The 71,918-nt window shown below is 38.9% G+C and overlaps 1 protein-coding gene, 1 long non-coding RNA gene and 1 pseudogene across 3 annotated transcripts, besides 7 other annotated features; 2 read left to right on the forward strand and 1 right to left on the reverse strand.

The window, feature by feature from the left end:
- UBE2HP1 (ubiquitin conjugating enzyme E2 H pseudogene 1) lies at window positions 2,919–4,075 on the forward strand (annotated as a pseudogene).
- Window positions 4,076–23,503: 19,428 nt separating this feature from the next.
- On the reverse strand, window positions 23,504–29,529 carry LNMICC (lncRNA associated with lymph node metastasis in cervical cancer). Of its 2 annotated transcripts, none has more exons than NR_186603.1 (2): window positions 29,438–29,529; window positions 23,504–28,481 (listed from the first exon to the last, which is right to left on the reverse strand). It is a non-coding gene; the product is annotated as a lncRNA associated with lymph node metastasis in cervical cancer (long non-coding RNA). The 2 variants fall into 2 exon arrangements; NR_186604.1 differs by lacking the exon at window positions 29,438–29,529 and adding an exon at window positions 29,045–29,149.
- Window positions 28,284–29,118: an enhancer, noted in NCBI's record as "H3K27ac hESC enhancer chr8:82192414-82193248 (GRCh37/hg19 assembly coordinates)". NCBI's record gives its function as "activates a minimal SCP1, AML or CMV promoter by ChIP-STARR-seq in primed H9 embryonic stem cells {active_cell/tissue: H9 hESC(primed)}" and the evidence as "EXISTENCE:reporter gene assay evidence [ECO:0000049][PMID:30033119]".
- Window positions 28,310–28,389: a silencer, noted in NCBI's record as "silent region_19328". NCBI's record gives its function as "represses an Ori minimal core promoter by ATAC-STARR-seq in GM12878 lymphoblastoid cells {active_cell/tissue: GM12878}" and the evidence as "EXISTENCE:reporter gene assay evidence [ECO:0000049][PMID:35858748]".
- Window positions 28,400–28,689: a silencer, noted in NCBI's record as "silent region_19329". NCBI's record gives its function as "represses an Ori minimal core promoter by ATAC-STARR-seq in GM12878 lymphoblastoid cells {active_cell/tissue: GM12878}" and the evidence as "EXISTENCE:reporter gene assay evidence [ECO:0000049][PMID:35858748]".
- On the forward strand, window positions 28,641–32,880 carry FABP5 (fatty acid binding protein 5). Its single transcript, NM_001444.3, has 4 exons — window positions 28,641–28,779; window positions 31,471–31,643; window positions 31,978–32,079; window positions 32,619–32,880. Exons 1-4 carry the CDS (start codon window positions 28,701–28,703, stop codon window positions 32,670–32,672), a joined length of 408 nt encoding a protein of 135 aa, NP_001435.1. The 5' UTR covers window positions 28,641–28,700; the 3' UTR covers window positions 32,673–32,880.
- Window positions 29,119–29,953: an enhancer, noted in NCBI's record as "H3K27ac hESC enhancer chr8:82193249-82194083 (GRCh37/hg19 assembly coordinates)". NCBI's record gives its function as "activates a minimal SCP1, AML or CMV promoter by ChIP-STARR-seq in primed H9 embryonic stem cells {active_cell/tissue: H9 hESC(primed)}" and the evidence as "EXISTENCE:reporter gene assay evidence [ECO:0000049][PMID:30033119]".
- Window positions 36,289–36,338: an enhancer, noted in NCBI's record as "active region_27581". NCBI's record gives its function as "activates an Ori minimal core promoter by ATAC-STARR-seq in GM12878 lymphoblastoid cells {active_cell/tissue: GM12878}" and the evidence as "EXISTENCE:reporter gene assay evidence [ECO:0000049][PMID:35858748]".
- Window positions 39,106–39,165: an enhancer, noted in NCBI's record as "active region_27582". NCBI's record gives its function as "activates an Ori minimal core promoter by ATAC-STARR-seq in GM12878 lymphoblastoid cells {active_cell/tissue: GM12878}" and the evidence as "EXISTENCE:reporter gene assay evidence [ECO:0000049][PMID:35858748]".
- Window positions 61,315–61,524: an enhancer, noted in NCBI's record as "active region_27583". NCBI's record gives its function as "activates an Ori minimal core promoter by ATAC-STARR-seq in GM12878 lymphoblastoid cells {active_cell/tissue: GM12878}" and the evidence as "EXISTENCE:reporter gene assay evidence [ECO:0000049][PMID:35858748]".

The following is a 71,918-nucleotide window of genomic DNA, read 5'->3' on the forward strand; positions in this document are numbered from 1 at the left end:
TTATTTGTAGTTATGGAAATGTTTTGGAACTAAATAGAGGTGGTGGTTACACAACATTGTGAATATACTAAATGCCAATTAATGTGTTCGCTTAAAAAATGGTAAATTCAATAAGAATTTCACCTCAAATTATTTTTTAACTTAGTAAAGTTTTATATATAATGGTGTTATGCATGATTTCCTTTGTTGTTTATCTGTCTTTTCTGAAGTTTAATAATATGCAGTATTGTTTTAATTATTAGGAATGAATTGTTTTTAAAAATAATAAAAATACCCCGAGAACCTCACAATTTAAAACTACTCTTTAAAGAAGGTGGGAAATATGGCTAAGAAAAATTTAGGCATCTTTTTTACACACTTTTAGAAAAATACATTTTTAAACAATATATTTTAAAGTGTAACATTTATAATTTTCATCTCTGTTCACTAGCAATTAAATTTCTTTCCATATATTGTTTCCCAGAACTTTTTAAACATAAATTAAAAGAATGGCAGCAGAAAAATTCATTGACTTATTTTAGAACTAGTGCCTTTGCAGGAAAGGAGAGTTGGTGAAAGGGACTGGGAGATTGGGATGAAAAGGTAAATTCAAATCTTACTTTTACAAAAGGAACAACTAGCCATTTAGAGAATGAGAAAAAAGTTCATTTCACAGATGCCTTTGTTTTCTCTCTCTTACTGTGTCTGCTTGATATAGGACTAAGATAAAGTAAATGCGCAACACTTTTTTTTCTTTAATCATAAAACTATTCCCTGAATAGTTTCGTTACAGTAGTTAAGTTTTGTTTTGAAAAAATTAGAGAAGCAATAAAGAAGGATTTGCAGTTCTCATCGCTTCTAATTTTCTTCTGTAATGAGTTTTCGGCTTAAATGTGTATGCAGTTTTTCCTTTTTCCTTATACGGGAGCCAAGTTTTGTTGTGGCAGTCAATTTCTGTTGAGGAAAAACACAAACATTAGTATCAGCCCAAAGCGAGGGTGGAAAACATTTGGAAGAACATGGAAGGTGTTATTGAAAAGAAGAATAGATCAAAGATCTTAATTTTTTCTTTCTATGAGTCATGTAACAAAAATATAAATATCTAATAAAATAATTAGATATTGCCAAGCAAAACAATGGCTTAAATTGTTTCTCGAAGTGTGGTTTGCTGACCACCTGAATCAAACTTTTCCAGGATGCCTGTTAAAAATACAAAGGATAGGTTCAACCGCAGAACTGCTGAAGCAAAGACTAAGGGAGGTGAAGCAAGTTTAAAATGAAACAAAATAACAATACACATAAACACACACAGTCTAAGCCAGAGGCCAGTATACTATGCCCAGAGGAGGAAAAATGGCCCACTCCCTGTTTTTGTAAATAAAGTTTTATTGGAACACACTCACAGTCTATGGCTGCTTTTGAGCTACAATGGCAGAGTTGAGTATTTGTGACAGAGATGGTACAGCCTGTAAAACTTAAACTATTTATTGTCTGGCCTTTTACCAAAAAGTTTGCCACCCCTTCTCTAAGCAAATGCCTCTCAAGCTGTATTGTGGATACAAATCACCTGGGAATGATTTTAAACAGATGACTTTGATTCAGTAAATCTGAAATAGGCCTAAGATTCTGTGTCTTTATAGATTCCCAGGTGAAGCTCATGCTGCTGTCTTGCAGAACAGATTTGAGTCGTAATGCTCTAGAACAGAGGTTCTAGAGTACGAGGAATGTACCTTCTCAGCTCCAACACAGACCTACTGGTTCAGAAACTCTGTGGATGGGATCCAGCAATCCATTCCTTATTGAGACCTCCAGGTAATTCTGATGCATGACAAAGCTTGAGAGCCACTCATCCACATTATCCTTATGCTAACTGAAACTTGACAACCACTGTCTTCAGAGAGCATGAAATTAATGTTCACGTTACATTCCATTATCACTGATTCTCCTAAATACAATATATGTTGGTTGATCATAAGAATCAAAAGGGAAGGAGACACTGTATGAAATTGCCACTAAATGCCATGTTATTTATTTTTCCCTTGTATCTTCAGTGTGGTGGTTTTAAAGACATAAAATTTCAAATGTGTCTCCACTGATTTAGTATAGTTTAGTATGTTACTTTTGGGGACCTCTATTTTCATGGCTGCACAAAATAGCTCCAAGTGCCATGTCATTTCTGAAATGAGCAACAGAGGGAGCTAGTGTTATAATAGTAATCCTCCCGGATAGGGGCGTTTTCACATTGGCTGAATTAATGACGGAATGGCTTCTTGACTCATCCTTGAGTAAAATGTTATTGTTTGGATTTATAGTTTCTACTGTCCGTGTTCGATACAGTCCCTTCCAATGCCGAAACAGCTATAGGTTCAAAATGACTGCCACCTGTAAGCAATTAGATTTGATTACTGTCAACATTCACAGACTTCCTTACATGTTCAAATGAGGTTGAAGCTACCAGAGATTATGAAAACACAGATTCTTTTCTCATTAAATGTAAGGTTTTTGGGAGAAGGGGTGTTAACATAATCATGAGAATAAATCTAATAAGACAGAACAATCCCTTACCAGGATCTGAGAGAAACTGAGACCAACAGGTAGATGCTTCAGTGCATTTCCTAGAAGTGGCTATTTCGGTACGTGATATGATAGGAGGAAGCAAGCCATGTAATGCTGAGCTGAATGATGTCCCTTACTGGTAGCACCAGAAGGAATACAAACCGTTAAACATAATTGTCCAATTTGTCAGCAGGAGAGACAATGTTTACAAAATGCAATGGAACATATTCCCAGAGGTGAAGAACCAGCACACAGATGGCAAGTAGACTATATTAGTCGGCTGCCGTTAGCACCAGGAAGATTTAAATGGGTTTTGACTGGCACGGATTCAAGACTTGGCTTTGCTTTTCCAGTCACACAGACTAATGTTAATAATACAGTCGGGCTGGGGTAGGGAGGCTGACTGAGCAGGAGTCGTCTGCTTGTAGTGGAGGCTGCTAGGAGCCGGTCAGAGGGATTCATGCATAAAATTTTCCATCCCAACACTGACGACGCGTCAGGAACTGTGTGTCTAGATGTAATTAATCAAACTTGGACAGCTCTCTATGATCTTACCAATATATTTGAGTCCTTCCTGCCCCAGTTGTTGGCCTATCCTAACCCCATAGATCCTCTCAATGGTGAAGATGCAGCCATGTACCTCCAAAGACCAGAAGAATACAAGCAGAAAATTAAAGAGTACATCCAGAAATACACCACGGAGCAGGCGCTGAAAGAGCAGGAAGAGGGTACCAGGGACAGCTCATCGGAGAGCTCTATATCTGACTTTTCCAAAGATGAGGCCCAGGATATGGAGTTGTAGTAGAAAAAGCACCTGCTTTTCAGAAAGACTATTGTTTCCTAACCATGAGAAGCAGACTATAATATTCATATTTAAACACAGCAATTTTTTTATGACTAAACAAGGTTTTTATGAATAAAAGCATTGATATATATATATTATATATCACCCTTTAGATCTTGATTTCCTGGTCGTTTCTCAACCTGAGGTGCATAGCATATTCCCACATTCCATTTGGTAGCAATATGCGGTCCGAATGCATGCATTCATGAGTCCATGTGGCCAAGTCAGCCTGTGTGCTACTGAACTGTCAAAGGAAATAGCCGCTCTGATAGGTAGACGTAAGAAGAACGGGAAAAAAATCGCTTCTTTTATTGATGGTTCCAAAGAAACAAACCAAACCAACCAGCTCTTGGATGTGAAGATAAAATAGTGCTTTTCTGAAATGGAAAGGAAAAACTTGGGGAGGAAGGGGCCTGCTGTGGGGACATTAGAGCCAGCCACATAAGAATCAGAGCTACTACTTCCTGTGAATCCTAGGTGGCCCTATGTCTTCTGTGGAGTTACAGTATAAAACAGGGAGCTAATTAGAGTATTAAAACTTAAAACCGTTTTTTGACTCTGATTTTCAGTACGTTTTTACATGTCGGTTCCTGCCCTTCACACTACCAGGCCCTGCAGCCACAGTGTTCTGTTGGAGAAACTTGGAGAAGTGCTTTCTGAACCGGTTCTTTTTCTTGGGGTAGAGCTTGTAATCCAGACCTGTTTTTCAAAGGACAGCACAAGAGGAGAAAAGTGACTGGGACGATGCTTCCTCTCATCCAAAACACGTGCAGAGTCACATCCTCATCCTAGTGTTTGGCAGTTTGAGACTGCTACCCTGAACTTAAGAGCTTTAAATATGAGAGTTGTGTTTTCGCGGGGGTGGGGGGGGGGTATTTTTTTGGTGTGTGTGTGGGGGGGGTTTTTTTTTGGTGTGTGTGTGTGTGTGTATTGTGCTTAGAAAGGTTGCAGATTTCATCTTCACCTACCAAGAGGCAGCCGCCTCCTTGGACAAGCCGCTCATGGACCTTTAGACTTGAGAAGACCCGTGTGGTGACTGCAAAGCCCTGGGTACTTGCCTTCATGTTTTGGTTTGGTTTTCCCTTTTTCTGCTGCTCTTGGCAGCAGCCTGATCATCATCTGCTTGTGGGAGTGGGAAATGGGTATTTTAGACCCAACACAGGTTCTAAATTTAAAAAAATAATAATTGGAGCAAATAAAGGTTCTTGTACCCAGAGTGATTCTACATGGGAAAAACAAACCAGCTTTTTTTCAGAGAGTGACCGAATAGGAAGAAGGGATTCAGAAATATGATGTAGTAGAACATGCCCTGCAGGAAGAAAATGTGTTCTCTCCTGTGTATGTTAAGAGGAAATCAGTTTAAAATGCCTGCTAATCAAATGTTGTCTCAGCTAACCGTATGTCCAGGTTGCTGCAGAGTTTCTTTCAAATCTGAGTGTTGCCTGCTGAACTCAGATGGGAGTTTGAAGAAATTTTAGACAGCAGCTCTGTATTCTTTTTTTGCTGCAGCCAATAAGATAATAGCAGAATTTGCCAATCCTAAGACCTTCTGAAGACGATTTTTGAGCATCCCACTGGGATTATTTAATTTTTCTTTTTGACGTGTGTTTTTAGTTTGGAAATGCTGTATTCCACAAGGTTTAAGTCAGTGAGGTTGGAAGATGCCCTATCTTTTTTATTGAAAAAGCACAATCAATCTTTTGTTTGAAAATCTATATAAAGTACAACTTGCTTTTAGCATGATTATTTTCCTAAATAAAAAGACAAAGAATTTACTTACTTTATGTAAAAAAAAAAAATAATAATAATACAGTTAAAGGATTGAAACAGAATATACTGTATCAATTTGGCCTACCAATTGACATTTCTTCTGATCAAAGAAACAATTTCCTGGCACATTCTGCACAGTACTAGGCAAAGTACCCAGGGCAGTGAATACTCAGTAATGTTTGCAGATGTAGGAAGAGATGGATGGAGAACCGAATGACTGGTTGAATTGACAGATTAAAAGAGGTAGTTGAAGTCTAATGAAGGCATTATCAGTGTGAATGAAAGAAAAAGACAAACTAGAGAAACATCACATAGGTAGAATCTTAGGGTTTGATAATTGTTTGGATATAGAGGTCAGCAAAACAAAAATGGCTGATAAAAGAGAGATGGTATCTTGAACATTAATAAAAGAATCAGAAAGCTAATTGAGTTTGGAAGGAAAGCTAATTCAGTTTGGAAAAGACGAGTTTCATTTTAGACTTTAGAGATATTAGGATAGTTTAGATAGATGATGTCAAAGGTGATATATTCAATTATAATTTTACTGATCTGTTCAATAATCATTTATCAAAGACTTGAGGGTTCTAGGCACTGGGTTACAGGCTGAGTATAATAAGTGCCAACATTTGTTGAGTACTTATACAGTAGGCATTTCTTGGTGCTGGGAATGGGGCAGGGAACTTAGATGAAACTTAGATCCTAGTGGGGGTAGACAGAAAATAAAATTAATAAGTAAAATATATGCTATTAGATGGTGATATGTAGAAAAGGAAAGCCAGAAGGTGGGATAGAAAAGGTTAGGGTTAAGTACTTTCAATTTTAAATGAAGTAGTTAGGGAAGGCCTCACCAAGAAAGTGGCATTTGAACAAAGACCAGAGCAGATAAAGAAGCAAAGGTATCAGGGAAACAAATGTTCCAGGCAGAGCAGCAAGCAGCAGTATGAACACTAAATGCAAAGGCCCAAGGGTAGGAACATGCCTGGAGCATGGGAGGAATGGTTAGAAGGTAGGTGTTTCTGCAGCAGGGGTAGAGTAGAAGGATGTAATGTCAAGGTGGTAGCAGAGACCAGCTCCTGTAGGCATTTTAGGCTGCTGAGATGATTTTCGTGGAGGAGTGATATGACCTAACCTAAGTTCTAGTAGTATCAGCCAGGCTTCTGTTGGAAATGATAATTAAAAGGGAAAGAGCAGAAGCAGTTGAGAGGCTAATCCAGCTAATCCAGACAAGAAATGATGGTGGTTGGGACCAGGTTGATAGCAGTGAGGTGGAGAGCATTGGTTGTATTCTGGGTATATGTTGAAAGTAGGGCCAACACAATTTGTAGATTGATTGTGGAGCATGAGAAAAAAGAGTAAAAGATGATTCCAACATTATTTACCCTGAGTAATTCCAAGAATGGTGTTATACCTGGCTGAAGATGAAGAAGGCTGAGAAGGAGTTTGTGAGAAGTAAGGATTGGGAGTAGTTTTAAACATGTTAACTGTGCAATACTCATTAGACAATCCAGTGAAGTTAGAGAAGCCTGTTTTATATGAGTCTGGAGTTCGGGAGAGAATTCTGAGTGGGAAATCCAAATGCGAGAGTTGTCCTGTACAGATGATGTTTGCAGCCTGAAACTGATGATCTCTTGGTGATCTCATCAAGAGAGTCAGTGTAGAGAGAAAAGGAGATCAAAGGCTTAAGCTTAGGTCCAACATTTAGGGTCAGAGAAAACTATAGGAACAAATAAGGGAGTGATCATCAAGGAGTATACTAAAGGGAGACATGTATGCAAATAAGCCTCAAGTGTATTTGTACTATAGAGGGGTTCAAAGGAGAGAGAGAGGTCAAGACTACCGAACAAATGAAGGATCAAGAAAGGTTCGTTAGAGAAAGACTCACTGGAAGTGGGGGGAGGATGAGGATTTTCCAGACAGAGAGAAATGACATTAACCAATCCAGTTCGTTGTGGTAGGGTGGTCAAGAGTAACGACTCTGGAGCCAGAGTGCCTGGATTTGAATCCTGGCTCTGCCAGTTACTAGATGTGTAATGTTGGTTGAATCACTTAACCTCTCTGGGCCTCAGTTTCCTCATCTATAAAATGAGGATAATAATACATACATAGGGTTGTTATGAGGATTAAATAATAAAATATTTGTAAATTTCTTAGACTACATGACACTCTGCATGTTATACATAAGTTTTAGTTAAATCTATAGAGATTTGGAACTTTATGGAACAATTTGGAAATTACAGTGGTTGGGGTGTAGAGTAGGTAGAGAGAGGAAATGGTGTCTAAGGCTGGAAATGCAGACAAGGGCCAGCTCACGGAGACTCTTCATGTTATGGAAAATAATTTGAACTTTTCCAGTAAGCATTTGGTCAGATTCATGTTTTTGAAACACAATTCTAACAGTAGGGTGAAGGTTACCGAGTGATAAGATGAGATGAGAGGCCAAGTGATGAAACTGAGATTGTGTGACAAGAAAGAAGGTGTGAACAAAATGGAGAGTGTTAAGCAGATACAATCGACAAGGCTTGGTCACCAGTTAAATGTGAAGAATGAGGAAAATTACAAAGGCTGAAATGACTTCCAGATTTTCTATTGCATTACTGGTTAGCTGATAATCCATTTTGTTAGAAGGAATATAGGAGGTAGAACATGTGTTAAAGACAGATAATACTCCTATTTTGTGAATGTGGGTTTGAGTACATCTGTGACATTCTGGTTGAGATGTTCTGGCACCATAGGAAATGGAAACATGGAATGCGATCTGATATAAGGCTGTGACTACAGGAGAGGAGTCCAGGCTAGAAATATAGATTCAGAAGTCATCATCATGCTGGTGGTTGGAGGAGTCATAAAATTGGAAGGGATGTCTCAGGAATCCTGTATAGAATGAGAAAGCCAAAGCAGAGTCCTACAAAGCATCAGCACTTGGAAATGAGGTGGCTGAAAAGGAAGCAAAACTGTTACAGAGGTAGAAGCAACACGAAAGAGAAGCCAAGGAAGAGGGAATATCAAGGGAGATAAGGACTGGAAGCCAAATGTTGCATAGAGAAAGGTCAAGGAGGGTGAGGACAAAAGAGATTTCGTTAAGTGTGGCAATTATGAGATCACTGGCTCTCCACCAGAAAGGCGAAGTGCTGAAAGCAGGAAGCTAATTACAATGGGTGTAGCAGACACAGTTGGTGCCCCTCCCATATTTCTTTGGCATTCACTATTTCCAACCTTGCCAATGGCATCCTACAGAAAGCACCTGCTACTTTCTATGAGGGCTTTGTCATCAGCAAGAGCCCAGCCTTGTCTTGGAGCTGGCCAGATGTGCCAGAGTTAATGGCTGCAGGAGCAGCCCACAGTGATTTAAGATGTGAGTACCCCAGTATTCCTCTCCCAAGGAGAAATCACTCTTCAGATTTGTTTGACAGTTTCCCAAAGATGCCAAATGAGATTCAAATCCCAGTCTCCCACAATAGTAATCTAAGATAAACACATTCTATATTGACTTTTTTCCTACCTTGACTCACTTTCCTTTCTCCTAGCAAAGATTATCCCCCAAGTAAACTGCTCCCATCAAATTCTTATCAGAGCGTGTTTCTGGGTGTGCCCAACTTATGACAAAAGGTTATAAAAGTTTTAAGAGGTGAAGATAAAAAAGAATTAAAATATTTAAACTTGGTTATGAATGAAAAAAGATAGGACCATAACTAGAAGATGACATAGAATCACGAGACATTTTTTCTTTATGTCATGGGAGAAGCAAGTTTATATACTGAGCGGACAGAAACTATAGGAAGGGGTGAGGGTGTAGGAGAAGTGATGCTCTAGTGGAGCATGGTCCCTGGGATAGGTGGAAGGCATGTGGTACCACAAGGAGGGGTTAAGAGTTGAGGAAGAGGGATGCCTTTTTATTAAGTAAACAGAAAGGAGAGAAGATGGTTACAGTAACAAGTAAGAGCACAGTTGTGTATGAATGTTCTGGTGGCCAGAGAGCAGAAAGGGAGCTCATTTACTAACTGTGAGGTAGATTGGGGTGACAGTGTAAGTCTATTGGGCAAGAAAAATGATAGAAGATGCAGGCAAATAGAATGCCCTCATTTAGGTGGCAAATAGAAGACGAGAAAAATTTAGAGAGATAAATCAAGAAACAAGTAACATAGTAACATGGAAACCAAGAAGGAAAAATTTTAAAGGAGAGAGTGATCAAAGTGTCCAATTTCTTGAATGAACATCAGTAATTTTGGAAAAGAATTTCTTTTGGGTCCATGGAATAGAAGCTATCTACTTAAAGGATAAAAGAGTAAGCGGATAGGGAAAAAAAATAGAGAATGGCAAACAGATGAGACCTTGACCAGAAGATAATTCCAAAATATGGATTCACATCAAGTTAATGGAGAAAGAACCCAATGGTATTTCCATGCATACCAAGATACCTGTATTTAGAACTCTTTAGATATTTGGTTGCATTATATGAAATTTCCCAGATTTGACCATTTTTAACCTACAAAAATGTCAATTTCATATGATTTGACCTAATATTCACAAATATCATAGGGAAATTTTTTACTGACCAGAACTCAGATTCTTAGGTTCCCTGTGTCAACTATCAACTAAGTCTATTGTGAATACTTAAGGCATAAAACTGCCAAGAATACTATGCAGTTAGCAAAACACCATGGATGAAAGATAGTGAATGAAAGATAATGAAAATTGACAAATTATTGATTTTATTTTTAGTATTTGTTAATAACATATGTTCTACCAAAAGAATAATAATTTCTATAACAGAGTATTAGAAATAAGCAGCTTTCTGAGGCCGAGCACAGTGGCTCACGCCTGTAATCCCAGCACTTTGGGAGGCTGAGGTGGGCAAATCACGAGGTCAGGAGTTTGAGACCAGCCTGGCCAAAACGGTGAAACCCTGTCTCTACTAAAAATACAAAAATTAGCCTGGCGTGGTGGCGCGTGTCTGTAATCCCAGCTACTTGGGAGGCTGAGGCAGGAGAATTGCTTGAACCCAGGGGGCAGAGGTTGCATTTAGCTGAGATCACGCCATTGCACTCCAGCCTGGGTGACAAGAGCAAGACTCTCTCTCTCTCTCAAAAAAAAAAAAAAAGAAATAAGAAATAAGAAATAAGCAGCTTTCTTTTTTCTGGATTTTCACAAATACTCTAAAAATAAAATAAAAATATCTCTCTAGAACCTTTAGTTTTTAATTGGAGAATTTTTGAGAGTGAAATGGCTAGAGCAGAATGAAACTCTGAATGGTGATTTATCAGCTAGAGACATCATTGAGTGAAAACAACTTTAGTGAACTTGATTATTTTGGTTCTTACTCCTTGCTTCAGTAATTTTTTTCTCAAATTTAATTGCTTCGAGGCCAATGATGAAGGGTGTGTAAAATGCAATTTAACAGATGAAAAATACCTCCTGTGATTTGATATTAAGCAGGAGTGATGGAGTGTAACATTAAAAAATGGTATCAGAGGTGCATATTCTGCATTTCACCTTTATTACGTCAATTTCAGGTTCTGGAACACTGGAATTTCACACATGCTTAATTAAATTACATCAGTACCAATACTTGGAGCTCAGAAGAATTTTTGGAGAAAGTTTCAGAGACAAGGAACATGGGGACAATAATTATTTGCCCTTCTGGCTACTGGACCAGAGTATGCTCTTGAAGTCTCTTCCATCTGTAAATATCTGAATGGAATTCAAAGCTAATAAGATAACAGACATAACTGAGTGTATGTTGGGCCCATGAGAGGGAGAGTGGTCTATATTAACTCCTCAATCCTCCAACCCCTATAAGTGGTTTCAGATGCATGTATTTTTTTGAAGATGTAAAAAGACAAAAATCAGAGAGATTACTAAAATATATTTTTTAAATTAAGAAATTAAATTCTTTTTTTCAAAGACAATGTAATAGCTCTAATTATATCTATTTTATAGATAAGAAACTAAGGCTTTAGGATATTAATACTTAAGCTGTATACTGATGGTCATACAGTTGATACCCAAGCTCTATCTCTAACACATCATGCACTAAATTCCTGTTCTCAATGTTCCTTAAAATGGATTATGTGACTCTGCAGGAATTATATATTTTCTTCCCTTGTCCCTGTTTATGTTAACAATCATGCTTTCTTTCTTTTTTTTGTCCCTTCTACAGCTCATGCCCTGGCTTCTTTTCTCCACTTTATCGTTCCCTAGAGGCATTCTAGGATAAAAATGAAAGACGTTAAAGGAGTCTGAAGTCCTCTTAGGGGGGACATTAGTTATACTGTGGTTCCAGGAGAGCCTTGAGGGTGTAATGGCATACTGGTTAGCTCAGGTGCTGTAAAAAGTATCTGGGGCCACAGAAATTGCCACCTTCATACATTTTGAGGTAGACCAGTTATTTGCTGGGGCTATAAGGCTGTGATCTTAGAACATTTGAACATGTAATAAAGTTCTTGGGGACTAAAGAAAACCGGCATTTTCTGAAGATTGAAACTGGATCCCTTCCTTACACAATATACAAAAATTAACTCGAGATGGATTAAAGACTTAAACGTAAAACCCAAAACTATAAAATCCCTGAAGACAGCCTAGGCAATATCATTCAGGACATTGGCATAGGCAAAGATTTCATGATGAAGATGCCAAAAGCAATTGTGACAAAGGCAAGAATTGACAAACTAAAGAGCTTCTGCGTAGCAAAGGAAACTATAAACAGAGTAAACAGACAACCTATAGAATGGGAGAAAATTTTTGCAAACTATGCATCTGACAAAGGTCTAATATCCTGCATCTATAAGGAACTTAAACAAATTTACAAGGAAGAAACAACCCCATTAAAAAGTGGGCAAAGGACATGAACAGACACTTCTCAAAAGAAGACATTCATGCAGCCAAAGTCATATGGAAAAAAGGACAACATCACTGATTATTAGAGAAATGCAAATCAAAACCACAATGAGATACCATCTCACACCAGTTAGAATGGCTATTATTAAAAAGTAAAAAAATAACAGATGCTGGAGAGGTTGTACAGAAAAAGGAACACTTACACATTGTTGGTGGGAGTGTAAACTAGTTTAACCATTGTGGAAGACAGTGTGGTGATTCCTCAAAGAGTTAAAGACAGAAATACCATTTGACTCAGCAAGCCTATTACTGGGTATATACTCCAAGAAATATAAATCATTCTATTATAAAGACACATGCATGTATATGTTTATTTGTAGCACAATTCACAATAGCAAAGACATGGAATCAACCTAAATGCCCATCAGTTATAGACTGGATAAAGAAAATGTGGTACATACACACCATGGAATACTATGCAGCCATAAAAAAGAGCTAGATCATGTCCTTTGCAAGAACATGATGGAGCTGGAGGTCATTATCCTTAGCAAACTAACAGAGGAGCAGAGAACCAAATACTGCATGTTCTCACTTAAAAGTGGGAGCTAAATGGTGAGAATACATGGGCACTTGGAGAGGAACAACACACACAGGGGACTATCGGAGGGTAGAGGTTGGGAGGAGGGAGAGGATCAGGAAAAATAATTAATGGGTACTAGGCTTAATACCTAGGCGATGAAATAATCTGCACAACAAACCCCCATGATACATTTTTACCTATATAACAAACCTGCACATGCATCCTTGAACTTAAAAGTTTAAAAAATGAATCTGTCACCCCTGGGAATTTCATAAAAATATGGTGCCACATTTTTACATGAGTATAAATTAGGATAACATCATGGTATGTTTGCAAGTTTGAAATGAGTATGTTGCAAATGTTTATTAACATATTGAATAAGAAAATATAATAAAATTAAGTACAGATTTTTAAAAATTGACATTTTATGTTTGTTCAGTTTATTTACATTGTTAACAAATAAGTTAGGTAATTCTATTCATAATAGTAGTTACCATTCACTGAATTATATATGGTGCTGATATATATACATGCATGCATACTTATATATGTATTATTGTCCCATCAAAATGGTCGTTATGATTTCCCTTTAAGGTGAAGAAACAGAAAGTGACTTGCTCAAGATTATACAACTAGGTGTGTGGCAGAGCTAAAATTCCAGCTCAGTTCCTTCCGGCTCCAAATTTCACATTTTTTCCACCCTACCATGCAGCCTCCCAAAGGAGCATTCAGGTTGCTTTCCCAGTTACATATCACCTCCCAGTTGTCAGTGTAACCTTGCAAAGTGAGAGGTCAAAAGGAATTACGTGGCCCCCTCAACATTCACTTCCTTAATTGCTGAGCTCAGCTAACTCTAGCTGTACTCACCTGAAAGGTAAAAATCAACAAAAACTGCTAAGTTATATTTCCTTTACCTAATAAAATAATTTAAGAGGACTCTTATAAGCCAGGATTAATAACGTAGGAAGAATTTTATCAAATCATTTGCTACTTTTTCCTGAGACACTTAAGATATTTCAGTTCTTCACTCATCATCCTATTTGCTTTTAAAAAAATAACATTTCTAATGAAAGCATAACACTAGGCAGAGAAGAATGCACAAATCTGTTATATACAGCTTGGTGAAATATCACAATGTGAATCTACCCATATTGCCATCTTCCAGATAGAAAACTTTGCCAGCACTCCAAAGCCCCCTCATCCCCTTCCCAATCATTCCTCCTTCTCTCCTTCCCAAAAGAAACCATTAACTTGGCTCCCACTACCACAGATTAGTTTTATCTATTTTTGATTTTTTAACATATAGGATCTTCAGGTTTTAATTTTTCTGTGTGTAGATTCCTTCACTCAACATGTTTATCGTTGAGTGGTTGCAAATGGTCATATTTGTTTCATTATCATTGCTTTCATTATTCCATTGAATGAATATGTCACACTAAAAGCCCCATTTTACTGTTGATGAACACTTGAGTTACAACCATGTACCACATAACAGTTTTGGTCAATCATGGGCCACATATTTGACAGTGGTCCCATAAGCTCATAACTCCATATTTTTATTGTACCTTTTCCATGTTTAGATATGGTTAGCTATTACAAATACTTACCATTGTGTTTCAGTTGTGTTCAGTATTTACAACAGCAATGTGTTGTATAGGTTTGTAGTCTAGAAGCAATATACTATGCCATGCAGCCTCGGTATGTAGTAGGCTATATCATCTAGATTTGTATAAGTACTCTCAGTGATGTTTGCACAATGATGAAATCACCTAACGACGAACTTCTCAGACTATATCCCTGTTGTTAAGCAATGACGATGTTGCTTGAGTATATTTCCATTTTGGGGTTATAACAAAAAACCCTACCATGAACATTTTTGTACATGACTCTTGGTGTAAATATTCAACTTTAATAGATAATACCAAAGAGATTTCCAAAGTGGTTTATCAATTTACTATCCACCAGCCAGGCTTGGTAAGTAGGAATGGTTCCTACTCTACATTTTAGTCCTGAGTTTTAATGTAAGTTATTAACAAGGTTGGGGGCTAGAAAGAGGTATCACATCTGTCCTAGTGCAACATAGAGATGTTAAATATTGCACCCAGGATGACTCAGCGATCTCTCTGGACTTGGTCATTGTGAGCTGCCTCCTAGCTGCAAGTGTTAGCACACTAGCTAGGAGTGTTTTCTGGACCATTCTGTGAACAGTGGCAGTTTAATAACATGTGGCAGGGCACCAGTGGATGATCTCATGTGTGAGTAACCACTCTGAAATCACCTTAGTATTGCTGTTGATTCATCGGTGTGAAAAAAGCAATATCAAAGTAAGCCATGTAGGAGGGTGGAGGCACCTAGACGTTGTGCTGTTATCACAGCAAAAGTTAACACTAGGGTCTTCCTAAGGCATCTGCCTATCATAGTGTTTGTTTGAAGTTCTGAAGACACCAGAACTTTTACAATGCCACTCTAGAAGGTAGCATTAGTGGAACTGACAACAGGTGCCTGAACACCTGACCCATTTCTTTTAAGTAAGTCAAAACCTTTTATAAAGTTTGTTATGAATTCTAATACTCTTAGAAGTTCTTGTAAATGTTACCTACTTTTTACTTAGTTAAGAGAAGATCTGCAAGAGATGACAACTTCCCTTAGATAATTCTGGATACCAAGGACAATCCAGAAATAAGTGTGCAAAATGAAATAGATTTGTAATCTTTGGAAAGTTCAGTGAGTATGTGGAGACGGTGTGGAGAAACAGAGACTAAGATTCTTGAATTTATTTGCTCTCTCTCTCTCTCTCTCTCTCTCTCTGTGTGTGTGTATATATATATAGGTGTGTGTATATATATATATATATATATATATATATATATATATATATATATATATAAAGGAGAAACTGAACAAGCAAGTTAAACTTATAGCTTTCAAAGAGAACCTCCACTCCTTGCTTCAGGAAACTTAAGTAGGTGAAGAGGAAAATGTGATATAATCTCTGAATAATAAAAAGAGGATCTAATAGAGGCTTAATCTCCAAGGTATTTCCAGTATCCAAAGTTTCTTTGACTACAAATCCATTCTCAAACTCTTAGTTGTCTTTTTTTTTTTTTCTAATTACATGAATGGTCACTAATTCCTAATAGAGTATCAATACTCTTAATTACCTTTTCTTCAGCCTACTGAGGCATGTACTGTCATCATTAAGTATTTGGTCATAGTAAAAAAAAAACCCTCAGTAACCTAAAAATGAGGTTTGCGTGTTCAAGTCTACTGATGCTGTCTTCTTGCCATTTGCTTTTGGTGGCATCAGTTGACTTAGTTGATTTATACAATACATTTGCTATCAACCCTGGCAATTTTTAAAAAAGAAATGATAGAAATCCCCTGTGGGGTGGAAAAAAAGAAGTAAAGCAAGAATGGGGTTAAGGGAGAAGGAGAGAGAATGAGAGAATGGGAGTGCTCTTATCCATTTCACAGGCATAAGTCAATGCATGTGTCACTGGTGAATTTGAAGAGTGAGCCTTCTCACTGTGCAAGCAGAAAGCAGTTTCCTCCCTTCCATGAGCTTCTGTACAGGTGGGAAAATCTCCACTGGGGAATAGAGGAGTCTTCTCTACTATCTTCTTGTCTGCATTAGGCTACCTTTGGCTATTCTAGTGTGAGAGAAGAGGAAAAATAAAGGGTAGAAAAAGTCTTATTTGACTGGAATAGTTTTACCTGAAATTTATTTGTATCAGAATAAATTTAAATATAAATGAGTATTTTTTGTACTTAGTGAGTTTTTAAAGCTATGTTTTTCTATCGGATGTTATCGTGGACTCTTTGGAGAACTTCCTCTCCTCATCACTGAGGATTTCTCACTTGTAGTTTCCTTGACTCAGAGAACTCTTATTTCTCTGCTTATAACTCTTCCTTCAGCAAGATACTGCTGGCAGAAGGGGGCTGAGCAACAATAATAAAAGTTGTATTACAAAATTTGCTCAGGAATCTGAGTCTGAAAACAGTCAATGGCACATATTTGAAATTTTAACCATTATAGTTTATCCTTTTGTTAGATGACAAATAAGTAAAATGCATAATAAGGTTTTTTAGTTGTTTTCATCAATGTTGTTTTCTTTTTGGTTGTTAAAGAAATGCTCTGTGAAGTTATTATAGACATATCTGAAAGAAACCATTTACTACACTTCCCACATGTAAGTATATAAATTAGGTAGGTTTAATGCATCTAGGTGAAAAATCGGTGCCTAATTGCTTACTTCTTGAGAAATAGAACACTTGGCTTTGGAATAGCAGTTTAATACAATACCAAGACCACCTACTGAAGTAGCTAGTGACTTTGCTGTACTTTTCCCCCTTCTCACTTTCTTTGAAAATCAGTTTTTGCTCTGTGTCTTCTGACTACTTTCTCTCTACCTCCACAAATGGCTTCCGTCACCTGCTCACCAATGTCATTATACATAGGTGAGTGCTACTGTCTGAAATGCCATCGTTAGGGATTCAGCCTTCAGTTTAAACATTGCTCCTTCTTCTCCTTTTAAAATGCAAATACCTCCCAGATAGTCAAATATGAATTAAATCACTTCATACATTAGAATGAATTAGTCTTCAGGTTCCTATGTCCCCAAGGACAGCATAAGAGACTTGGAATTTAAAGGAAAGGATTATTGAAAAGGGAAAAGACAGGAGGTACATTAGGTTGTTGTTTTTCATGTTTCATTCTAGTATAACATGTTGTCCACTGGAATTAAGACATAACCTGGTGACCAGGCGTGGTGGCTCACACCTGTAATCCCAGCACTTTGGGAGGCTGAGGCGGGTGGATCACTAGGTTAGGAGTTCAAGACTGGCCTGGCCAATATGGTGAAACCCCGTCTCCACTAAAAATACAAAAATTAGCCAGGCATGGTGGTGCATGCCTGTAGTCCCAGCTACTCAGGAGGCTGAGACAGAAGAATCACTTGAATCTGGAAGGTGGAGGTTGCAGTGAGCCGAGATGATGCCACTGCACTCCAGCCTGGGTGACAGAGCGAGACTCTGTCTAAAAAAAAAAAAAAAAGGTATAACCTGGCCACAAAGCCAGGGGATGCTTACCAAAGGCCTGATCTCTACTGGGGCAGAGCCTATATCCTGATGCACCTTTAGAAGGAAAAGAAAATCTCTCTGTACTCGTAACTGCTTGGAAGAAGATGCATTTGATTCCTATTCCCCTCCACTGGTCACCTTTCTCTTCTTGTCATCAACAGAAAAGTTCAGGTGTCTAAGTAACCTGGTTTCTTCCTCCCTGCATCAGTTTTGTTCCCTATTACTCAAAGCTCAGGGTGCAGATCTCAGAAGTAAACCAACTCAGTCCAATATTCTACCTGTCATTCGAAAGACCACCAGGATAGCTACATAGTAGAAAGGAGAGCATTATTGACAATATCAGTTTGCAAACCAGAGTCAGTGTCCGCTGTGGACCAAAGGTGCTCTCTCTTTGAAAAGGGAAAAAGCAGGTTGAATTTTATGCCTCACAGGGCCTGTATCATGCAATAGAGTCAGACATATATAGGTGCCTCAGAATACAGGCTCTGCCCCACAAAAATCTGGCCCTGGGTAAGTGTCCTCTGGCCCTGTGGTCAGGTTATATCTTGATTCCAATGGGTAACATGTACCTGGATGAAACATGAAGAAAAACATCTTAATGCACCTCCTCTCTTTTCTCTTTTTAATAGTCCCTCCCTTTAAACTCCAAGTCTCTTATGCTTCTGCAGGTTTGGGGAAAAGCTATCCATATCTCAGAGGAGTTAGGTGCATGAGCAATGGGTAAAAATGTATGGAACATATATCCCATGTTCACTTTGGGGCGGGATTTTAGCATTAAAATGGGGTGGACTTTGCTCTTTACATCAAAAGGTGAACTATAGGACACAAAGACAGTTTGTGCATCTCTATTAAACTGGCTGAAACTGGCTTGAGGCCTGCAGTCGCTTATCAGGAAAGAATGTAAGGTGTGTCCTCTGTTCAATTAAAGTTGTGGTGGTCTGGGATGTAAATCAGAGTTAAGAAGGTTCTGATAATTTGCCTGATTCCTCTTGTTGTTAAGGAGTTTAGCAAAGGTGTGGTTTTCCTTAAAGCTGTAGGAATTTAGGACAATACCATGCTAGCTGAGCCCTGAACCCTCAACCTGTAGGGAACTTGTTTCAACTTTAAGGTCTGGTTTAATTGATAAAGGGGCATCTACTTTGGCCTCCCAGGTCATATATACAAAGCTTTCTCTAAATACTGTACCTTTGGTCTGCATTCACTTTCCGAACCTCAATAGAACATGTCCAGAAGACCTTTATTAAGAGGTAAGTTTTCATGCATAGATGTCCTCCATGAACAACTGATATGTATGTTCTTCGAGGCCATTACTAGTTATGTACTATATTTCTTCATTCCCGCAGAACATTGTCTTGGTGATAGAATCAAATACTTTGGAGGCTGAAGATTATCATCAGCATTTTCCTAGAGTATTCTTCAGAGCATTCTAAGTGCTGCTAAAAGGATGGCAGCAAACAAGGCAGGTTTTGCAATCAATCCATTTGTAGAGATGTTGCTCTTAAAATGTTAAATGTATTTTTTAAGTTCAAGATTTCCTGGCATTGTTAGTATGCTCATACAAGCTGGAAATATCCAATGGGAATCATGGTATGCCCAATTTCCCTAATTTGTTTGATAATGGAGTCTGTATTCAAAAAACTCCTCACAGGAAATTTTAATTTCTTCTGTTCTTCTAAGGTTACAGATGAGAAAACAAAAATTTAAATTTAAACAGGTATTTTGTAGCAAAGTCTAGAACAAGGGTTTCCTATATCCTAGGTCACTGCTTTTACTTTTTATGTATTTAGAGCAGATATTTAATAAAATTATTGTTTTACAAATGATACTAATATTTATTTGCCTGACTATTTTAACGTTATGGCCTAGAATTATAATAGAGACAAAAGTTGCTATGTCCAATTTGATTCTTAAAAAATCTTTTAAGATTGTTTTCAATTCAAGTGAAGACAAAGGGGAATTGAGGACACAAAGATAATAGTTTTTTAAAAAATACTTTAAAAAAAGATATATACTTTTTAAGATTTTCTAAGAGACCAAAAAGGCTCTGCTACAGTTTAAATAGTGAGCAAATTATGCATGTTTGTGTAAGTATATGACATATTATTATGACATATGGTTTTCTTGAGGAACAAGGGGGGAGGCCAAGCAATGGCACAATTACTTGCAGTGTTACATTTCTCATGTCTATTTATAATCCATACTCTAGTATTGTTTGAACTATGAATTAATAACTATTATTTTCATAGGCCAAATACGAATTGAAAGAAATAATTTAATTTTTAGGTTAATCCCCTTATTTTTTCATTTTCATTTTTCTTCCCATAAAGTATTTTAAAGAATACTTAAATGATTATGGAATATATTTGGTGTTCTTGATAAACCTATAATTTGCAATTCTATTTTTGCTTACTCAGAAAATCTTTTGTCAAAGGAATCTTGATTGAGTTTTAGCTGAATTAGAAGACATCTAAAATTCCTTTAAACTCTAGGATTTTGATTCTCCTTTAGTCCTAAATCCAAGCCACTAATCTATTTTCAGAAATGAAACTATACAACTTTGAAGAATTTACCAATATGTCTGCTCAAGTGACAACTCATTGTTCTGAGATCACGTCTGACCAAGAATTACTGCCAAATACGCAATTAAAAACTGTATGTCTTGGGTGTGGGCAGCAAAGATCAAGTTCTACTTGTTCATGTGGATTAGTGACTTGGACTAGTTAGGTTCCCTCAGAGTACTGAGGCCCTAAGGCTTTGGGTGTGAAAGAACTAGAGCCTTGCCTTGGAAAACCAGAAGCAGCTGACACCTGCTTAGTAAAGCACGAAGCAAAAGGAAACCCAATACTTTTTTGTGTGTGCAGGATTTACCATCACTATTCACGTTGATTGGAAAATGACAAATAAATGTTTTGTTGAACTCTTATGTGATTTTTATTTTGTTTCTAGTTATGATTTGTATCACCACATGCTTTCAAATGGAATATTAGGCAGTTTTGATTTTCTGTTTCATATTGGGGTCAAACTTTTGTTTCTGTGACTATATCTCAGAGATGATTATGTCAACAAAATGCAAAAATGCAATAAAATGGAAAGGTATTTAATTTGAGAAAAAAGCTTTTTTTCCCATATAGTACATAACATAGAGTAACTTTCATATGCTAAATACATTCAAAGGGACACCAGTAAATGGCATTCTTTCCTGTTTATAGAAGCTGGTCCTATTCTGTCTTGACACTTATATGATGTCCTGATAACATAGCTGCAGAAGTGATAATATTTTACAACATGCAACAAATAAAACTTGTCATATAGAACCATAGTCTTCTCCCCAGGAACCACGTACAGTTTCTACTGAAAGACAAGGGCATCAGAGTATGTGTGGCAAGAAATCATTCAGCTTTGCTTCTGAGACTCTTCTCTCAATTCTCAGAAAAGGAACTCAGCAGGATTTTCTGACCCTTACTGAACTAGCCGGGTGGTGACAATTCCAGTTTTGACTTGTATTCTGGAAATTTTTATTATGCAAGTTGTATATCTCAGTATGCATCACCACCTCAGGCATAGCCTGGTGTCCGTTTACTACCCGGTTTATAGCGATGAACTAACTCTAAAGCACAGGCAGAGCTGAGTAGTGACATGAGTTGCTTCATGATTTCTAACCCAGTATTTCTCAGACAAGATCTTTCTAGCTGAGCAAAGTTTACCTCAGTTAACTTTTTGACATTTGGCACATTAATTTTAAACAAGATATATTTATTTGGTACACTCACCTGGTTTCTGTTAAAGACTCGCTTAATATTATAAAGATAAAACAATGGCCTTGACCAATGCCATGGAGTTTTCCCTCTATGTTTTCTCCTAGTAGTTTTATGTTTTCTCCTAGTAGTTTCATGTTTTACATTTAAGTATTTAATCCATTTTTAGATGATTTTTGTATATGGTAAGAGATAAGGGCCTAATTTCATTCTTCTACATGTTGATCTCCAGTTTTCTCAATACCATTTATTAAAGAGACTGTTCTTTCCTCATTGTGTGTTCTTGGCACCTTTGTAAAAAAAAAAAAAAAAAAATTAAGTTGACTGCAGATGTGGTTTTCCCTGGGCTATTCTATCCCATTGGTTGATGCGTTTCTTTTTGTGCCAGCACCATGCTTTTTCAATTACTATAGCTTTGTAGTACATTTTTGAAATCAGGTAGTGTGATGCCTCCAGCCTTTGCTATTTGTTTTTCTTGGCTAATTGGGGTCCTTTGTGGTTCTATATGAATTTTAGAATTGTTTTCTCCATTTCTGTGAAGAATGACCTTGGAATTTTGGTAGGAATTGCATTGAATCTACAGATCACTTTGGGTGGTATGGACATTTTCACAATATTAGTTCCTCCAGTGCAAGAATACAGGATATCTTTCCATTTATTTGTGCCATTTTAAATTTCTTTTATCAATGTTTTACAGTTTTCAGCATATAGATTTTTTATCTCCTTGGTTAAATTTACTCCTAAGTATTTTATTTTTATACCTACATCATAACATCACATTTTACCCCATAAATATATACAATTATTATTTGTCAATAAAAAAATTAAAAGAATAAAATAAAAACATGATTGTGTAAATGGAAAACAACAAATGTAGACTTTAAATTAACCAGTGATGATCTAAAAACCTTTCATTTATTTCTTAAATAAAATAATGTGGTTTCTTAAGAAAAAAGGCATAATGAATTATGGGGAACCTGAGGGCTTCTGTTTACCTGATATTTCAAAGACCTTCAATTTTTTAAAATTTTCAATATGTGATGAACTAAAACAGAATCAATTTTTAATAAATGTTTGTGAAATTTAAAAAACCCACAATGGATGTAGTTTTTAGCTTGTATAGACTTAGATACCAGACTTCTTGAAGATAAGAACTAGATTCTATCCACATAATTACTAGGTGTTCTAAAAATATGGGGTGATTTGAGACAAAGGAATGTGTCTGGTATGGACATCTCTGCTGGCCATTCTTTTGTGAGCAAGCAAAGCTGTCCCTGCATGACATATTTGTATGATACCTGAGTAGGGTAATACTGAACATGGCGCTACCACATTTTTTCCCTCCTGCAAGGCACCTTCAGGTCTTACAATAGATGATGCTGTAGTACCATGTTAATGCCTTCCTTGAAATTTAGACTTTGGAGCTACCTGATAGGTGAGAATTAAATATAACAACTCTTCATCCTATTTGAAATAGTTGGAAGGAAGGAGGGCATTGCTCAAAATCATACCAGGACAACAAGCATAGCTCTGACTTGCCCCAGTCAAACCAGGATATGGTCATCCTATCTTGCACTCTGAAAAAAATCGTGTGTTCAGATAACCTACCAGGGCAGAAAGGCCATTAGGAGCTCCATCTCTGCTCTGATGGTGAAACTAGAATTAATGCTATCTGATGTGCTGGGCAGGGAGAAGGAGGTAAGGATGCAGGGCACATGATTATTTTTGTGTTATTTTAGGATTTGACCATCAGCTTAGGTCTTGTTCCTTCTTCCTGATGGCTAAACTCTGTCTACCATTCTCTTGCCAGGATCCAAATCCAGATCAGAAGAACCCATCAGAATCATGACAGTACCATCCCCTGGAATTCAAGCCTGACCTCCACAGCTCTAGCTGCCGTGTCCCACCCACAGAGCAGATCCTCTAGGTATTTTGTTGTCTTCAGATCCAGGTACATACACTTTAGGCCCAGCGTGTGGCAGTTATGAAATAAAGCAAATGTTTCAAAGACAAGTCAGACTTATTCCTCATTCAGATGGGTAAAACTATATTGAGTGTGAAGAAGAAAGGGCAGGGTAGGAAGAAAACCAGAGGAGAATTAAGAAGTGATTTCAATTTTTGAAGTCAATTTTATTGATTTCTTGACTGACTCAATAAAGGAGTGAAGTTGAATTGGTTGATATCTAAATAAAAATATCCATTCTAGGACAACAGATGTGTGTAGCTCAGGTGAGCTTTTAATCCAAAGTAAGAAGTAGGGATTTCAGACCCACATTCAGAATCCTGAGGCCATGGTAGTTTTGAGATCTCCTCTTTGTAGCCCTGAGTGTTGACAAGCCCAGCTTGGTGTTCAATATTTGGCAACTCAGTAGGATGTCTGAGACCCTGCAGAATTAACTATGTATTTCAAGGTTGTAAGATAGGAGACAAGATTTGAGATTTGTGGCACAAATATTTTTTATCCCACCTTCCAAAATAGGCTGGAAGTAAGATCACAGTTGCTCTTCTTAATGGTAACAACTACTTAGCCTCCCAGTTCCCGCATGAAATTACAATATTTAACCAATGTAGAAAACAGAATATACTTTACTGGAAACTTCCCCTACATACTGTTGAATCTGTATCTTTAAGTTTGGTCAATGCAGAAGTGAGCAGGTGAACAAAAAGTGTCCTGTGGTGTCTATGGGTGGGTGAACAAAAGGTACCCATCCTGCTGCTTGGGTCCTTCAGAGAAGTGCACAAAATCAGCTGCATGCTGGTTTTACAGCTCTGTGCATGACTCTGAGGAGTTATAGGGTAGCTCTTCCCACTGCCAAAGTAGGAGGACCAGAGATAGGATCAAGAAAGCATCTTCAGTCGGATTTAGGTAGGTTATTAAGTGCTGATGATTCTTCTTCAAAGCTAATCCAGAAAAATGGAAGCAGTGGGCCTGACTCACTGAGATAAATAGCTTAGAGGCAAGCAAATCCACGGTTTTGTAGATTTGACTTGAAAAAAATCATTAATTCTTATAGATAAATATCAAAATAGAGAAATGATCAAATGGTGTGAGAATCTAGGAATACTGCATGGGAGGTAGGAATGAAAAATAGAAAAGGGTAATCTACAAGAAAAGAATTTGGCCTCTTCCAGTGGGAACATATCATTTGGAGGTTTTTTATGTTTGAAATTTTTTAAGGACAGAGATGCTCATTATTAATGTGTCTGTGTGTTTGGGCTTGGCCAGCCTAAGATTTTGTATATAAGGAGGCTTAGGAGTAATAATGTGATTAGAAGCGGGCTTGAAGAGGTTGGGGTTGCTAAGGAATTTGTTTTGAAGTTGCATTGCCTGGTAAACATAGTGCTTTTACTAAGATTTTGTGTTTATTGGGGTGGCTTTGCTAGCATCCTCCCGCTCCATTTCAAGCTGTGCCCTTTGGAGTTGTGCTTTTAAACCTTTGAACACTGCTCATATGAGGTATAAAAGGGTTATCCCAAACTATGTGTATCTGTTGCCATGAGCTATTGACAAATGTAATATACAATAATACACATGTCTGGAAAGTAGGAAGATCTATATAAGTAAGGGAAATGTATGAATTTTATACTGAAAGCTTTTATTATAAAATGAGCCATTATGTCCTCTGCCTTATTTTGAAGCCATTCACTTTTTATTACTGTAACTTTTGCAATGCCTCATTTTCCCTCCAGCTATCCTCTAGTCCAGTTAACTCAGCAAGCACAAGTTTATGATGGATCATTTAAGGAGCTGGAAAATTTTAATGGTTAGCCGTGGCAGTTATGATGTGTAAGACTCTAACTGCTTTAAGTAAAAGGACAAAGTTCAAAATATAACTCCATCTTTATAAGTGCTTTAATTAAAACCAATCTTATTATGAAAAACAAACCAAAAAAACCTTGCATTGATGGATGGTAGCTATTTGCAATTTCTTGTTTTGGCTGGATGCATTGAAGGATTAAAAATTTAATATTTAAGGTGTGCCTTAAACTGCAAGGTTCCCTGATTTTATTCTCATCTAGGAATTTTTGCTGCTTTAGGTAGCTGACAACATGCAGATCCATACTCTATCTCTTAAGATTTTCTTTTGGAACTGATTCCAGGTGAAATTTTCTTAGGGAAGATGTGGCTAGAAGCTGGGTATGCAAAGCATGTCTATAGCAAGGAAAGCCAGATGAGTGAGGGTCAAAAATCTAGTTATAAAATTTAAGGGAGACACTAGGTTTAAATAAACATATTCTCCAACCTTAGTGATTAATTTTTTTCCTTTTTTGATCATCTGGCCATGTACTTAGAGAAGACTCAGTTCCCTGAAAATGGATTACTTTGAATATTCTCTGCAATAATTTAATGTAGTACTCTCCATTTCTCTACCAACTGCCTGTTGCTAAGCCACCAACACTTAACTGTCCTTAGGAAGAACTAATATACAATAATCAACTTTGTGGAAGGCACATCTATGTACATAAACTTTAACTGGGAAGTTGTCTTTAAATAAAAATGACACAATATGCTCCAAAGCTGTGTGTGATTACAGAATGAGAAGCTGAAAAACTACTCACGTTTATCAAGTAAAGCCTCAGAGAAATATTACGGTTTCACCACTAGGTGGAAATAGAGTAATTTTGAGTACGCTTTTTCAAGGCCATGAACTTCTACTGCAGGAGTACTTCATAAACTGAAGGGGACCTAAAAAATCATTTAGTATTAATTCTCATCTCCTTAAATTCATAGATGATAAAACTAAGCTTCAGAGATATTAAGTAAAATTGCATCTGTCTTGAAAAAGGCAGTTTTCTAAGCTACTGGAAGAAGAGTTGCTAGTAATTCTTGATTCTTCAGTCATTTTCATCCATAAGAATAATGTGTTATTATCTTCCAGTGTGAAGGAAAACATGATATAACACCTGTATTACCTATGTGCTGTTACTAAAAATAATGAACAGCACAGTTACTAATGTTCGTAAGGACAGGTTAGGATAAAACTATTGTTTCTTGTTTCCTATGTTGTAATTAATCACAATCAAGTGATGATTCTCCTCCTTCTTTCCAAGAAGAAATACTCAACCATCTCCATAAAGTTATATGAGACTTCAGTGAAATTTGATTTCACAACATTTTTGGTTTTACACCTCATAATGGGTGCAAGGTAAGTAGCCTAGAATAGGCCTTTACTTAGCGGGTGAAGGCAGTACTTAACTGCTTTTTCACAGCTTAAAATCCATTACCATTACTCTGGAGAAGGAAAGAATCTGAGTAGTAGAGCTTAAGGGGCATTAGAAATAATCTACTCCAATCATACATCTGTATATGCATCAGATGTGGTGTCTGAAAACAAGACATTCAATGTGTTTCCCTGAGGAACAGAGCAATCACCATGCCCTTTTTTGTTCCACAAGATACAATAACGGTTATTATTCTGGCCATATAGCTTTGTTTTGTCTGTATGTTTTAACACAAAAGAATTATTTCCACTCATCACATCAGAGATTGTGTTTAAACTTAAGTTTTAAGTAAGGCCTTGGGATTAAAGGCTATTTCTTAAGTACCTAAGTATCTAGTACTCCAGTGCCATTATCTTTTTGATATTTCTGTAACATGTTAGATTATGATCATTTAAAAATTAGTATCAGAGTGCTGCGTCCTATTATTACTACATATAGTCTATACAGAAATGGATAAGACATGTTGAAATAGCACATGAAGAGCTCAAGTTCAAACACACAGGCAGCCCTAAGGAGCTGCCTGAAGTGCCTGGTAGCCAGGGCTTCTCATCACTGAGTAAATGATGCACTCAGCTTCCCTCAGAACACGAATATTTTCTGAGCAGTAGGGCCTCGGGTGTGGGACATGCAGACCCTTATTGGGAAAACAATTGAGTGTTAAATGGTACCACAAGGAAGACTGGTGTGACCCTAAACTGAGGGCAGGGACTTGAAATGAAAGGGATGCAGTTCAGGGGAGTACATGTCCTGCAGCATGTTGGGAGATAGCAAACCAACCTCAGATTTCAATTTTGTCAAGGATGATACAAGAACTAGTAGTGTCTCGGTGACTGTGGTCTACTCAGAGCTCCATCACAGCTACCCTGAGCCCAAGGCAGTCAGGTGTGGTCTGATTTCATAAGGTCTTCAGTGAGACGGACCTGGATGGGGATTCTGGTTCTACCACTGTGAGAACTATCTTTGCCCTATTTTCTCTTTTGAAAAATTGGGATAACACCCCTAGCAAAAATATAGTGGAGACCAATGTCTATAAAGTGCCCAGGAAGCACATCTAGCACTTAGTAGCTACTCAATAAATGCACATTACCGCTATCGAAACGGCCAGCCTGTGTGGCAACTTCCTCACCTCAGTCCATCTGACTTCCAACAGGCACCCGGGAGCACCAAGTAATAAATTGTGAAGAGTACACTTTGAAACGTATCATGTTCTACGCACATGTGTAGGGTATTATTATAGTTCAAGAGAAAGAGGGAACCCGCTGGTGTCTGAGAAGAAACCCGCTGGTGTCTGAGAAGAAACGGTGAAGGGTGCACTACGAAGGGAATATAAACTAATCAAACATTCTTGAATGGCAATGACAGTCACTAAAGTTGACACTTCCTGCAGTCTTTTAGTTTAGAAACCACACTTCCCGAGACGTCCCCCATCCCAACAGGGATAAAATCCTCTAGCTCAACTCAGGTATATCCCCACTATTGGGCCAGGGAGACCTGCGGATGGCGAGAGCAGGTTCTCTTAGGAGGGTGTGGATTGTGAGCTTGTGCGCTGGCGAGGAGCAGAAGGTCAGGGAGGCACCGTAGTTAATGAATCAATAAACCAAACAGCCGATCAATCACTTCCTGCAGTCCGAGTCCGGCGAGGGCTAATCGATTGGTCCGGGTATTTTGAAAGGAAAAACGGCGGTGGATATGTTGTCAAACGGAGGGGTGCAGGAGAGGCGGGGCCAGGCCTCCAGGTGACCCCTCTGGCTTCCTGGGCCTGCAGAGGCGCCGAAACGTGCAGGCGCCGGCGTCCATGAGGCGTGGGGCGCGCCGGGCGAGTCCCTGCTTGCAGGAGGCGCCCGAGAGGCCGTCGCGTACCCTGGCAAGAGGAGCTGGTTAGCACCTCCCGACCCCGAGAAGGCCCAGGGGGCGCCCGGCGGGCGGGGCGGGGACCGGGCGAGGCCCGCCTCCCATTGGCCGCATAGCGCCGCCCAGCGCGGGCCGCCGTTATAAAGCAGCCGCCGGCGCCGGGTGCCTCACAGCACGCTGCCACGCCGACGCAGACCCCTCTCTGCACGCCAGCCCGCCCGCACCCACCATGGCCACAGTTCAGCAGCTGGAAGGAAGATGGCGCCTGGTGGACAGCAAAGGCTTTGATGAATACATGAAGGAGCTAGGTGAGGCACCCGGCCTGGCAGCGCCTGCAACGTGGCGTGTTGTGCGGTCGTCTGTCCCTAGGTCCCCGTCAGCGTGCCAGATTCTGGGGCAGGAGATGCTCGGCGGCCTACCCCCATCCCCTCCCATCTTCCCCACCACGCGGCCGTTGGGTGCAGCGCGCGCAGCACCACGCGGGCAGGCGGCGAGGAGCAGGGAGCGTGCGCGCCTCTTGCCCGCCCGCGGGCCGCAAGATTCCGGAGGTGGTCCACCCCGTGGTCCACCTACCTCTGCTTCTTTCCCTTCGCCCAAACGGCAGCCCTTCCGCATTGCTTCCTGTCCTTTAGCGCGCGCACCCGTCACCTCACGCTGCACTTCTTTCGACCCCCTCCAGGCGACCCTGTATTTCCCTTTTTTCCCCCTTTACTCATCCTTCCCCTTCCTGCCACCATTCTGTCTCTCCCATTTACCCCATCGTGGCAGCACCCACTCCCCTTTCCCTCCCTGTCGCATCTTTTGTTCCCTGTGGCGCGCAGGTCACCCTCCGTTTTCTTCATGGGGACGCGGTGCTGGCGCGCAGTTTCCCGCAGAAATCCTGTGGAGGGGTCTGAGTGGCGCTACAGCTTCAGCTTGCATTCCTCTGTCAGCCCCGTCTCCCCCAGGTCCTCTGCTCGCCCTTACCAGTTGAGCCGAACCCTTTGGATTGGTACCCCATGGAACACCAGGGCCCCCGAGAAGCGTGGCGCTGGCGGTGCCGACCTGCTGCTGGCACTGCCGGGCCGGGGCGCCGCAGTGGGCGGGTGGCCTGTGGGAGGAGCGCAATGAGGCCTGGGGGTGGCCGTGTGTTGCCATCCTGGCCTCTGCCACTTGAGGGTGAGGAGGAAGGAGGCAGTGGGCTTTGCTGGAAAACCGTAACAGAAACTGCCTGGCCCTCCTGCGGCTAACTGCATGCAAGATGGGTGTGGCCCTGCAGAAGGCAGATGACTTCTTGAAGCGTTCCGAGGGAGAATGAATCTCAGTAGTAAGATTCATTTCTCACTCAAAACAGTGCTTCATTATAAATTACTGTCCTTTTCTATGCCAGTGACAGATTGCATGCTGATTGAGACACTGGATAAATTGCAAACAAAAATGGACCTTTGTCACAGGCCACTAGGAAGTGAGATGGAGTTAGCATAGCATGGATCCTCTCTGGAAGGGAGCTTCCAGCCCTAAGGGATGGCTGGGATTTATGAGGGTGCTTCAGAAGCCGGTATCCACAAATGTTAACCCGGTTGCTCGCTGGTGAAATAACTACCGTGACCCTCTATTGATACCTGGTCGCCGTGGCACTTCGGAATCACTCCTTCAGTACCCTTTATCCAAGACCATGTGGTGTTAAGGCTGGTTTATGGTGAATCATGAGTGTATTTTTGATACTATCAGTAAAGAAGGCAGTATTTTTCTTTTTCCTTGTAAACCTACATCAAGATGACTCTGGAAAAAGCGATTTACTGCACCTGTCCAATAAATAACAGTGTGTGTGTGTGTGTGTGTGTGTGTGTGTGTACAAGTTTAAGGCCCAAAGAACACTTTTCTCTGCCTGTAGAAAGCAAATTGTGTGTAGGTTTGGAGGGCTTGTTTCCAGGATTCTGGAGTCTTGAAGGTTGTCAAGACTCAGTTCATTAGGGAGCAGTCACAATGTGAAAAGAGCAGAGCCCATTTATTTGTCCAAAGTGAGAGTACATAATGACTCAATTAACAGCATAAGGCACCAGCCCTGAGCTGGCAAAAGAGAAGGCTCCAAGGGGAACTTTAAAGCCTGGCTGGGTGTTCTTCATCAAGACAATCATGCTGCGTAGGTTGTAGTCTCCTCATTTATGAAACAGTGATTTGGCCTGGATCTAAGATTCCTTATACATGTTAACTAACTCTAAGGGGAAAGAGATAGATCATAAATTACATGTTAACGTTGAGGGGAAATTGATAGATCATAAATTAAAATATAATTTAATATGTTATATATTTCTATTGATTTATATACCTATGAAATAGTTTTTATATTGAAAGGTAGGATTTTTTTTCCCATTTGTTAGCATCATGATTGTGCTGCTGAGTTTTAAAAGATTGTGCTATTTGAATATCTCAGGATCAATTTCTATTTTGTGTAGTCTATTAATCAAATATTTATCGAGAACATTTATATGCCAGACTGTGCTGGAGTCATAGAATGTAATGGTTGGCAGAATCTAGTAAAAAGAAAAAGATTGAGCAAACTCCTGAATTTGCAATTTTGAATGCTTTATCTCCACCTTCTATCAACTGCTTTGAGTAAATAAAATTTGGAAGTCCACATTTCTTCCCTAACTTTCTGAAAGCCAGCATAGCATGGTGGCCAGAGCTCAGATTTGGAGCCAGGGTGCCAGTGCTCTTGGTTCCCAGCTCCATCACTTTCTAGTTGAATGATCTTGGGCAAGTTACTTCCGTGCCTCGCTTTCTCATCAGTAAAATGGAGACAGTAACATCTGCCTTTTACAGGGCTGTTGTAAGGCTTACCTGAATTTCATATATGTAAAGTGCTGGCTCATACCGTGGGATATATGTTTACAATAGTTATCAATAAGCAAATAAGTGAAAATATGCCGCACAAAGTGATTACAATGGAATTATTGCTTTTATCATGTAAATGATAACTTTGGTCTTCCTGTTATTTAACATGACTTAACATTCTACAGGAGTGGGAATAGCTTTGCGAAAAATGGGCGCAATGGCCAAGCCAGATTGTATCATCACTTGTGATGGTAAAAACCTCACCATAAAAACTGAGAGCACTTTGAAAACAACACAGTTTTCTTGTACCCTGGGAGAGAAGTTTGAAGAAACCACAGCTGATGGCAGAAAAACTCAGGTCAGTCGTGACATGTTATGAAATCACAGAAGCTTCTAGAATGATAGGCTGTATCAATAACATTTTACTGTTTATAGGCAAGAACTTAATGAAAAAGTTATTTTATGAATTGAATTTTGTCAAATTAGCAAAAGTATCAACTTCATCATAGAATTGGCATCTTTTATTAGCTACTAGGTTGAAAACCACAAACTATTGTGAATAAAATCAATATGGGTTAATGAAGTAGACTCAGAAAGGAGAAGGTGAAACAAATGTTGATTAAGGAGGTTATGAGTCATGGAAACTCTTGTAATGTACTTGGAAGATTAAAACGTTTACTTTGTTTTTGCAGACTGTCTGCAACTTTACAGATGGTGCATTGGTTCAGCATCAGGAGTGGGATGGGAAGGAAAGCACAATAACAAGAAAATTGAAAGATGGGAAATTAGTGGTGGTAAGTGTCAAACTGCTGTGTCTCAGTCAGCTTCTTGTGTGCATTCATAGTTCACATAACTGTTCTATATCATTGATCATTAACAGAACTCAGTTTGGAAGAAAAAAAAGCAAAATAACAAGTTAAATACTAGAACACTAATTATTAAGAAAGTCCTAGTGGAGATAGAGAAGTGACATGACATAGGAGAGGATTTGGCTGGAGTTGGGGGGAGTTCTTGCTTTGCTGCCACGTCACAGTGAAATCTTGGCAAGCCACCAAACTGCACACATTTTTCTATATCTTTAAAATAAGGAATATTTGCCATAACCAAAAGAATAAAGATATATTCAACACATTAGTTTTCTGTAAAACATGCATATTATAAGCAAAACAACAGCTTCTGGCTTCTCTCAAACCCGTGAATTCTGAAAGAAATTTTCTCCATCTATGAAGTAGATTACGTGATTTCGTGGGACTTTGATTCTAATGTTTTAATACCACCACTGCTCTGGAATCTAAGGCTAACCTAACTCTTTTAATATCTTTCCTTCTTCTAGGAGTGTGTCATGAACAATGTCACCTGTACTCGGATCTATGAAAAAGTAGAATAAAAATTCCATCATCACTTTGGACAGGAGTTAATTAAGAGAATGACCAAGCTCAGTTCAATGAGCAAATCTCCATACTGTTTCTTTCTTTTTTTTTTCATTACTGTGTTCAATTATCTTTATCATAAACATTTTACATGCAGCTATTTCAAAGTGTGTTGGATTAATTAGGATCATCCCTTTGGTTAATAAATAAATGTGTTTGTGCTAATATATCTTGTATGCATTCTTTAAACCTTACAGGAAATTAGTGATGAGTTTTAATAATTATTAATTGAGTAAAGGTTGGGGCAGTCTTGAGGGTACTATATTGAGATGACACTCTAGCAATTTATATAGATAGCTACTCTTACAGGAAATACTGTACCAATTATTTAAGCTTGCCCTATACTATTTGAACTTTGTATGAATTCAGGAATCTTGAATTTCTGGCAGAGACCATTCTCAATAAAAGGTGACTACAACATAAACTTTATTATTCAAATTAGAGCAAAGGTTTAATTAACCAGCATTGACTAAAATACTTTTTGTGTGTATTTATATACAAATATAAGTAATACTATGTATGGAATAACCAGAATTCTAGTGAATCTCTGTTTCTCGGTCCCCAACACAAATATCCACAGTTCACATTTGGAGAAGCAGGCTGTTGGCCCTGAGCTAAAGCTTCGCATAAATGATCTTTAGGGCAGACGTTAAAGGGCTGGTACAACTACAACCATTCTGCAAGTAACTAGTTCAAGGACAGGAGGTAGTAGAGCTGGACCGACAACCTATATCTCATCAAGTCTACTCAATGTGTTCAGTCATTCTGCAATGCTGTCTCTTTGCAGCTTGTGCAGATCTTGTCTAAAGTCCCTACGTATACTAAGTGAGACTTCTGAAACCACCCTCCACGTGCAGAAATGTTAACTGGTAAGCCTATTCTTTTAAGAATTAGCCACAGCTAGCAGTCAGTGGAGGTTTTCAACTCGCTGATACTCTAGTCCTGTCCTGTCCAATACATAGCTATGAGTCACACATGGCTATTGAACCTTTGAAGTGTGACTAGTCTGAATTGAGACGTACATAGGGGATTTCAAAGGCTTAGTACAAAAAGTAAAATGCCTTATTAATGATTTTTTTGGTATTGATTGCATATTAAAGTAAATATATATTTGTAAAGTTAATTTTACCCATTTACTTTTTTAATGTTTCTAGGGAAAATGTAAAAATTGCATGTACTTTCATTTCAGTCATGCTTATTTCAGTCTCTATGCTGGGGTTCTTTCATCCACATTTTCCGCTTCTCATAATTATGTATATTTATTGACATTCTCTCTGAACCAAACATGATTATGAGAAGTGGAAAATGTGGATGAATGAAGAACCCTAGCATAGAGACTGAAATAAGCATGATTGAAATTCACATAGAAAGGAAGTCTAAATCAACACTGTCCAATAAAAAATACGACACAAAAATGAAAGTTAGCACGGGACCCATAATATAGTAAAGGCTTAATGTCCCACCAGCACTTCCCAATATAACTTTATGTGACATGGAAATGCTCTTTAATATCTGCACTGGCCACTAAGGTAGCCACTAGCCGTAAGTGAGTATTGAGCATTTGAAATGTGGTGAGTGCAACTGAGGAACTGAATTTTTAATTTAGTTTTTATTAACTAAAATGTAAATTTAAGTACCCACATGTAGTTAGTGACTGTTAATTTGGACAGCATGGGATGTTTCCAAAATTGAAATTCTTATGTTTTAAACTTTCAAACCGATTCCTCTTGCAGTATTCTCCCTCTCAATTCATGGGAATGTCATGTTTCCAGTGTTCAGGCTAAATGTCTAATCTTTGATTATTTCTTTACCATCTTATATCTAATCAATTAGCAAATTATTTGTTTTACCATCAGAATATACCTAGAATTCAATTGCTTGTCACTTCTTTCACAGATACCACCCTCATTCAGTCATCACCATCATCTCTCCCCTTCTCTGCCATTTTGCAACTTTATTCTCCCAAAGCTATCATTTTAAAACACAGGTTACAACATGTCACTCCTCTGTTGAGAACCCTCCACTGGCCTCTTACTTCCCTAGGAGTAGAAGCTAAGATCTTCATAGAGTTTCTATGTGATTTGCCTGTGTCTTCCACCTTCCCAGTGCCCCCTCCTGATTTCATTTCCTGCCACTGTCCTCTCAAACATTCCCTCAGACCTTGGCCAATGTTGATGCAAATGTGCTTTTGCCTCAGGGCCTTTGCACCTGTTTCCTCTGCCTGAAACACTCTTCCCCAAGGAGGCTGCAGCCCACACTTTCTCCACTCCTTAGAGTCTCTTCCCTAAAGGTCACCCTAACAGTGAGTCATTCCCAGACCACATGATGCATCAGAGCTGCCACTCCTCCCCCACATTCTCAATTCCCCTAAGCTGCTTTATTTTTTCTCATAGTCCTCACCTTTATCATCAATTCTAACTATACATTCACTTGTTTTATTTCTTAATTTTTTTGGTTATTATCTGTCTCCCCAATAGAAAGTAAGTCTTATGAAGAAGGGACTTTGTTTCTAACAGTGCACACACTCTCTAGTATGCAATTAGGGGAGAACCCGACATACAAAAGATGCTCCATACATATTTGTTAAATGAACGAATTTGTTAATAAATTAATGGATTCCTGACATCTATTTAACACATTTTTATATTATTTAAGACCCATCATGATATTGCTTCAATTGACTTTATTTATTAAAACCATATTTCTTACCTTTATGCAAACCATTCAACTTTAATCAGGTCTTTTACCCCAGAATAGTGCGCTTGATGACTGTGGGAAAAGTATGTTTGAAATAGGAAGTAAGGAATTCAGCCGTGCTTCCAAACTGGCATGTCATGGCACCCTGGCCTACCAAAAAATAGGCTACCCAGTTTTGATCGATGTATACAATTTATTTTACTGCAGCCAAGCACTCTGCTAACAGGCAATGCCTGTCAAGCAGAACTGGACCTGAGGTGTTTGTGGAACATGGTGAAGATTAATATGATTTGCTAGAAGAAAGACAGTTTAACACAAGTCAACCTCTCACTAAAGAAAAATATACAGGAGAAAGATGACAACTTTTGTATTATGTCCTTGAGCACCATGAGGGCATCAACTGTTCTCGACAAGTGAAGTCCAAGTGCCTGCGGATGAATGGTTGTAGTGAATTGCCACTGTAAGATCTTTGCAGGCAAAATGAGGCATTGTTTTATGCTAGTAGTGATTATGATGCATCTATTGCTAACATAGTCAATGATTTCTTGAGTCTCAATCTCTTTAACTGTTTTCTCAAAATTCTGGTATTTGAAATTGTGCTATGACCATGAAAAGGTTGAGAACCATCTTTTTGGCACCTAGATTTTGAGGCTGCCAAGTCAACTTGGACTATTACTCAATTCTTGCTGCTTATAAACCAATGATTCTTAATGTCTGTTCCATTTTGAATTCACTTTTAAGTTCATGAGAATAATTATAGTGTTTCCCTGGGTTTCATGAATTCTCTGTTCTCCTTTTCTAACACTGCCCTCTTAGAATTCACTGCCATTTGATGGGTCATGGGTGAAGTGAGTTGGTAGAAAGGGCTGATGAAGCCGGTGAACTGGTTTGGAAAGCTGACACATATTCTGAAATGCTGTGAAAGGCAAAGTGGTATGACTTGCAGCTAGTCACACAGCAACTGGAAAATAATTGTAGTCTTATGATATCTGGTGTGCCAGGCTCTGTCACCAGATCATATGTAAACATTTGCTTTTGATCCAGTCTCTCTCCTCCTCCCATTGCCTCCTCCCCTTATACCTCCTTCTCCCATACTGTACGCTTGGAAAATGTCTGAAAAGAGAATAATTCTTAAGGAGCGTTTTTTAAAGGTGCTGGCAACACATGGCATGGTGAACAAGATAGAGTAGGGTGAAGGTTCTTTCTGATGGAACTGACATTCTAGTGTGAGATGATGTGTCTTAGTCTGTCCTGTGCTGCTGTGACAGAATACTTGAGACTGGGTAATTTATAAAGAACAGAAATTTATCTGTTATATTTCTCGAGGCTGGGAAGTCGAAAATTGAGGGTCCTGAATCTGGTGAGGGCCTTCTTGATACGTCATCCCAAGACGGAAGGTGGCAGGATGAGAGAGAGTAAGAGAGCAAGAGGGGGCTGAAGTCACTTTCACAACAAGCCCACTCCTGCGATAACCACCCCACTCCAGAGATAACGACATTAATCCATTCATGAAGGCAGAGCCATTGTGACCTAATCAACACTTATTAGGTCCCACCTCCCATCGGTGTTGCATTAGGGATTACATTTCCAGCACATGAACTTTGGCGGACACAGTCAAACCATAGCATGATGGAACATACATGATTCAAACAAATGGCAGGGTGATAAGTGCAGCTAGAAAAATATAAAACCAAGTAGAGTGATAAGGAGCGAATGGGGTGGAATCTGTTAGGTTGGTGCAAAAGTAATTGCAGCTTTTTGTCATTACTTTGAAGTGCAAAAACTGCAATTATGTTTGCACCAACTTAATACTTTATATGGGACGGTCAGGGAAGGCCTCTTAGAGAAGGTAGTGTTTGAACTGAGACCTGAATAATGAGAGAAGGTAGGCAAGTGAACATCTGGAGCAACAGTGTTCTAGGCAGAGGGACTAGCCGCTGCAGAAGCCCTGAGGTGGAGACCGACAGAACCACAGAATGACAGAAGATTATTGAAAGAGGAGCAATGTGGAGCAAGATGCGGTCTGAGATTTAGGTGAGAAGCAGAGTGTGTAAGACCTTGTAGCTCCTAGTGAGGGATTTAGGTTTATCTAAGGACCCAGAGAAACTACAGAAGGTGTCAAGGAGGAAGTGAGAGATGACTATTTTAACAAAGATGTTCTATTTTCACTTTTGCAATGAGATACTGATATTTGGAATAACTTACCAAAGACACTGAAAATATTGGACAAAAAAAAATTTTTTAATTGCCTTAAAGTGACAAAGAGCTGACAAAATCATGAGGAATTATGTGGCCTATTTCTGGGAATCCAGAGAAGCAACCCCAACTGACAGGTGAGTTTTACCCTGGAATATTAATTGCAGGTCTGGGAGACATGGCTGAGAGGCTGAGCTGTGCTTTCGGCAACATAGGAAACAATTGGGCCTTTGTCTGATGGTAGCTAGGCTGACTCCATCCTCTACTGTCTTGGAGAAAGTTCTCTGAATGTTGAAAATTGGGTTATAAAGATGTTCATCCAAGTGCTTTTACATTAGCAGATGATTGGCAAGCATATAACTTTCTAGAAATAGAAGACTGGTTAAATAATCATAATATAGCCATACAATAAAATATTAACTGGAATTAAAACAACAAAAAGACAATAGCTTGGAAAAAAGACTCGTAATTCACTGTAAAGTGGAAAAACCGGATATAAAATATTATGTACATATTATACCATTTGTGTAATATGGGCACATATGTGTAATTAAATACAGAAGAATGTTAACAGTGCCTATCTCTTGGGTTTGAGGTGATGTTTAATTTTTATTTGCTTATCTCTCTATAACAAAAATGCAAAAACATTTAAATGCCAATAGCTTTGTTTGTATTTTTAATAATAAATTTATATTAGAAGATGTTTCAGAAAAGCATAAAGAAGTAAATAAATATCCTTGGAAGTCTCACTTCTATAGAAAATTAATACTAATATTTTGTTATGATGCATTCAAATAATTCTTCATATATTTATATGCATAAACATCCAAAACATTTTATACATGGAATCATATAACACAGTATTCTCTTGCAATTATTTGTCTTTTAAACCTGATTTAAATATAGATTCACATCCTTTTCTTTAACTTCATAACATTTAATTTTACTTCAACTCTATTATTTCTTTTATCAATTTCCTCTTGATAAATGTTTAAGCTTTGCAAAAAGTTTTGGAGTTATTAACAGTGGTTTGATAAACATTCTTTTCCATTGATGGAATATAATTATTTAAAATATTTTAAAAATATTTACCCTTTGGTTAGATCCCCTAAAGCACTCAGCCCATGGTGTGACATAAACCAAGTAATGCCTGCATGCAAACAAAGCTGGCTTCACAAAGTTGCAGAATGTAGTAGGCACCTGGTTAAGGAAAATTCTACCCACAAATTATTTTGCCCCCAACGGGCACTTTAACAGGGAACACATTTTTTCCCCCTTTTTACATTAAATATCTGAATGTTGGGGAAGGGGAGATGTTTGTTCTAAAGTTAATCCTAATGGTAAAGTTAAAGGTCCAATAATGTGTTTATACTGTAATGGACAGTTTTGCTCTTTCTCATTGCTGAACTTTATGCAAGGGCCTGGTGCTTATTTGGGCACAACTCCAGAGGCCTTCATTCTTACTGTCACCGGAGTGCATGGCCCTGCCAGGTCGTGTATAACCTGTGCTATACCTGTATGTGTACCTGTGTGTGTAGGCCACTGAGGCCCTGGTATTTGGTTTAGTTTGTTTCTTGCTTTGCTGCTGCTTGGCTTATTGATTCTCTAAAAGAATACAAGGGAGAAAAGTCCCAGAGAGATGTTTCAGAGTTTCAGGACAGTAGCAATGAAGACAGTATTCATGCAGAAGTTTACAAAAGTTAGATATAAGAGAACAAAGACTCCTTTCATCATTTAGACAGAGTTGGTCTGACAAAGGTTTTCAGCAAATCACATCACCAAATATAGAAACTAAACTTGCTGACTCAGTCTATTGCACTAACCACTAAACTCAGCTTCCTCCCTTAGCTATACAGGATGGAAACACAGGGGAAAATGCCACCCTTTCTGGAACAGGCAGACTTTTGGAAAATGGCCAGTTCTGGAGGCTGACTTATATAGTGCATCATTTTACCAGACACATACCACACCCAGAAACTTTGCAGAAATCATCATGACAGAGATGAGATAATCTCAATACTTTCTGATTTTATGTGAAGATAATTTACCATGCTCATAGAAGGTTTTATGAGAACTTAAATGTTTTATTCTGAAAATAGTCAGTAATTCCAGAATCCCAGAAAATTTAAATCCGTGTCAGTTTGGTATGTTTGGACAGCTGATGGGGAAATTGTGCTGTTTGAATTTCATGTCAATAGGGCATAAAGACACATATTAAAATAAGAAATAAGGCACCACACCAGAATGAGACAACATAATGTGAATGAAGGCAGTAAGTTCAAAGGATAATTGTATATTAGAGTATTTGCCAAGGGGAGAGTTGCATTTTCTCTATCATGTCTCTTATTTCATTATACCAGAGCCTGTATACCTGCAGTGATTCTTTTAGGACTTAAGACAAACACTTTATTTATTCTAAGAACAAATTGATACACAACTTATATATCACATATAAGAAGTCAGTTGTCTCTTATTGTATTAGTGTTGATCAGTTAGCTGATGAGGTCTTTAAATCCTACCCCAATGCCAGCATGTCTGGGATGGATGTCTTGATTGATTGATTCATTCATTCATTCAATTTAGCAAACATGTGTCGAGCCCCTACGATGTGCCAGTTATTATATAGTGCTAAGGGCTGGGCCTACACAATTGAATAAAGTAAAAGCTCTTACCTTCATAGAGCTTAGAGTCTGGAGGGAGAGAGAGACAATAAACAAAAATTGAAATAATAATTATAGATAGATTTAATTGCCATGAGGGGACTAAACATGAAGACTAATAGCAGGAACCAATAGTGGATAGGTTAGGGAAGGCCTCTCTTGGGGGAAGAAATTTAAGTTGAAACCTGAAGGCAGAAAAGGAGCCTCCAGGGGAGGAGGAACAAGGAAAAGCCTCTCCAGCATGATCGACAAGGGCAAATGGCCGGAGGTGGACATAACTTGGTGTGGAGCCAGGCAGAACACCTGAGAGAGGGAAGGACTGCACTGGAGACGGTGGGCATTGGCTGTGTCCTGCAAGGCCCTCGAGTCAGGAAAGCACAGGGATTTCATCTAAGTCTATTGGGAAGTCACCAGACGGTTTAGTGCCAGACAGAGCCATGGTGAAGGGCAGACATTCATATCCCAATCCCTTGAGCCAGATATAATTTGGAATTCAGAATTAATTTTGCATTTTAGAAAGTTAATATAGTGTGTGTATGTATTATATCCACATATTAACCCATATATTATATAATTTTGCCAGAGATGCCTGGGACAATACCATTTAATCAAACATATTAATGTATCTGTAGTGAAATCGTGTGACTACTCACACTAAGTGAGGTGAAGAAAGACTGTACGTGGCCCGCCCATCAGTTCACCTCAGGTTTTGCTGCCAGATGAGTTCAAATCCCATGAGGTTTTGCCACCAACTAAGTTATAAAAGAAAAACAAATCAGTTTTTGGAGCTTTTTGTATTTTGGGGTTGGTGGATAAGAGATTGTAGATTTATAATTATCCCGCTTTTTTTGCAATTATTATGAACAACATTTATTAATACATCAATTCAAGAAATATTTTTGAAGGCCTGTGTATCATGTAGTGTTCTGAATGTCTGGAAGTGTATTAAACATGAAAATAATTCATATTTTCTTTAATTTTTTCATTTTAAATGACAAAATTGTACATATTTATGGTGTTCAACACAATGTTTTGGTATATTTAGCCATTGTTCCTGATACTCACATTTGCTTTTCATAATTAAGGAGATTTATCTGCCTATGATAAAGCATTTGTTGTATTGAATGTGGAGAAAATATTGCACATAAAACCAATAGTATATTTTGAATAATTTCTGCTCCAAATAATGATTTGTAATACTGTTTTTACAGTAGTGCCAGATACTGAGGCGAAAACTTTACATGAATAATTCCATTAAATTCTAAAAGATGAGATAGATACAAACTCAACACCAAAAAAAATCCAATTAAAAATGGGTAAATTGCTTAATAGATATACATCCTTCAACATGGATGAGTTTGGAGGACATTATATTAAGTGAAATAAGGCAGGCGACAGAGAGACAAATGCCACATGTTATCACTCATACATGAGAGCTAAAAAAGTTGAACTCTTAGAAACATAGAGTTAGAATAGTGGTTATTAGAGGCCGGGTAGGGTCGTGGGAAGCAGGATTAGGGAAAGGTTAGTTAATGGATACAAAATTAGAGCTAGATAGGAGGATAGTTCCAGTGTTCTATGGCACTGTAGAGTGACTATAATTAATAATTTATTATATATTTTCAAATAGCTAGAAGGGAAGATTTTGAATTTCCATATGCTAATTACCCTGATTTCATAATTCACATTATATACACATATCAAAATAGTAGACTGTACCTCATAAATATGTATAATTAAGTGTCAATTAAAAATAATAGTAAAAGCCAAAATATGAGGCAGATACAAATATTATTTCCATTTTACAAATCAAAAAACAGAAGCTGAACAGCAATTTGAAGAGGCCTCTGGAGCTTCACATGGAGGGAGTCAGGCATGCTTGGGAGTTACCCTCCAATTCCAACCTGATGCCCAGGGTGGCAAACAACCAGTGACTGTCAAGTGTAGGAGTGTGAAAGCTCAGGTCCCTTGCATCAGATGAGGACATCTGATATATAACTGAGATATAACTGACCCTCCAGAGTTGCTCCCTGGATCAGGCTAAAGCCCGCCCTCTGTAGAACATGGTCTGAGATCATATCCTGCCTCAGTTTCCTCCTCTTCCCACTCCTACTTCCCCTCTCTCACGCCTTTACAGATCTTTCCCTAACACTTCCCTTAACAAATCACTTGCATGCAAATTCTTGCTCTGGCTTTGCTTCTGGGGAACTCACTCAGAACAGCCCTGCTGAGCCCTGGAAATTCCTGACCCTCCAAAACCTTGGGACATAATAAAATGATTGTTGTTTAAGCCTCGTTTTGGGGTGATTTGTTCTGTAGCAATAGGTAGACAGAACTCCCTGCAACACCACCATAAGTGTATGCAGCAGGGATCCCTCCAGTCCTTACTCAAAGGACTCCAGGGCTCAATTCATCCTGACCAGATTGACATATTCCACAAAGGAGCTTTCCCTTCTTCTGCAGGTCCCCAGCCAACACTGCTGTCTGGGGGCCCACAGAGTGTTTCATCTGTTGATATAACATCACCTTGAGACCCATTCTATGGTGAATGAAGTGTGGCAAAGAGTCCATGATGAGGAAAGTTGCTGTTCCTACCACAAACCACCACTTTCAGACGATTCTAGCCTGATGGAGCATGGAACGGTCTGTTGAAGGCAAACCCAAGACTGGGGTACTGTCCTTCAGGATGTGGTAAGCAGCATGAAGCAGCAGCTATTACATATGGTGCTGCTTTGTTTTTAAAAATTGCAGATTTGCTTGTGAAAGGCTTAATTAATAGTCATGGTGGCTGGGAGCGGTGGCTCACACCTGTAATCCCAGCACTTGGGGAGAAAGCCAAGGTGGGTGGATCACTTGAGGTCAGGAGCTCAAGACCAGCCTGGCCAACATGGTGAAACCCCAACTTTACTAAAAAAAAAACAACAACAAAAAACAAAAACTTATCCAGGCATGGTGGCGGACGCCTGTAGTTCCAGCTACTTGGGAGGCTGAGGCAGGAGAATTGCTTGAACCTGGGAGGCGGAGGTTGCAGTGAGCGGAGATCATGCCACTGCATGCTAGCCTGGGCAATAGAGTGAGACTCCGTCTCAAAATAAATAAATAAATAAATAAATAAAAATAAAATTTGTGTGGATTGTTTTCAGTCTTTTGCTCTTATAGATAACCAAAGTTCAGGCTACTTTTCATTCAATTTATAGAGACTCTAGAGTCTAAGTACAAATGGGAATCCAATGGGAGCGATCTACAGGCTCAGGAACCAGAGGCAGGAATAGGAGTGACCTTGCTCACCATGACTCCCAGTGACCTGCTTGTCCCTTTGAATACGTTTTTATGGTTTATCCCCCTGGCTTTGGTGTACTTTCAGCAGCCAGCAGCTAAGGCTCTTTGTGGGAAATCTGTCCTTGGACTACTAGAGCCCTTTTTCCCACACATGCAGAAGGCTGAAAGTGACTGAGAGTTTGTGTTCTTCTTTCTCTGCCAGGGCTGCCTGGTGCAGTGTGGGAATATGAAACCCAGCTCCCTTGCTGAAGATGGGACAACACCAAGGCTGAACTCACACTTGAATTCACCCACAGGATGGGGCTGAGCCTGAGATCTCATCCTTCATGGCTTCCTCTCCTTCCTTCTGTTTCAGAGGAATCTGACCTAACTCACTTGTTTAGAGTTACAAACAAAATAAATGGTGAGGTCAGGACCTAGGATTGCTGTATTGAGCAAATAAAAATACAGGACTCTTGCATTTTATCTAGCAATAAAAATAAAATAAAAAATACAGGATGTCCTGCATCTTATGTCTGGCAACCTTAGTCAGGATACTAATCCAAGTCTGTCTAATTCCAATACCCATGCTGGTTTTTAAAAAAAATTAATAAATCATTTTGAGTCTGTAAATAACTTCAGTGTCACATTACAAAATACAAAAATACAGTAGTAAAATTGTCAGCCTTCCTACTACCCCTGTCCCCAGCCACTCGTCTCCTTTTTAGAGGCAATCATGGTAACCTTTTTCTTATTTATCTTTCTAGCAATATTCTCTGTAAATCCAGGCATAATTATATATGCATCTCTGTACCTTGCTTTATTAATTTAACAACTCCTCTAAGGTAGGTCCTTATCAGACATATGGTGCTGTTTTGTTTTAGAAAATTGCAAATATACTTGGGAAAGGCTTAATTAATAGTCTTGTGGATTGTTTTCAGTCTTTTGCTCTTATAGATAACCAAAGTTCAGGCTATGTTGTTTTATTCAATTTAAAGAGACTCTAAAGTCTAAGTACAAATGGAGATCAAGAATTGAGCTGCTAAGTGCTGCTAACAGCATTGAGGAGAGATGTAGGTTACTTGATGATAAGGCAGCCGCAAGAGTTCAATGGATGCTATCTGATGTCTGAAATTATTCTGCCCCTCATGAGTACTTATACAGGAATTATTTGAGTAGATATGAATACATGTTTATACCTAATCCTTTAGTCTCTTCCTGTAGGAAACTAATAACCATTTACTGATAAAAATATCACTCACAGCCAGGCGCGGTGACTTACGCCTGTAATCCTAGCACTGTGGGAGGCTGAGGTGGGCAGATTACCTGAGGTCAGAGTTCAAGACCAGGTTGGCCAACATGGTGAAACTCCACCTCTACTAAAAATACAAAAAATTAGCCAGGTGCTGTGGTGCATGCCTGTAATCCCAGCTACTCTGGAGGCTGAGGAAGGAGAATCTCTTGAACCCAGGAGGTAGAGGTTGCGGTGAGCCGAGATCACACCACTGCACTCCAGCCTGGGCTGCAGAGCGAGGCTTCATCTCAAAAAAAAAAAAAAAAGAAAGAAGTAAAAAAAAATATGTCACTCACTATAGGGGTGGGAATTCATCTACCTAATTTCATCTGGGAGTCAGTGCATTTTCTAAAAGTAAGTGCTCAACAGTGGAGTACCTGCTGCCAAAATCCTCAAAGATAAGAATGTGTTTTAAAAGGGCTGGCTCTGTGATAAGCAGAAGGGCCTATCCATCAGTAATACTTCTTGCTGGAAAAGCAGCCTCAGAGAAAGTGGAACCGATATAAGGCAAGTTCCTGGAATATTGTTTTGCTAATAATATCTCCAGAAGGGGAGATTCATTACAGAGACAACACAGGGCCCAGTTTGTTCAGGGTCATGATGCATGACTGGTTTGGTGGTTATAGGAGGTTGACAAGAGCAAGTAGTCCAGCACAGAGTCAGGCAGAGGCAGTTTAGTTTCTTACTGGCTGAGAAGATGGTGGGGGAGATGCAGGGATGGGTTTGGTATGCATAAAAGTATTGTTCTGGACTGATATTTATTTGAGGCAACTCTCATTAGGTTAGACATGCTCCCTGCCCTCAGTAAGTTTACAATGCATTAGACTGACATGGAAACAGATGTTATCTAAACAAACACAAGAATGATTTTGAACAGAATTTATACATTACAGTATAGAACACATGTGATGCATGTAATTCAGTTTTTTTTTGTTTTTTTTTTTGAGATGGAGTCTCACTCTGTTGCCCAGGCTGGAGTGCAGTGGCATGATCTCAGCTCACTGCAACCTCTGCCTCCCGGGTTCAAGTGATTCTCCTGCCTCAGTCTCCCAAGTAGCTGGGATTACAAGCACACACCTTCACACCCAGCTAATTTTTGTATTTTTGGTAGAGACGGGGTTTCACCATGTTGGTCAGGCTGGTCTTGAACTCCTGACCTTGTAATCCGCCTCCCAAAGTGCTGGGATTAAGGTGTGAGCCACCGCACCCGGCCTCAGATTTTTTAAAACTCCGTAATTTTCTGCTAGTCAAGTATATCAAACTAGGCCCTGAAATAAGTTTCAACAAAGGCAGGCTAATGTAGTAAATAATTTAGATCATGGTTATTTAATTGCTATATATCCTATGTTTCCCCCATGTAGAATTAATGTTTTCACTCTCTTTAAAAACATTTTTATTACTGAAGGAAGAAATCACTTTGAAACGTTAGATAAGCATATGGATTTTCAACGTAGTTTGATAGGTGATGTATTAATTGGGAAAAGAACACTATCAGATTCTGCCCCAGGGCATTTTTTTTTATTTTTTTTTTTTACATTCTTACATTGTCTGTTCTCTGAATTGTGTGCGTGGTATGTATGCTCTCACAGTTTAATTTATAAGTTAAATAAATAACACGGAAACCAAAACAATCTGTGCTCCTTAAGTACTGTACAACAAACTTCTCAACCACAGGATTTACTTTAGCACTTCCCGAAAAGTGCTTCTGCAAATATACAAACTCACACCACCCACTTGCAGATTGCACTTGAATACCAAATAAGGGAGTCTTGAATGAATGAGGGGCTAGAATGCAAAACCCAGCATTTCTTTTAAAAGCAAACAAAAAAATAAAACATTGATTTTTTTTTTCCTGCATGTGCCTGGTAATACTAGTTTGCTTACACTCCTGTTTCTTGTTTCTTTCTCTTCCTAGCCTCCCTATACTTCATGATCCTCACCAGGTAAATTTAAGAATGGTAAAAACAGTGAAACTCATCTTTGGTTCTAAATCTCTTCACCTTTCCCATCTTTATTCATCCACTATCTTCCTTGTTCTCATGATTGTCAAAACAGGAGTCATGGAATCAAATAAACCCCAAGCCCAGAGTGGAGGGACTTGGAAGAGTCATTTTGTACAAAAGTCCAGGAGATTTAAATATAGTATTTAGATTTTCAGGGCTGAAAGGAACCTTACAGAGGGTTCAATCTCATTTCAGGTATTTGACTCTTTCCTGAAATATGTAGAATTGTTTTAAAACAATTTTTAACTTTGTGAATTCTTGACTCGTTACGCCTACTCTCTTCAGCCTTTGAAACAGAAAATTATTAGTCTTAACTTTCAAACCAATAATGTTTAAACATTCAATAAAATAATTATTGTACATATCACATGAAACTAATGTTATAAGTCACTGCCTAAATGAAGTACACGACTTTTTTTCTCTAACTTTCTTTCCCAGGCTAATTCTCTGGTATATTTTTCTACTTTCTGTGTTCCCATAGCAGTGAGAAAACAGGTATCATCTTTATTTTGTTATTCTCTTGTTCAAATCTGAAAAGGTATTGAACTCAGAACTTGAGGAGCATAATTAGTATAGAAAGTAAAACAAGAAAAAGTAGATACAATAAACTATTAAAAAATCAAATTCTGAAGCTCAAGGGGACCTCAGATATCATCTAATAAACTATCTTCGTTTTATTTTTAATGAAAAAACATTATTTAATTCTTTCATAGTTATCGGAAATTTCAGTTTTACTTTATTATTTTACCTTTATAGTTGTATGATACTTTGCTTTTTAAAATAATTATTTTAGATTCAAAGGGTACAGATTTATTACATAGATATATTGCCTGGTGCTGATGTTTGGGCTTCTAATGATCCCATCGCCCAAGTGGTGAACATAGTACCAGATAGGTAATTTTTCAACCTTGCCCCCTCTTCCCTCCCTTATTTTGGAATCCCCAGTGTTTGTTGTTCTCATCTTTGTTTCCTGTGTACCCAATGTTTAGCTCCCACTTATAAGTGAGAACATCCTGTGTTTAGTTTTCTGTCTCTGTGTTAATTGGCTTTGGATAATGGCCTCCAGCTGCATCCATGTTGGACATGATTTTGTTCTTTTTTATGGCTGTGTTTTCATTTTACACGATGAAGAAAGGAAGACCTAGAAAATTTATGTGACTTGCTCAACAATACACAAATGGTTTATGATAGAGCCTCTGTTAGTTCCCATTCTCTTGACTTCCAGAACACCGCTGGCTGTATGAAAGATCTCAAGAGAAGCTTTAATGCATAAAACATATTTTTGCCTTTCTTGATTCCTAAAAGCTTTTTCTCTAGGCATTTGGATTCTGAGAACTTGATTTCTTTTCCTCTTCTTCTTTTTCTATTTGCATAACAGCTAACTCTAATTTAAGCTCTTTCAGCCCCAGTTATAGGAAACGTATTATGCATCCACTGAGCCAGTTCAATTCTCAGACAATTCTCAGTGTTTGGAATGGATTCCAGAGTCTCCCAGCATTTGACTATTTATTTATAATAAGGAAGGGGAGGCTGGGCACGGTGGCTCACGCCTGTAATCCCAGCACTTTGGGAGGCCGAGGCAGGCGGATCACGAGGTCAGGAGTTCGAGACTAGCCTAACAAACATGGTGAAACCCCGTCTCTACTAAAAATACAAAAAATTAGCCAGGCGTGGTGGTGGGTACCTGTAATCCCAGCTACTCGGGAGGCTGAAGCCGGAGAATTGCTTGAACCCGGGAGATGGAAGTTGCAGTGATCTGAGATCACTGCACTCCAGCCTTGGTGACAGAGCGAGAGACTTCCTCTCAAAAAAAAAAAAAAAAAGAAGGGGGGGAGCAGTAGTATAGGCAATCCAAATTAATAAATAATTTTTGAGTAATTGCAAATAAATTTAATTGTAGAAACTAATACCTAGGTTAACATATTAATGGGAGCATCCATCTTGGGCAAGGCATATATGCCGGAATGTTCAGGGCCTTGCTTTCTGTTGATGAAAAGACTCAAACTCTGTAAAATACTTGAAGAGATTTATTCTGAGCCAAATATGAGTGACCAGGGCCTGTGACACAGCCCTCAGGAGACCCTGAGAACATGTACCCCAGGTGGTCAGGGTGTAGCTTGGTTTTATACATTTTAGGGAGATATGAGACATCAACCAAGTACATTTAAGATATACATTGGTTCAGTCCAGAAAGGCAGGGCAATCCAGAAAGCAGGGTAGAGGGCTTCCAGGGTCATAGGTAGATTTCAAATTTTTCTGACTGGCAATTGGTTGAAAGAGTCATTATCAATAGAAAGGAATGTTCCAGTTAGGATAAGAGGTTGTGGAATCCAAAGTTTTATCATGCAGATAAGCCTCCAGATAGCAGGCTTCAGAGAAAATAGATTGTAAATGTTTCTTAACAGACTTAAGATCTGTGTTGATGTCAAATGCTGGTCCGCTTTTTCTGAATTTCAAAAGAAAGGAGCGCATAATAAGGCATTTCCAACCCCCCTTTTCCCATCATGGCCAGAACCAGTCTTTCAGGTGCCCTGGACAAGGAGGGAGTTCATTCAGATGGCGGGTGGGGGGCCTTTGAATTTTATCTTTGTTTTACATTTCAAAGAGAGGTGACTTACATAGTTCCATCTACCACCATCTCTACAGCGTATAGGAGGAATGCTGATAACAGCTGCAGAAGTTCTGGAGCATACTTCAGATACGAATGGTCTAAGCAATAATGGAATATTTAGTACTGGAGGGAAGTACATGGTAGAGCTGGTAGACCTGCAATGAAAATATTTCTAGAATGAACCTCATTGAGAAATGCCAAACAGTTCAGGAAACTAAAGGAATGAGCACTTGTAATCAGTTCCAAGAATATTATTAACAGGACTCTTCCCATTCACATGGTCTCATTACCACTCCTCTCCATTATTTTTACACACACACACACACACACACAATGTGTTTATTTTCAACTCCATTTGATCTATATGTATCTTCTCTCTTCATTTTAGTAGCTTTCTGATTCTCACTGTTTTCTAAGAGATGATGTAATTTACTATTTTTATTTAAAAAGTTCTACATCTCTTCTCTTTGGAAATTCTGCAGATTTGTCTGATTATGAAAAATTAGGCATTTACCTTTAAAATGAATCCCAACACGCCAAAAACAGTTTCAGTGTCTTCCTAGTCGTTCTAATATCACTGCAGAAAGCATTCTCAGTCTTTACAAAGATGTTTTTTAAGATTATGTTAGTATATGGGAAATAAAAAGATATTGCTACAATGGGTCCTCTTGGCTCAGCTGTCTTGAGGACCAGTGTGGATCCATGCAGACTTGGATTGAGCTGTAGCAGATTACAGAAGTTCTTGAACGATTGTTTTCCTTACTTCTGGATGGGAAGAATATACATGGAGGAAGTTCTTTTTCTTTCCTTGAAGATCAGGATTCCCCAACCCCTAGGCAGTGGACCAGTACCCGGCAGTGGCCTGTTAGGAACCTGGCCGCATAGCAGGAAGTGAGCAGCAGGCAACTGAGCATTACTGCCTGAGTGCCATCTCACATCAGATCATTGGCTGCATTAGAGTCTCATAGGAACAGGAGCCTTATTGTGAACTGTGCATGCAAAGGATGTAGGTTGCATGCTCCTTCTGAGAATCTAATGCCCTAATGCCTGATGATCTGAGGTGGAACAGTGTCCTCCCAAAACCAATCCCCCTCCTCAACCCACCTCTCCATCCATGGAAAGGTTGGGGATGGCTGCTGTAGATGGCATATTTCCAGATTCTCTAGAGTCTTTGGCTTTTTAAGGATCGTTTTAACCCTTGTATATTGTGTTTTCTTCTAATTGTTTCCTCTTAAATAAGGGATCACAGAACTAGACACCTCTATGGATAAGTTTTCTGCTAAAAAGCAGTTCCTTATCTACAATCTTTTCTCCTTCAGGCCATTGCCACTTCCTCTTCCTTGATTATCCCATTTCCCAGTTTTTCACCACTAGGTGTCATAAGTATTCACACAAATGCCTGAAAGGTGTAAAAATAAGCTTTCTTTTAAGTTGTGCCCCTGAATATCTTGACTTTCCACATCCAAATCTTGTATTGCTTGGGCTCATGTTATTAGCTCACATTGACATGCGATTCCAACTCAGAATAGAGAGTGTAGAAAAAGTCATAAAATCAAGGAAAAACGGCTGGGCGCGGTGGCTCACGCTTGCAATCCCAGCACTTTGGGAGGCCAAGGCGGGTGATCACGAGGTCAGCAGATCGAGACCACGGTGAAATCCCGTCCCTACTAAAAATACAAAAAATTAGCCGGGGCGTGGCGGCGGGTGCCTGTAGTCCCAGCTACTCGGAGAGGCTGAGGCAGGAGAATGGCGTGAACCCGGGAGGCGGAGCTTGCAGTGAGCCGAGATTGCGCCACTGCACTCCAGCCTGGGCGACAGAGCGAGACTCCGTCTCAAAAAAAAAATAAATAAAGTAAAATAAAATAAAGGAAAAACAAAATGAACATCTTTTTGGTAAATATGTGTAGCTTTGACTTCTGCAGATTTTGTTCCTGTGAGATCATCTTCCCCACTCTGCCCCAAAAGTGTCTTTAGCCTCACTCTATGAGATTAACGGGCAGCTTTCCTTTTAGTGATGGGCTGCACAAGAGTGCGTTGAAAAATCCCTTAGGAATCATTTATTACTTTGTAATGGGGAAACGTGAGACATCACAACCCAGTCTTGTGCTACTTATTTGTATTTCAGCTGAAACGGCTGACACATTAAAAAACATTTTCAAATCATGGATTTTTAGAGCTAGAGCTAGAAGAATCCTTAAAATGAAGTCTAATCTTTTCATTTTATGTGAAGGAAATAATACCTGGAGTGTTTTGCTCCAGGCAAAACTAGATCTTGGACACACATCTCCCTACTTCTAAGCATCTTGCATCCTCTCTGTACATGTTACTATTGGGATAGATTCATGCCTCTACTCTGGAATAGATTCATGTATCTACTCTAGAATTTTAAGGAAAATATAAACCATAATACTCCTTCGACTATGCTTAATATTATGAGAAAAAGCTTAGCTCAGTAAGCCTCCTCGGTGGAGAGTTAATGTTAAAAAAATTAGGCTATTAGTTACTGGCACAATAATAAGAAACAATTTTTAACAGATTTTGCAGATTGCGTTTTAATTCAGAATGATGGGATAACTTCCTTTTTGCTTTTCTTTGTATTGAAAGTCAGTCAGATCCATACATATTTTTTATTGAAGTTTTTTTTTTAAAAAAGGGGATGACCATATTTAATGAAAAGATATACTCGATCCATTGGTATTCTAAGTAAAAAAGAATATTATTATTGTTCTCACCAAGATGTAAAGGAAATAAGCTTACTCAGATGTAAAAGCAGTGCAAATATTGTATTTTTAAAGTAGCTATATCATAAAATAATTAATTTTGTTCGTGTATACCCTTTATTCGTTGGGAGGAGCAGCTGTCAAAAGGCCTGGGGAGTCCCTGTCCTCTGGTGCTCATCCAGTTCCCCAAAGGAAGGATAGGATCATGCAGATCTTGTAAGATCCAAATAAGCCTCTTTTCTTCATGTTGACTGAACTTTCCTTGATAAATCCAGGTGCAGAGAATGTCTTGTGCGTAAGAATCTTACCTAATTATAATACTGAATAATTCCTTTGGCGAAATTTTCTCTCCCTTTTGTTTTTTAAAGATAATTAAAAACATTTTAATTGTATTTTTTCCTAGTTTTATTGAGGCATGATTGACAAACAAAGGCTAAATTTTCTTTTAAAATTTTGAAACACTGAATTAAAAACTAACTCTTTGGTCATAACTACAGTGAATGGAAATTATATAAACTGGTGATTCTGAATGGTGTTTGAGATGTTACACCAAAAAAAGGCAAGGTTAAATTAGGGAGATAAGGTTGTATGCTTAACACCTTTTCTTAGACATTCATAATACTGCTTAGCATATCAAAGACTGAAAAATCCTGAAATTAAGAAACTTAACCAACCGTGTTTAAAGTAGCATGTTCTGAGTATAGTTGATCAGAAACTTCTGTTGTAAAATACAAGTAACATCTTGTGAAAAACAGGTTGAGAAACCTTGATTGCCCTAATGACATAAGATACTTGCTTGATAAATCAACTACTGCATATCTTGCAATATGCAACCCTTCTATTTGACTTTTATCGTACTTATTGGCAGTATCTTAACAGTATTCCTTTTGCCTCTATGACTACTTTTTGGCCAATGGGAAGATTCATGGTTGCAACATCAAAGACCCAATCCCTGCCAAGTTTACCCACAGAATGTCACAATTATCAATGTCCTGTCAACAGATGAATCATTTAAAAATATTACCTTCAAGTGTGTTATAAAACAGTTTTTTCGGTTGATTTCCTCTAACTCATTTGTTTTCTTTTACTTAATATGAAATTGTTCAGTGTCACAGAGTCCCAGGCTATTTACTAAGCACCAAATATGCCTCGATTAAAAATACAATGGTCATAGTCCCTGGGTTTGATAGTATGGTTGTTACCTGGTGGTAGGCGTAGCTAGTACATTCAAGATAAAATACTGACCCTTCAGTATCTCATAAGAGGTTGAGTGTGTTTGTTTCTAATGCTGCATGGAAGTGGTACATCCAGATTACCACTGGTAATGGAAGTTTATCAGAAAAATCAAGATATAACAAGGTAACCTGGGCTACTGTTTCATAGATTTGTTGCAAATTTGCGTTACGTCCTGGAACTTCAATAATTGGGTATTCCATAAATCTTATGGAGAATTGTAATAATATTTTTATACTATTTTGCATCTGGCTACGGCTTCAGTGATTTGTTTCCCTGTGAGTACTTTCTATTTATACATCCCAAGAGAGATGATTCATTTTGACTACTTTGTCACCATTCCATTCAAAGAACTCTTACTAGGCAGAGTTTTATACCAAGTGACTACAAAGGCCATTGATCACCTTCCAGTTCAGGTTAATTTGGAAGCTAGTGACTTTGAACCAACCCAATCCCTAACTCCATCAATTAGGTGGAGGAGATACATGTGTCATAAATACTAGCTAATATTCCAGAAAAGTTACTTGCACTTTCTGTCCTAAAAGATGGTATAATGAATGTGGTGATGGGAACCCAGATTTTCATAGAAATTTTTTGGTCCAAGGCCTGTCAAGATCTGATTGCCACCTGCTCCTTCAACTGATTTCTGATTATCCTTCTCCTTCATTAGTTAAAATAAAGTAATAAAAGTAAAGAAATTGCTATTCTCTAAATGTTTCATGCTTTTATTTCCTTACATAATTTGTGCTTGCTCTTCTTTTCTACTAGAATGCCATCCTCTTCCTTTATCACCAAATTAAATTCTTCTCATATTTCTGGGTTTGATTCATGAAGTACCTTTCCTAGGTACTTTTATGTCATTCCTAGGTTCAAAGAAAATTTTAATGCTGTGAAAAAAATTAAGGATGGACAGATTAAGATGGCAGACAGGAGGCAGGACTAGCTTGCAGCTGTTGCTCAGATGGACAGAGCAGCGTGTGGAGACTCACATTGTGAACTTTTGCTCCAAGAACTACTGCAGGAACATACCAGGAAAGCTGAGAGAATCCACAGACCCTTTGAAGGTACTGGATCACTACTGCAGGCTCCCTGAGATGCTGCTGAAAAACTGTGAGTCTGCTTGCTTTCTCAACAGGGAGGCTCGTGGTCTGGGGCAAGTTCTCAGCCCTGGTCACTGGCTGCTTGGAAATAGACCTGGTGCTGTTGCAGGGCCACAGTGGGAGTGAGACCGGCCTTTAGGACTATGGGCTGCGTGGGAATGCGGTGAGGCCTGTGGCTGCCGACTTTCTCCCACTTCCCTAGTGACCTGTATGACTCAGCAAAGGCAGCCATAATCCCTCCGGGACTATAACTCCATTGGCCTGGGAACCGCACTCCCATCCCCCACAGCAGCTGCAGCAAGACCCGCCCAGAGAGAGGCTGATTTCAGACACGCCTATCCCTGTCCCCACCTGGTGGTCTTTCTTTACCCTCTCTGGTAGCCAAAGACAAAGGTCTCAATTTCTTGAGGGCTCTATGGCCTGCCCACCACCTGAGAAACCTGAGTACTTAACCAGGTGTCCCTAGGGCAAGTTTGCATTCTCCCTATAGGACCACAGCTGATGCGCTCTTGAAAGCACCACCTCCTGGCTGGAGGCCAACCAACCCAAAACCAGCACACTAAAAAACACAACCAAGGACCCTCACAGAGTCCACTTCACTCCCCTGCTACCTCCACCAGAACAGGTGCTGTTATACGCGGCTGAAAGACTTTAAGATGAATCACATCTCAGGACTCTTTGCAGACACTCCCCGGTACCAGCCCAGAGCCTGGTAGCTCCACTGGGTGGCTAGACACAGAAAGGCAAAAGCAATCACTACAGTTTGGCTCCCAGGAGGCCCCATTCCCAGGAGAAGGGGGAAAACATCCTATCAAGGGAGCATTCCATGGGACGAAAGAATCTGAACAGCAGCCCTTGAATCCCAGATCTTCCCTTCGACATAGTCTATCCAAAAGAGAAGGAACCAGAAAAAAAATCCTGGAAATATGACAAAACAACATTCTTTAACACCCCCAAAAGATTAAGCTAATCAAGAAGGCACCACAGAAAGGTGAAGTCCAACTTAAATAAATAAAAAAGCATAATACAAGATATGAAAGGAAAATTCTTCTGTGAAATAGCATAAATGAAAAACAATCACATTAGGTAATCATGACTCACTCAGAGAAATGCAAAATGCACTGGAAAGTCTCAGCAATAGAATCGAACAAGAAAGAACTTCAGAGCTCAAAGACAAGGCTTTTGAATTAACATAATCCATGAAAGACAAAGAAAAAAGATTATTAAAAAAAAAACGAAGCATCCAAGAAATTTGAGACTATGTTAAACATCCAAACCTAAGAATAACTGGTGTTCCTGAAGAAGGGAAATCTAAAAGTTTGGAAAACATATCTGAGGGAATAATGGAGGAAAACTTCCCCGGCCTTGCCAGAGATCTAGACAAATATAAGAGCTTAAAGAACACTGGGGAAATTCATTGCAAAAAAGATCATTGCCTAGGCACATAGTCATCAAGTTATCTAAAGTCAAGATGAAGAAAACAATCTTAAGTTCTGTGAGGCAAAAGCATCAGATAACCTATAAAGGAAAACCTATCAGATTAACAGCAGATTTCTCAGCAGAAACACTACAAGCTAGAAGGGATTGGGGTCCTAGTTCTAGCCTCCTTAAACAAAACAATTATCAGACAAGAATTTTGTATTCAGCGAAACTAAGCTTCATGACTGAAGGACAAATACAGTCTGTTCCAGATAAATGAATGCTGAGAGAGTTCGCCACTACCAAGCCAGCACTACAAGAACTGCTTAAGAAAGCTCTAACTCTTGAAACAAATCCTCAGAATGCACCAAAATAGAACCTCCTTAAAGCATAAATCTCACATGAACTATATAACAATAGCACAATGAAAAAAACCCAAGGTATTCAGGCAACAAATAGCACGATGAATAGAATAGTACCTTACATCTCATTACTCCCATCGAGTGTAAATGGCCTAATGCTCCACTTAAAAGATATGGAATGGCAGAATGGTTAAGAATTCACCCACCTAGTTTCTGCTGTCTTCAGGAGACTCACCTAACACATAAGGACTCACATAAAGTAAAGGGGTGGAAAAAAATACTCCATGCAAATGAACACCAAAAGTGAGCAGGAGTAGCTATTCTTATATCAGACAAAACAAACTTTAAAGCAACAGCAGTTAAAAAAGACAAAAAGGGACATTATATAATGATAAAAGGACTAGTCCAACAGGAAAATATCACAGTTCTAAATATATATGCACCTAACACTGGAGCTCCCAAATTTATAAAACAATTACTACTAGATCTAAGAAATGAGATAGAAAGCAACACAATAATAGTGGGGGTGTTTAGTACTCCACTGACAGCACTAGACTGGTCATCAAGACAGGAAGTCAACAAAGAAACAATGCACTTAAACTATACCCTACAACAAATGGACTTAACAGATATTTACAGAACATTCTACCCAACAAATGCAGAATGCACATTCTATTCATCAGCACATGGAACATTGTCCAATATAGACCATATGATAGGCTACAAAAGAAGTCCCAGTAAATTTAAGAAAATAAAAATTATATCAAGTACTCTCTCAGATCACAGTAGAATAAAATTGGAAATCAACCCCAAAAGGCAACCTCAAAATCATGAAATATGTGGAAATTAAATAACTTGCTCCTGAATGATCAGGAGCAGGTCAACAATGAAATCAAGATGGAAATTAAAAAATTTTTGAACGATAACAGTGACACAACCTATCAAAACCTCTGTGATACAGCAAAAATGGTGTGAAGAGGAAAGTTCATAACAATAAATGCCTACATCAAAAAGTCTGAAATAGCACAAAAAGACAACATAAGATCACATCTCATGGAACTGGAGAAATAAGAACAAACTAAACCCAAAGCCAGCAGAAGAAAAGAAATAACTAACATCATAGCAGAACTAAATGAAATCGAAATAAAAAAATACAAAAGATAAATGAAACAAAAAGCTGATTTTTTGAAAAGATAAATAAAATTGATAGACTGTTAGTGAAACTAACCAAGAAATGAAGAGAGAAGATCCAAATAAGCTCAGTTAGAAATGAAACGAGAGATATTACCACCAATACTACAGAAATACAAAATATTATTCAAGGCTACTATGAACACCTTTACACACATAAACCAGAAAACCTAGAGGAGATGAATAAATTCTTGGAATTATACAACCCTCCTAGATTAAACTAGGAAGAAACAGAAACTCTGAACAGACCAATAACAAGTAGCAAGATTGAAACAGTAATTTAAAAAATTGCCAACAACAACAACAACAAAAGCCCAGGACCAGATGGATTCACAGCTGAATTCTATTAGACATTCAAAGAAGAATTGGTACCAATCTTACTGAATGAAACTACTCCAAAAGATAGAAAAAGTGGGAATCCTCCCCTAAATCATTCTATGAAGCCAGTATCACTCCAATAGCAAAACCAGGAAAGGATATAACAAAAAAAGAAAACTACAGACCAATATCCCTAGTGAACATAGAGGCAAAAATCCTCAACAAAATACTAGTGAACTGAATCCAATAGCATATCAAAAAGATAATTCACCGTGATCAAGTGAGTTTCATACCAGGGATGCAGGGATGGTTTAACATACGCAAGGCAATAAATGTGATGCCTTAAATAAACAGAATTAAAAGCAAAAATCACATGATCATCTCCATAGATGCAGAAAAACATTCAACAAAATCCAGCATCCCTTTATAATTAAAACCCTCAGCAAAATCGGCATAGAAGGGACATACCTCAATGTAATAAAAAGCCAACTATGACAAACTTACAGTCAACATTATACTGAATGAGGAAAAGTTGAAAGCATTTCTCCTGAGAACTGGAACAAGACAAGGATGCCCACTTTCACCACTCTATTCAACATAGTACTGGAAGTCCTAGCCAGAGCAATCAGACAAGAAAAAGCAATGAAGGGCATTCAAATTGGTAAAGAGGAAGTCAAACTTTCACTGTTTGCTGATGATATGATCGTAAACTTAGAAAACCCTAAAGCTTCATTCAAAAAGCTCCTAAAACAGGTAAATGAATTCAGCAAAGTTTCAGGATACAAAATCAATGTACACAAATCAGTACCTCTGCTATACACCAACAGTGACCAAGCTGCAAATCAAATAAGAACTCAACCCCCTTCACAATAGTTGCAAAATGATAAAATAAAATACTTAGGAATATACCTAACCAAGTAGGTGAAAGACCTCTACAAGGAAAACTACAAACACTGCTGAAAGCATAGATGACACAAACAAATGAAAACACACCCCATGGTCATGGATGGGTGGAACCAATATTGTGAAAATGACCATATTGCCAAAAGCAATCTACAAATTCAATGCAATTCCCATCAAAATACCACCACCATTCTTCACAGAACCAGAAAAATAAAATCCTAAAATCCATATGGAATCAAAAAGAGCCTGCATAGCCAAAGCAAGACTATGCAAAAACCTATGTCTTTATTATGAATTACCTCTTTTTTAAAGTTAACTATAACATATTTTTATTACTGCAATGAAAAGGAGACTTAACAGTTACACAACCATCTAAAATACTTCTCATTTACCAATTGCCAATTATGTTCCAAATGGTGGCTTTCCACTTTATCAGCTGATCTATTCCAGGTGCTCTCAAAAACTTATAAATCCCTGAAGGACAATTTCTGAACAGCAACTAGAAGTGAACAAAATAGCAAGAAACACTATACTCATAAAGTACTTTCCTATCACATTTTTCCCTCATCCTGGAAAAACGTTTTTTCTCCCATTGCTGATCTAAGCATCTCTTTATAATGCATGCCATCTACCTTTTTGGACTTATTTTCAGCTGGCAGATAGAAGCAAACTATATCCATTAGATTTCTGCAGCTTCTTCATCATTGGTTTTATTCATATGACACAATTAATATGTGGTCACCCACTTGGCTCTTAGGAAAGTATGACCCTGGTTTAAGGCCAGAATTTTTTCAGGAAAGAGATAGGTAGATTCTGATAATTAGAGGCTTGCTGTTGAATACTTTCCAGCCCTGCAAACCAATACTTGTTGTTTATTGAAAATCTGAAACCTGAGATTATGGCAGTACCCCAAGAGACTGTCATTTTTTTTTTACTGTTGTGGGGAAATAAGACCTCCAGAACTTCTCTCTGTTAATCAGTTCAGGGTCTGGAAAATATACCCTTGGAATATATACACGCACATACACACACATATTTATTTATAAAATCAAAATATGTATCATAATATATCATTGGGATATATATCTATATATAATATAGATATATCATATGTGATATGTATGATAGAAGTTGTAGGCTCAGTCCACGCTTAACTTGGAACCTTATAATCTTATTTCAGAAAGCCCTAGGGTAAGTGGAAGAACATCATGACACATGTGGATACAACTTTGTGATGTAAACTAGATTAACAGGAGGTGTCAGTGGATTGGAGAAGTATATGCAGTGTATAGCGAATACAGAAGCAGGTCAGCTCCTGCTGCTTCAGCTGAAGTCCAGTACCCACGCCACTCACTTGCTGTTTAGCTCCAAGTTCTGAATCCCTGCCACCAACCTGCCATTTTGTCCCTGGTAATATAAGCAATCCAAAACCATGGTTTTGAACTTAGTTGCTGGTAATTTGGTTGGCTAGATTTCCTGAAAGCTTTCCAGGTTTTCACCTTCAATCACCTAAATATGCTGGATAAAAAAGAAAATAAGTCATTTTAAACCCACAGTTAAGCCAAGAAGAAAGTATGCGTCATCTTCAAAGTGCAAAAATGAAGCAGGGGCACCAATCCAGAGTTGAGCCTTTGCTGATACACGCTGCATGACTAGATTCTAGTCTTTCTTATAAACTAACCGTATCCCCTCCTTTGAGTAATGTGAGAGGACGTTCAGATATTCTATAGTTTTTGAATGAGCATCTATTACATACCAGGTGCTATTTTGTGTTATCGTATGTGTACCTGTCACAATAACCTTAGGGAACAAAGTCAGGGGCCCAGGCAGTTTGAACAGGTGGATTGCAGATCCCTGAATCAAATTCAGACACCACAAATAGCTGTTCCTCACTAGAATTGTGGATGGGAATAAAATATGTCCTGAAAATAGACTTTTTTTTTCTTGGTTTTGGATAAAGAAAAAAAATATCGTGGAACTGAAAGCAAGTCTTGCTGCACAAAAACATGTTATTCTTCCTGTTGATTTCTTGAAAAAGAGCCTAATTTTTATGTCACTGAGAAAATAGTTTAACACAGTGGCTGGAGTTTTAGCTGATGGATCACAGATTTCCTGGGGGTAGGAGTAGGAGTTCACACCCCAGATACCTTTATCTACATCACTTCCTCCCCGGCATAATATAAGTAAGATAATGCCTGGGAAATCCTTCAGGGACCCAGGCTGTCCAAAATTTCATAGGTAATTGCAAATTTTGAATCTCTCAATGAAAACTGCTGTTTAATATTTAAGTATAAAATATTTGAATGTTTGTATTTAAATCAGAAATAGAAAATGAGGTATTGCATTAGACTGCTAGCAGACTAAGTTCCTGACAAGCCTGGAGGTAGCATACTGTCCACCCATACATTTGGAGCCCTGGGCAGTGGGGAAATGTTTCTGGGTTGCACAAGTCCCACTTGGACCCCTGTGATCTGCTTCCTGGGCTGCTTCCCAGTACGTGCCTCAACAGAAAGGCTGTCAGTGTGTTACAACCACTATTGGTTCTTGTTCCTCTTTTGACAGGTGTGAGAATGTCTCTATCCCCTCCAGAGCCCTACGGAGTCTTAGCTTTTTCTGCTCCTATAACAGAATACCACAGACTGGGTGGTGTTTTATAAATAAAAGAGATTTGTTTGGTTCATGGTTCTGGAGGTTGGAAAGTCAAAGGTTGAGGGGCCACATATGCTGAGTGCCTTCTTGCTGTGTTGTAACATGGCAGAAAGTATCACATGGTGATGACAGAGTGCATGAGAGGGTAAGAGCATGCAAGACAGAGAGAAAATGGGGCTGAACTTATCTTTTCATCAGAAGCCCATTCCCTTGATAACTAACCAACTCCCACAATCACGGCATTAATTTGTTTTGGAGGGCAGAGCCTTCATGACCTAATCACCTCTTAAAGATCCCACCTACTAACACCATCACAATAGCAATGAAATTTGAACATGAGTTTTGGAGGGGCATTCAAACCCTAGCACACGGCTTCTGAGACCCATCTAGGACTTTTGAATAAAGGGGAAGTTGTCAGGATTATTTTACAAAGGAAGAAAAAAATGTAAATGTTGATTTACATTTTGCTTGGTTCTAAATGAGTCCAGTAGTCTTTTCTGGGACTTTTAGGTCAGTGATGTTTAATACTTTATTTTATAATAAAATGAAGGAATTATCTGGAAGAATAGCAGGGAAAAGACAGAAGAAATGGCGGGGGGCGGGGGTCGAGTGGCAAAGCATCTGCTGCAGTACAAGAAATGGACTTGACATATCTGGGACCTAAGAAAGTGTCTTGACTTCCTTGGCACCTCACTCAGGCTTGCTCTTCCAGAACTTCTCTCTCCTCACCGGGTCAGAGTCTGGAAAAAGTTCTTTGTCTTCATTTGTCCCTCACATGAGTGATTCTCACTGAATTTTCCTTAATCCGAGAAAAAATGGAAATTCTTCTAAGAACTGGAATAAGGACTCTTCATGGGAGAATGGCACTGACACACAGATTTTTAAAAAATAGAAAACTATGAAGTCAGTGTTTTTCAGTCTTCTTTTCATCTCTCCATATTTTGTACCCCACAAGAGCCATGTTAGACATTTTCTTCCATGTCACTCCTTCCCCATTAGATGCTTTAATACCACAAGTATTCTGTACATCTGTTTAAGTTCAATGGCCCAATAAACCATTGTAATATCTACATTTTTGATCACCCCCTTAGACATAATTTTTCCCATGAAGGCATATTGCCCCACCGAGACTGCATGAGTTAAGTGAATATCTCCGCTTTCAATACGTTGTTATTAACGTGGAATAGTAAAGAGAACACTCAATTTATAATCACTCAATTGATAGAACACTCAATTTACAATCCTGTGGAGGATTAGAGTACCAACTCTATCCTGTACTCTGTTATTTTAGAAAAATTATTCAATTTACTTGAATGTCAATTTTTTCACATATAAAATAGGGTTAACCTTAAGATACTAAGCAAACAAACAAACAGAACAGAACAAATCTTATCTGCTTCCATCGTAGAGTTGTTGTGAGAGTGAGGTGACTTGTCCTGAGATAAGTCACCTTATCAAGTCCGAACTCACTACAAACGCCTCTAAGCTCTTTCTTCACAAGACTAGAGTCTTTGTATTATTAACATAGACTATGTTATTTCTCAAGTGTTTGCACAGTAGAAATAAGAATGTGGCCATGAGCTCTGCTGTTTCAGTTAAACAACCAACCAGATAAGTTTCTTTAGTGGAGACTCTGTCTAAGCATAAGGAACTCATGCTTTATGGAGGAAAAGGTCACAAAGGGAAATCTTGGAATATTTTCTTCTTAGAAACTCTAAAAACAATATCAAGCATTGCTTGACTTCAGTGAATTATTTTCAGTCAAGGACTGGATGAGGTGATGGTTAATCATTTCTCTAACATTTAATTCATTGCTTTTCTATAAAGAACCTAATTATTAATAGGCAATCCAAGACTTTAATGTAAATGTTGTCAACCTAAAGTAGGAAACTGACACAAAATTAATATAGAGAGTTTATTTGGGCCAAGGTTGAGGACTGCAGCCCAGGAAACACTAGGAGATGCTCTGGAGAACAAAGGAGAGGCTTGAGTTTTTAAAGAAAAAAAGGACGAATCAGGAGGGGAGCAATTACAAAAGCTGTTTGCCAGAAATTCTCATTGCTTTACAGAAATAACATTGATTGGTGATTGGCTATACATTGGTGAACGATAAGGTGTCAGTTATGGTTTCCAGGATGGGGCATTGTTAGGTTAATATACAGCTATGGGGGGTGACACTCTGTTTAGAGTCCATAAAGGAGACAGCTTTGAAATGATTACTTAGCTCAAAAGGGGGCGGGACATGATTCACATTTCCATGCCTCTTTGGGCTTGATAATTTAAAGGAGCCTCATCTTCCTCAGATAAGTTTCCTTTCTTTCTGAATTATTATTTCTAACCCTAGCTTGTTAAGTCCAACATCTATATGTTGGTTTTATAATTAAATTAAATGCATTTATTTTTCAACCCTTCACAACTCCTAAAATACACAGTTGGTTGAAAAATAGTAATACGTCTAACATTTATTGAGCACATGGTGTATGCCAGGACCTTGACTAGTGTTGGAGTCATGGTTTCCAATCCCTGTGGCAACCTGTAGCATTAATATTATACACCCTATCAGTTACCCATTGAACAACAATCATTTTATTTCCTTTCAATTCAGTGGGTCAGCAATTTGGTCTGAGCTTAGCTGGGCAGTTCTTCTGCTGATCTGGGTTGGGGTTGCTCATGTGACCTCAGTTCATGATTGGGTTGCCTAGGGGCTAGTTTGATCTAGCAGGCCTTTTTTTCTGTTCCACATGGTCTCTCTTTCTCCAGTGCATCAGCCTGGGCTGGTTCTGTCAGCTGCAGCACTTCAAGAGGCCAAGCATAGAAGTGGCATTGTAACTAATGCCTGGCCACTTGTTGCCTGAAAACCAAAATTTCAAGGGACAAGCTTTGGTGAAAGGAAAGTTAGGTTTTTTCGAGAAGCCAGCAACTCAGGGGAGGCAGTGAACTAGCAGCGTTCAAACACCGGCTCTCCAACTTGTGTCTCTTGATCGGGGTTTTTTTAAGGAAAATTAGGAGAAATGATGATGAAAATATTCTTGTGAAATGTGTGCATTCTCAGGTGAGCAGTTAAACATTGCTTTCTTGGTCAATTTTTGTGGCCTTCTGAAGGTGCTGTCAGCCTGTTCTGATCTGCCCAGTCAGCCCTGTCCCAAAGTTGTTCGTTGGCATATTTTCTTTGATCTCTGTTGAAGGTTCTATTTTCCTGAGGTAGTTTTTAGTGAATATTCAACAAACTCAAGTAAAGCAATAATTATATTCAAGTAAGCAAGCTTTTACCTGACATGAAGTCAGTACCGTTATACAGCACAGCTTCCTGAGACCTAGACTCAGAAATCATGCATCACTTCCACAGCATTCTACTGGCCAACACACATGGTGAGGCCAGCCCAGATGCGGGGAGAGTGGAAATAGAGTCCACCTCTTGGTAGGAGGAGCTGCCAAGAATTTGTGGCCATTTAAAAACTACTACCTACACTATCACTGATGAGCAACGTGGGACTCAGGGATGATGTCAGATGTCCAAGATCTCACAGCCAGCAAAGAAGTAGCAGGGGTGAGCTGGGAACTGAAGATATTTCTGATTCCAAAGTCTACACTGTTTTAACTACATAACATTGCATTCAATTTACTTTATACACATCTGAATTTCTCAAAGCCCTTGTTAGGGGCTTAATTGTGTCCCAACTGTGCTTCCCTTTCCCCAGCCAAACCCATGTGTTGAAATCCGAACCCGCACACTTCAGAATGTGATTATCTCTGGAGATAGGGCCTTCAAAGAGGTGATTAAGTGAAAATGAACCATCCGGGTGGGCTGTAATCCAGTATGACCAGCATCCTTGTAAGAAGAGGAGATTGGGACACAGACAACATACAGAGGCATGTGAAGACAGAGGGAGAAGACGGCCATCTACAAGCCAAGGAGAGAGGCTTCAGAAGAAACCAACCCTGCGGACACGTTGATCTCAAATTTCTAGGCTCTGCAACTGTGAGAAAATAAATTTCAGTTGTTTCAGTCACCCAGTGTGTGGTCTTTTGGCAGCTCTGGCAAACTAATATGGCCCTACTATTTACCTTGGTTTATCTGATATTCATAACAACTTTATAAGGCTGGTACTATTAATCTTATAAGACCACAAAAGTACTTAACCTTTATAAATACAAGTTTTATTTCCTCACCCTACCTCTTTATTGTGCTAAGTTGAAGACATTGAATGTAAAAAAAATTAATAGGAGATTTCTCAAAACCTTTATAAGATTAGGTACTATTGTTATTTTTTTAAAATATGATTTGACACACTGAAGAATCTATGTACCTTGCTCAGTAGGGTTGGTTAATGGTGGGGCCCCTTTAGAAACAAGGTTTTGTGACTCTTGGCACAATGTCTTCTCTACTAAAACAAGACTTACAGCTCACTTTTAACCTCCAACCCTTCTCTTAAGGATGTACTTGTTATTTCTGTTTTCTGCAAAAAACTGATAATTTGATAATTGGAACACACACCAACCTGTTTTTTTTTTTTCATTAGAAGTGCCAAGACTGTGCTGTTTATTACTATTATTTTTTTACATTCAATGTCTTCAACTTAGCACAATCGAGGGATAGGGTAAGGAAATAAAACTAGTACCAATTTTATACATGCAGTAACCCACACAGAAGAAAAAATTCTTATTGCTGAAATTTAAATGAGCTCTTAGTTTTAGAGATAAGTCAGACAATTATATTTGGGGTATCAACACTTCTCCCGGGTGTTGCTTGTATTGGATTATCTTACCATGGTGCAGTAAATCAGGCTAGCTCCAAAGGAGAGTGAAACTTTAGGCAGTGCTTGGCTCTCTGGCTTGACTCTGAGCTGAGGCTGGGTGCTGGGCCCACTCACGAATGGAAACTGCTGGGGGCAGGGCTGTCACAGAGCCTGCAGCTTTGGTACAGTCATCTCACCTCTTGCAAGCTGTAAAGAGATGCTCTATCTGCAAATTTGAACAGTAGGATGGGGAGTAGTTTCTGAAAAGAGCTTGGTGCTGCGGGTTTTTCTTTGTAGAAGGAGAAGGCAATTGAGCACAGTGAACTTTAGACTTGCACAGACCTGTTATGGTCTCTGTTCTATCACTTCAAAAGTTTTCTGCCTTTGAGACTTTCACCAAATTAATCTCTCTAGTTCTCAGTTGCCTCATCTTCAATAAGGAATATACAATTCATAGAGGATTGTTGTGAGCAGTAAATAATTAACTACCATGTACAGTCCATGGCATTGAGTAGATGCTTATTACACAGTAACTATGAGTAGAAGTAAATTCAGTTGAATTTTACTTTCCATACATAGGTAGCTTATGTTGCCCTATGGAGCCAACTGTGATGTTATTTGTTCATTCATTTATTCAACAAATATTTGTGGTTCCACATCTCTTTGCTTTCTACTATGCTAGGTGCTGGGAATGCAGGAATACAGCAGACAGGGTATGTGGTTTCAGGAAATGTGAAGTCTCATTTCCTAACTACTCAAGATATAGTCTGAGGATCAGCAGCATTGATATCACCAAGGAGCTTGTTAAAAAGGCAGAAACTCAGATTCCGCCCCAGACCTACTGAATTCGATCTGCATTTTAGCAAGTTCCTCCAGGTGATTTGTGAGCACATTGATGTTTGAGAAGTGTTGCTGTACTGAACCTGAAGTCTGTGACATTTTACTTGATTTGGCACCTAAAAGTTTCTTGAAATAGTCTTTCCTTATAGAGGGTTTCAAATCTGAAACATAGAACTGAAAATGTAGAGATAACAAGCTAGAAAGGAAATAGTTTGGTTTTACGCACCTTAATCTAGCAGAAGGAAATCAAGGAAGACCTATAGGCCAAAGCATTAAAGAGAAAAATTTTAAAAGGTCATACGTATTCTAGGGACCATAGTCTCTCTTGTCCCCTGTTTGCTCACTTGTGGAGGATATGGTGCAAGCTTTGACATTAACAACCCTGTTTTATCCCCACCATTGCCAGACTTACTATATTTGTGGGATTATTGCTGAATGAATGATATAGTTAGAATACTTTTCATGCTGGACGTAGGAGGAGTGTTTGCTTGTTGAATGTGCCCATGCTTAGGTCCTCTTACAAGATTTTTTTCAATATGTGAATTAAGTCATAGGAAGAAGGCTCTCATATTTACCAAGAACACAAATCTGAGAGGGTGTGGCAGAGACAGCTAGTTGTCTCCTAGTACCTGTTTTGACCTCTTAATTAAAAATGGAATTATTCTTTTTAGCAGGAGACATAGCTACCTAGAAGTGAGATTGCAATTTCCAGCTTCCTTTGCTTCTGGGTATGGCCATGTGGCTAAGCTCTAACTCATAGTCTTGAGAAGGGTCACCTTAAATGGACTGCAGATGGCCTTATTGGCTTTTTCTGGCTTCCTGTTGGCTGGAAAACGAAAGTGATAGCTGGAGCTCTGGGCTTCATCTTGGACTATGAGGTGGAAGAGGTGTTTAGGATGATGGAACCTACTCAATGTGACCAGTGTACCTGATGATAACAGTTGTCACTCTAGTCCTAAAGTGTTTTCCTGTGATCTTCGTCCACATATGATAGAAATACATTTCTATTTTGTTTAAGTCATGGTATTTAAGTGTTGGATCAACCCTAATCCTAGCTAATCCATACTTACTTACATATTAAATAATGAAATCAAGATTTAAAATTCTTGATGGGCTGAGATAATGGTCCAAACTACTGTGAAATAAAATGGAACAAAATGTGGATATCAACATTTTTGTTTAAAAATATTACCCAGTAAGTTGGGCACGGTGGCTCATGCCTGTAATCCCAGCACTTTGGGAGGCCGAGGTGGGCAGATCACCTGAGGTCAGGAGGTCAAGACCAGCCTGGCCAACATGGTGAAACCCCATCTCTACTGAAAATACAAAAAAAATTAGCTGGGCATGGTGGTGGTTGCCTATAATCCCAGCTACTCTGGAGGCTGAGAGAGGAGAATCATTTGAACCTGGGTGGCAGAGGTTGCAGTGAGCAGAGATCACGCCATTACACTCCAGCCTGGGTGACAGAGAAAGACCCCATCTCAAAAAAAAAAAAAAGAATAAAATAAAAAAATTGCCAAATATAGAATTGAGGAAAACTGGCTAAATCGTACTTTATACATAAAAGACACACGTGTTGTGGTGGGGGTGGGTGTAGGGAGGGAAGAGGTGGCCAACAAATTTCATGTGTGTAAACAGTGTAATGAGGCTGTTTAAAACAAATCCCATGTTAGCCTGAGTTAAATTTCATGAGGGAGGCGAAGACTTTCAGTTCTCTGCATTGGCACAGCACATCTGGAGTAGTGTGTTCCTTTCTGAGCTCCAGATTGTTCAGAGAGAGAGTGACAAAATAGAGAGTGTCTGAAAAGCAAACAAGATAGCTAAGGGTCTCAGGTGGTTTGGATATTTGCCCCCCAAATCTCATTTTGAAATGTAATCCCGAATGTTGGAGGTGGGGCCTGCCAGGAGGGATTTGGGTCATGGGGGCAGATCTCTCATGAATGGCTTGACGCTGTCCTCACAATAATGAATGAGTTCTTGCGGGATCTGGTTGTTTAAAGTGTGTGGCACCTCCCGTGCCCTCTTGCTCCCACTCTCACCATATGAAACGCCTGCTCTCCTTTTGCCTTCTGCCAGCAGCTGAGCAGATGCCGGGGTCAAGCTTCCCGTACAGCCTGCAGAACTGCGAGCCAATTAAACCTCTTTTCTTTATAAATTACCCAGTCTCAGGTATTCCCTTAGAGCAATGCAAGAATGGCCTACCACAGGGTCTAACAAGCATATCACAGTCAAGAGAAGGGACTTTAGAGTATTAGCCTGGAGAGGGGATGACACATTGGAGGCATAGTAGTCACCTTCAAATATTCAAAGCATTGTCACAAGGAAGATGGAGTAATTGCTTTTTTGCCTTTCAGAGGGCATACTTACAACCAAAGGTCCTAGAGACAAAATTCTGCTCTATATAAGAAATAATTTTTCAATAGCTAAAGCTGTCTCAAATGAGAATGTGTGGCTTTGTTAAGTTTGATCATCATCAAATCATCACAAGTGCTCACCTGTATTTGGTGCATTCTATGGGGCAGCTGCTTTGATGTGTTACCTCATTTAATCCTCAGAAACCATGAGGTAGTCTCTATTTTTATCTGTTTTACAAATTTGGAAGTTGAGGCTTGGAAGCATCGAGTAACCTTCTCAACACCATCTGGCTGATGAAAGCCAGAGCCAGGCTTTGATCCTGGCTTCCCTATGTCTCCCACCCATGGCTATGGTTTGGTGCAGGCTGGATACAAGGGGTGGGGGTTCAGCTGGTGGGCTATAAAACAGATTCGTGAATTAAGCCACATATAGTAAAGTCTTCATTTCTTTATTTTGAAAGCATTTCCTTAACTCTAGTAATAGTAAGGCGACCATGTGGAACAGTAAGAAAAAAACCCAGTAGGCTTGTCTAGGACCTTGGAGGTAAGAAGGGAAAAGCATGAAACACGTGGGGAAATGGGTCAGAACACCTACGTTTGAATCTTGAATCTTCTACTTCCTAACTGTATAGTTTGGAACAGGATATGTAGTCCGTGTGAACCTCAATTTCTTCATGAATAAAATCCACATAACTATACCCAACTTGCGAGATTATTGTGATAGTGAAAATAAAGTGATTAGCTCAGGGTCTGTTACATGGAAGATGCCCAAAACTGGTAGTTAATTATCACTAGCAACTTACTGAGGTATGAGCTGAGGCAGGTATTAGTTACACCTTTTGGTTAGAAAAATTCAGATACTGGCATTCCTCCAGCATTTAAGAGAGAGATTGAAGCTCATGCAGACTGCAAAATTTTTGTAATGCCTTATATCAGTACTTGTCTGGAAATCTAGAATTTCATTCTTTTGGATGAGACATATATTGTAGGGAATGGGAAACGAAAACTTCCACTTCCCAGACCCACCCCAAATTAGAGTTCTGGATGTAATTTAGATTTTGCCTATCAGATGCACTCATGGAAGACTTGAATTAGTGAAAAAAATAAGGGAGGACAGAGATATAGAGGCAGTGACATGCAAGTGTTGGGAAAACATAATTAAAAACAAAATCTCCTGCCAACCCAGAAAACCTCTCCTCAAAGGTGGAAGAGAAAGAAAATGGTTTTATTATTGAATAAGCATAAACCAGAATGCTGGGTGCATTACGGAAAACTGCTAAAGAGATTGCAAAGACAGAAAGACATCTCATCCTCTCGTATCACCAAACAGATACAACCCCCTCTAGACATGTTCTCAAGATAAATAATAACTTGTGCTCAAGTAAGAGGACTTGCCAGCAACATTTATCACACAGAGTTGATCATAAATCCACCTGGCAGTTGGAGTAGCCACCTGTGTTTGCTCATTGCCTTTATCAAAAGGAAAAATAATTTTTTTACATCTTATGACATCTCAGTTTGCAACTTGAAGACAAGTGCCAGCTGAAGATAGGCTCCTACCCTCCTACAGACTGGGAGATAGAGGCACTGTCTTCCTTGATGATGACATTTCAGAGTTGATTTCCAGGTCCTTGAGGATTTGTTCTTGGATTATAAAATTCACAAGGGGCTTATTTAGCTTTTAAAAAGAGTCAAATGCATTTCAAAGAGGCAAAGAAATTACAGGTTTTCTAAATGCCCTAAGAAGAGAGAAAAGGAGAAGTTACTTCCCTTGTTCTTGCTCCTCAACTTTTCCAGTGTGTTTTTCTTCACTTAATGCATTGTACTAAATCCCTGCCTTCCTAAGTACCTGGAGTGGTTTCTGTGCTCTACAACTGAACTGTGTCTAATACAAAATTGAATAAAAATGATTCACCTAATGAACCATGACTTTGTTTTAGACAAAATTTCTTTGTTAGTATAAGCAGAACTTGGTCCTCTAAATGATTTCGCTACTGAAATAAATATTCTAACAGGCATAGTTTTTAACTTTTTTTTTTTTTTTTTTTTTTTTTTGAGAGGGAGTCTTTCTCTGTCACCCAGGCTGGAGTGCAATGGTGCGATCTCGGCTCACTTCAAACTCTTCCTCCTGGGTTCAAGCGATTCTCCTGCCTCAGCCTCCTGAGTAGCTGAGATTACAGGCGCCTGCCACCACGCCCGTCTAATTTTTTTATTTTAGTAGAGACGGGGTTTCACCATGTTGACCAGGCTGGTCTTGAACTCCTGACCTCAAATTATCTGCCCACCTTGACCTCCCAAAGTGCTGGGATCATAGGCGTTAGCCACCATGCCTGGCCCATTTTTAAACTTCTGATTGTTTTACAGATCAAATGAAATAGATGAGACTTAAGTGTATTTTTAATTAGTTGGAGAAACTTAAAAAGCAGATATCCTTGGCAGATATTTCACTTTTTATTTTGTTTTTTCTTCTTTATTTAATAAAAGAAATGTAATTTTTAAGTAAGCTAGTTCAAAACAAATAAAATTTTAAAAGGGAAGAGATGTGGTTTATCTGGGATGATCCCATCCCCAAGTGTTAAGAGACAATACTGTTTCAAAAAGTCACATTCAATTCCTCTCATCCTTACAGGCAGATGCTGGTCCTCTCATCAAGAGGTGA

This window comes from Homo sapiens, chromosome 8 (assembly GCF_000001405.40).
Source record: "Homo sapiens chromosome 8, GRCh38.p14 Primary Assembly".
In the NCBI taxonomy this organism is placed as follows: Eukaryota; Metazoa; Chordata; class Mammalia; order Primates; family Hominidae; genus Homo; species Homo sapiens.

Coding starts and splice junctions, on each gene's coding strand:
- FABP5 (NM_001444.3), top strand. CDS start 28,701: ATGGCCACAGTTCAGCAGCTGGAAGGAAGATGGCGCCTGGTGGACAGC. Junction 28,780..31,470: donor TGAATACATGAAGGAGCTAG/GTGAGGCACCCG, acceptor AACATTCTACAG/GAGTGGGAATAGCTTTGCGA. Junction 32,080..32,618: donor AAGATGGGAAATTAGTGGTG/GTAAGTGTCAAA, acceptor TCCTTCTTCTAG/GAGTGTGTCATGAACAATGT.